This window comes from Dasypus novemcinctus, chromosome 15, assembly GCF_030445035.2.
Source record: "Dasypus novemcinctus isolate mDasNov1 chromosome 15, mDasNov1.1.hap2, whole genome shotgun sequence".
In the NCBI taxonomy this organism is placed as follows: domain Eukaryota; kingdom Metazoa; phylum Chordata; class Mammalia; order Cingulata; family Dasypodidae; genus Dasypus; species Dasypus novemcinctus.
Window position 1 is genome coordinate 82483900 of NC_080687.1, and position 72089 is coordinate 82555988.

Consider the following 72089-nt stretch of genomic DNA (forward strand, 5'->3'; position numbering starts at 1 on the left):
TGTTTTTTTTAAGATAAATTCAAAAGGTTTATTACACCAAATACCATAGAGAAATGGATAAAATTAATATATGAACAAATTTTAAGAAAAATTTCCCACATTTTGACACTGATCTATTCCATGGATCAAAAATAGAGTCTTATCAATTTTCTCAGTGGAGAGTCAATAATAACAAATTCCAAAATTATCTTTTTTTTATACCACTTAAATTTAAACATATTTCAATCTTGCTTTCAAGTTAAATGGTTTGTCAAATTTTGACACTTATATGACATTCAGAGGGGGCTGCTGTGATTTAGGCAAAACATTGTATCAAAATACCCCCTCCCTCCAAAGCACAACAAAAACCAAATGGTCCACATTTACCAAGACGAGACTTTTTTCAATTAATGGTGATACTATGCATGAACAAAATACTATCTAAAGTACACATTAGTGGAAAAATCTAGACATTTAAAAAAAAAATTTTTTTTTAATTTTTCTTTCTTTCTTTTTTTAATATTATGTTAAAGAATATGAGGTCCCCATACACCCCTTACACCCCTCATCCCACTCCTCCTCCCATAACAATAATCTCCTCCATCATCATGAGACATTCATTGCATTTGGTGAATACATCTCTGAGCATTGTTGCACCTCATGGTCAATGGCCCACATCATAGCCCACACTCTCCCACATTCCACCCAGTGGGCCATGGGAGGACATACAATGTCTGGAAACTGTCTCTGCAGCACCACCCAGGACAACTCCAAGTCCCAAAAATGCTCTCACATCTCATCTCTTCCTCCCACTCCCTACCCCAAGCAGCCATCATGGCTACTTTCTCCACACCAATGCCACATTTTCTTTGATTACTAATCACAATAGTTCATGAATAGAATATCAGTAAGTCCACTCTAATCCATACTCTATTCCTCCATCCTGTGGATCTTGGAATGGTTGTGTCCACTCCACATCTATATCAAGAGGGGGCTTAGATTCCACATGGATGCTGAATGCAATTCTCCTGCTTTCAGTTTTAGGCACTCTTGGCTCCCTGGTGTGGTGGTTGACCTTCACCTCCATGTTAGCTGAGTGGGGTAAGTCCAATAACCAAAGTGTACGAGTTGCAAGTCTGTTGAAGCTCAGGGCCTGGCTGTCACATGGTCTGTCCAGAGATTCAGGTCCCCTGGGTATACATTAAACATCAGCACCAAATGCAGTTCTGGTAAAAGTAACAGGAGAGGCTTGTGAACAAAGATCACATCTGAATCCAGCTCCATCACACCAAAACACAAGCTCCAAAGGAGGGCCAACTGACATGGCACTGAACTCCATCTACCATGACCATAGAACCTGTGGGTCTTTGTAGCCTTCAGAAGAACCAATACCTGGGGTTGTATCTACTTTATCTGTCTCTGGGACTCTGCTTAGGTGTGCATAAGGGCAACCCCTCTGATAACCTCCCGGCTCTTTTTAGAAACTCATAGCTATATAAACTCATTTGTCCTTTCCATTTCTCCCTTGAATCAGGTCAAAAAGCATTTTTAACTCCTGGTATTATATGTAGACTGAGATATTCTGCTGATCTGAGTTGACCTTTTTATTCAAGGTCATTTTCTAGTTATATCATCAGCTGGTACTTGGTAGTAATCCCTTGGCACCAGGGAGGCTCATCCCTGGGAGTCATGTCCCATGCTGGGAGGAAGGCAACGCATTTACATGCTGAGTTTGGCTTCAAGACTGGCCACATTTGAGCAACATGGAGGCTCTCAGGAGGTAACTCTTAGGCACCCTGCAGCTCTAGGCCTAGTTCTTATTTCAGGCACACAAGCTCACAAGCACAGTCATTAGTTTCAAGGGCTCATTGTTGGACCTTCATTCTTTTTTCGTCTTTGGGGGATTGTTGCTGTTCCTTTAGGGACTGCGATAGAGCGCCCCTGGCTAGGAACTCAGCACTCCCTCAGTTGTTGTTTTTAATTGTTTTTAACTGTGAAAATATCCAAACATTTTTATGTAACCTGGATATATGTCCTGTAGAACTCCCGGCCAACCATGTGTCTCCTGTCAACAACATCCCACACCAGTATTCCTCCCCTGCCATTGTTGAACCTCTCTGTGATCCAAAACTTCCTGAAAAGTGAAGCCCAGTATATTGCCAGGTTTCATTAATAGTAAAATGGATAATAGTGATGAGTTTAAAGGTTAGATATAGAATACATATTAATTTAGAAAAATTAAGGTAAAAATAAATTGGGGTATCAAAAAATTAAAAAATGCAAACTTTGTTTTAAAGAATTTTGAGGTCACTTTATGTCCTTTATTTTTCTGTACTATCTACTGTGATGAGGAATCTAAAAAGCTACAGCCTTAATTTTTACAAAATCTCACAACCTAATTATAAAAGCCCAAACAACATTCTAGTATTGTTAAAAAGTGGGGAATTTTCTTGCTCCAAAAAGTTAATTTTGAAAAATACGGTGAGTTTTAAAAGTTGCAATGTATAAATGGCAATTTCATTGGATGGGAAGATTATAACTACTTTCATTAAAAATACAACAGGCTTCAGAAAAATTTATTAAAATCTGTACAAAAAGCTATTTAACATTGATAAAAATTAAATACTTTGGAATTATGCACAAATATGGAATCTACATTTAAATTTTCATTGTTGTGTTTACACGACATTAACTTCACATTCACATCATTCATTAGTTTTCTGTTCCCATTTTAGAATGAGGATATTGAATAGAGAGTTTGAGAATGTGTTCAAAAAATAAAAGAATATGTCCAAGTTTGCAGAACTAATAAATACTGACCATAAGCCTTGAACCAGTGTTTTTAACACATTGTTACAAAGGAATGTCTGTAGATTCCTTCTGACTACAAGATATAAAGACAGCAGTTTGCTATGTCTAGTTCACTGTATTATGCCTACAGTGAGTTGTGCAATCACATTTAAGAATAGAATTAACAATAGCATTATGAACTCAGAAACAAAAACAGCCTGTGAATTTTGAAAATTATGGACTGAATAATAGAACATTCACCATAACATACAGGGTATGGACGTGTTGGGAATAGAGGACCGTAAATGGCAGATTTAGAAAACCAAGACAAAATCTGGAAACAATACTGGAGCTAAAATCATTTCACCCATACCCCTTTCAGCAGAAACTGACAATTCACACATAAACAATGTGACAGTTTTTCTATACTGTTTGAATAGGCAGGTGAAGTGCGGGCATACTACATGGTTGATTCTATCACTACATACTATGGATTTTGTTCTCAACAAATTATTTTGCTCTCCCCCATTTTTTTTTTTGTAGTGATTTCTGGTATTATTGTTTTAAAGTAGTTTGAAAGATTTGACATGCATTTAAAAACACATAGTCTGGATATCCCATGCAGAATGTTACCTAAGCACTTTAAATGAAAAAATGAGATATTATATAAAACATCAGAACTTAGTAGGAAGGAAAGAAGGAAGGAAGGAAACAAGGAAGGAAGAAAGGAAGGATGGAAAAGAAAATACTCTTTCTGTTGATATGCAATGAGGAATGGAAATATAATTACCTATTTTTATCTTCTCTAATATGACCTAGAAATAGATTTGGTTTAAATAAATGTTATTTTTCTTTTTCACTTTGAAATGGGTAAGTCAGATGACAGGTTAGGAGAGTGGATTGGAAGATTACTATATATTGCTTCCCAATATATTACTGCCTAGAACTTTTAAAGATTGAAATATCTCTGATTGAAGACAGTGATAGAGTTCACAGAATTATCATCTGCTGATAATGGGCATAGTATTTGAAAATCATAACATTCCCCATATCCATTATGAATAACTGATACTGAAGTTAAGTATCAGTTCAAAAAGAAAACCCTTGCCATATTCATAAGACATTATTTTTTAATCAATCACAATTGCCCAGGTCTAAATTTACCATGTATGTTGATTTTTAATTCTTTCCCTAGATAATGTAACTTGTCTTCATTCAAAAGGAGTTAAATAATCTACCTTAGTAATTAATCAGTGCAAAAATATGTTGTTCATTAAGGACAGTGCTATTCACAACACTGATGAATGCATATTCCAGGAAACCATAAAGACACTGAGGTAGGGATGGCCTTTGCAACAAGGCCAGTATTGAACAGGAAAGTTACCATTTAAGCATTTGAAGTGGTTAATTTTAAAAGTTTATCAACAATACAATCAAACTACTTTATATGATAAATAATTTAGGTCAAATAGTATTCCTCTTGTTTTTGAAATGCTGGAAATTCTAACTAACAAGTGAAATATTTATTCCATTGTCAAGTATCAAGTTATTAAAAAGTGTCTCATTCCTTGAAAATTGATTTAACCTGATTCCTGGTCATCTTTCTTTATTCTAAGCAGTCAATTACATATTTATTTTAGAAGCTAAACCATATATGGGAAAAACAGTTTTTATTAATTTCAATGAACTCTGCAATAAAAAGATGGAGGAAAAAATTATGTATACAATGAGAAAATGGAGTCTGTGTCTTTTGTTAGCTGTTCTGCATTTATTATACAAAAATATCTATTTAAATTCTGTCTCATTTTCATTATTTAAAATATTTGTTCTTACTTTTTGCTGGTACTTTAGAAGCAGTTACTTAAAGCATGATTTTGATCTGGATACTTTTTTCCAGTTTCTAGGTTATTAAAGGGTGGTCAATTATAAGAATAGTGGTTCTACTACTTGCTTGATAGAAAATATTTGACGTTATTTATTTTAGTATGTTAAATCTAAAAATATTTCACACATGTTTCTTGTTTGCCATTTTAGGAAGAATTTCTTAATGTATTTTCCCCCCTAGAAACTTCTATTAGTAAGCATGCATATAACTTTCCACATGAAATATATTGTGAGGTTTCTAGTTGATCTTTCATAAGCAATGATTTTGAAATAAATTTATTAATAAGCTTTTTATTTGCTTTGTATCCTTTTGAATTAAATAGAAGAAATCTTAAACTTCATCCATTTGTAGTATTTTTTGATAAGGAGAATTTCATTCATTCATTTTTTTTTGGAAATTGTAATTTTTGGAACATTTTCCCATTCTTCTTCTGAGAAATGCTTGCTTTTGCCACTGAGCAAATATTTAGTGGAGTAACAGTTAAATACCTGGAGAAGAAAACCCTAGGAAAGAATATTCTGAAAAAAGGAAAAATATGCAATTCTTCACCACTGAAAAGATCTTCTGATTTAAAAGAAATATATAGCAAAATTATGTTCTCAATGTAAATGTCATATTTATAAGGGAATATTACTAATCAGAGGGGAGAATGTGAATGGCATTTATGAAATTTTATATAACTTTATTGCATATATTCATATCAGCTTTTATTAAATAAGGGAATAAGGAAAAGCATTGCAATATTATCTTATGTTATACTGAAATTTCAAATAGTAATTTTTGTGGTAGCTTAATTGTAGAAAAAATGAATATTACCTTTATGGAGGAAAATTAAGTCATTTCCTTTGTAAGAACTTGGTCCTTATTTAAACTGTAAAAGTTTAGATATTTGTGTTATTCTTTAGTGTCTGTATATGTATATAAATACATAAATTCCAGTCATCTGATAATTAAATATCATTTCAATCATTGTTCATAATGAATGGTGGCTGTGGGAAAAAAGGTTTTCACCATTAGCTTTCAATTCCTTTGTGAAACTGCCATAAGATATACTAAATTAAAATAGCAAAATTTAGAATTGAAGTATCTTGAAATATGTAATACAGAAAGTACTGCATATTATTAAAATGGTAGTTAATAATCTTAGCTATTTTGCAATGTTTTGAATAATTGAATATTAGTGTTTAAAAAGTTCATTATTTTCAACATCATTGTTTCCACTTTTGAAAATTAGAAGGAATAAAAATATCTAGTCCTTATTAAATTCTCAAAATGAAGTATAATTAAATTATGGGGAACTTGAAAAAATAGGATTATATATATGTATGTGTATATATATACATATATATATGTATGTATGTATGTATGTATCACATGCTGTGCTTTGTTTGGAAGTATTTAGGCCATTACTCAAAACAACTTTAACCTGACCAAAGAACTAGCTTAAGAAATAATAATAAAAAACCAATTCAGTTGAAATGTATATTTTTTCATACATAAATACATATATTATAGTTTTTTTACCTTCAGAATATTATTATAGGGGATAGGCAGGAAATAATGAAAAGACAAAGAAAATAAAAAAGAGGAGAAGGAGAAGATGGAAAAGATAAGGAAAGTGACTGAAAGCTCAATGAAATAAAGGCAATATTAGTTTCATTGCATACAAAAAACTATATCAAGCACTGCTGATAAAAAATGAAGAGAAGAAAATGCAGGAGAGTACACAAATATGAACTAACATTATAAAAATTCTAAATGCAAATATTCTCCTCTACAAAGGTGAATCATATTAGGAGAGTGAACTTTGTTCAAAGAAGTTCATTAAAGTGGTTTCATATCTTAACTTTGAACAAGAAATAAGGTATCACTGGGTAAACAACAGAGGATAAAGGGAATATAGCATGTTCAGAGATATGTAAGAATAATAGTGGATGATACTCAAACTTTGATTTTATAAAAGGATTAAATTCAGAAGTAGAAAGTTATGCACAAGCATATTAGGAAGGACATTTTATTCCAGTTTGATATGTTTGAACAAAATAGTTGAGAATAGATTATAGAGAACTATTTAATGGTGTAAAAATGTGGAAAGGGAAGACTCAAATTGCATTTTGGAAAGTGTACATTCATGAAAGCTAACTAATAAGACTGAAGACTTGGAAGAAAGAAGTCAAGTTCCTTTATAATGTTTATGGCCAAAATGATGAACTAAATTAAGGTTATGGTTAAATGGAGACATCATGAAACTAGATACACAATACAGACAAAGGTGCAGATCATGAGTTCAGCTACAGATATATTTGGTTAGAGTATTTTAATATAAGTTGGATATGTTGATAAGTCCAGCTCAAAGACAATACTTGAGAGAAATCACCTAGGAAATGTATATAAAAAGAAATGAAGACAATTAAGGACATGATGGCTAGGAAACAATTATTTAATGCTAAGAAGGAGGAAGGATACATGTTTGAAGGATAGGATGGGGACCAGGAAAAACATAGTTTTTTATAAGTCAAGGAGGTAGGAAGGAAATTTCAAAAAGAAATAAGTGACCAACAATTCAATTACCATTCAAAGATTTAGATTTTAAGAAGTAAAGTACATTTAGTGGATTTGATATGGTGATAATTATTGATGATTTGTTTCAATACAATGTCAGTTAAAGGGTCTTATTGCAATTGAGCTGATTATGGGGACAAAAAAATGTGTTTGAAGAAATGATGGTCAAAAAGTCTCCAATTTGTTGAACACACATAAATATCCAACAAGTTCTGCAAAACCAAAGCAGGTTCAATACAAAGAAATCACATCTAGGTATATTACAGTTAAATTTTGAAAACCAAAATAGAAAAGAAAATCTCGAAAAAAAGGGAGAGGGAAAAATAAACACAGGTTATTTGCAAGGAACAATAATATGAATGGTGACTGACTTCTTAGTAAAGCAATGGAGACCAGAAGAAATGGAACACCATCTTTCAGTTGATGAAAGGAAAATATAAAGTCATTAGAATTCTATATCTAGTAAAATTCTTTCAAAATCACAAAGCAAAATTAAGACATTTTAACATAAATGAAATCTAAGCCAACCTATAAGAAATACCAAAGGAAGATCTTCAGGATGAAGGGTGACATAGATATCAACTCATATCTATGATAAGGAATGAATATTTCCAATGACAGTAAATATTGTGATAAATATGTAGGCTATTTTTTTAGCCTCTTCTCAAATTTGTTATGACATTGATTATTTATTACAAAGTATAATTTTGCTGTGCAGAGGTTATAAGTTTGAAGATGAAAAACAGGAAAAATATTTCATGAGATAGAAAGAAAGAAAATGTACTGTTGTGAACTTCTTACACCTTATATCAAGTGGCAAAATGTAAGATCTCCATATATGTATGGTAAACTAAGAAAGCATATAGTAATATCCTGAGTAATCATTAAAGTAAAAAACAAAGAGATATCTAAAAGCTAATAAAGGAATTAAAAAATACTAAGAAAAGCTATTAATATAGAATATGCTCAGAAGAAGGCATAAAAAAGGGAACAAACATAAGATAGGACAAACAGAATGAAAGAAGCAAACTGGGAGAACAAACTATATTGATGATAAAATTAAACAGACTAAATACTCAAATTTAAAAAGTAAGAATTATCAGACTATATAAAAAAGCAAAGTCAACCACATCTGTGTGTAATCCTCCAAAGCTATGCCTAGCAAACCTCTTGTGGGAGAAACTGCCCTCCCCACATCATGCTAACTGCACAGCCAGTGCCTTACAGTTTTCTGGAAGGAGTCACAAGACACCTGAGGCGAGTCTTGCTTATTATACTCATAGCCAACTCCTAGCCCAGCCATCTCCATTTGAAGGCTTCCTTGTGTGTGTGTGGAGGGGGCGGGGGGGGGGTGTTCCCTTTCAAAAAACATTTATTGAGATCCCTTATGGGATTTGGGGAAAGAGACTGACTAACTCTTTTTTCTGCTCTGACTTTGTACTTTCCTGTTCCTAGCCCTTCCTCTTCTCCTGGCTTCTGGTCCCCTGGGTCCTTGGAAAGACAGGAATCTTTTGTTCTGGTATCTCTGGCAGGGAGGTAGTTCCCCTGCCTGTGCTGCATGTGATTCTGTGGTGATCCATGGGACACTGAGGAACGTGTGGCTATTTTTGGTCTCTGGATCACACTGTGGTAGTAAGTGATAAAGGCTTGAGTGTCTATTTTCACTTAGACTTATTGTTCTAATCATCCACCTCAACACTTGGCAGCTTGGCAACATCAAAAACCATAAAATGCTTAGGAATATAATAAGAAATTATGCGTAAAATTGCTGGCCTGAAAAATATAAAACATTGCTAAGAGAAATTAAAGAAGACCCATATAAGTTGAGAAAGGGACCATGTAAATAGATTAAAACTCAGTTTTGTTTAGTTATTTCTTCTCCTAACATCGGTCTATAGAGTCTATACAATTCCAATCAAAATTCCAAAGAGACTTTACATAGAAATTAGCAAGTCAATTTTATTCTTCACATGGAAGAACATAGGACCTATAATAGTCAAAACAATCTTAAAGAACAAGGTTAAGGACTTCATTTTATGATAGACCTCTGTGGTTGAGACAGCTACAGTATTGCATGAAGACATCAAAATCGACAAAAGGGGACGAGCGAGTCAAGAAATAGACTCATGCATACATTGCATGGCAGGCATAATGTCCCCTTTCCCCCAAGTTGTCTACATCCTAATCCCTGGAATATAAGGAAATGTTATGCTACATGGCAAAAGAGGAAGTAAGGTTCTAGATGGAATTAGGGTTGGACGTAATTATAGGGCTTTAAAAAAAAAGGTGATTATCCTGAACTATCCAGGTGGGTTCAATGCAATTACAAAGGTCCTTAAAGGGAAAAGAGGGAGGCAGAAAAAGAGAGGAAATGTGATTACAGAAGAAGGGCAAAATGATGCAATGTGAGAAGGACTAAACATGCCAATGCTCACTGTGAAGATGGAGAAGACTTCATAAACCAAAAACGATGTGTGGCCTTTAGAGGATGTTAAAACAAGGGAACAAATTTTGCCCTACAGCCTGCAGAGAGGAATACAACCTTTCAGAAAGCTTGGTTTTAGCCCAGTGAGATCTGTACCAGAACTCTAACCTACAGAATTTTATAATTATTTTATTTTAATTTTAAGCCATTAAGTTTGTGGTAATTTGTTATGTCTGCAATGGAAAACTGACACAAACGGTATATTAAATTTCAGCAAATGTGGCAAATCAATTCTGTGCAGAAAGTTTTTTCAACAAATGGTCTTCAAACAGACATAGAGCAAAACAATGAATCATGAACCTGATCTCATACCTCATATAAAAAGTAAAAGAACATGGCAACTCTGTTGTAAGAGTTGTTCAGTCCAAAACTTTTGAGTCATATTGATTTTTCTCTTTTCTCACCATATCTAATATAAACATCTAAAACTATAACGCTTTCAGTTAAAGAAGCGTTATAAGGAGATGAGTCAAAGAAATCAAAGGAGATGAATTTTGCAAGCACTGGGTAGGAAAAAATGTCTTAGGATGCAAAATGCATGGACCCTAAAAGCAAGTAAATTGTATATCTTCAAAATTAAAACTTACCATAAAAAGACAAAATTAAAATAGTGAAAATTATGCAGACTGGGAAAAAGAAACTTTTTAAATGCAGATTTAATGCAAAGAACTATCTGACAGAACTCTTGCATGTAAATAACAAAAGACAAACAGTCCAATAAAATATGGCCAGAGCTTTGAAGAGACCCTTAACAACAAAATCAACAAAGTGTGTGGTGCACCACTCCTGGGTGGGCTGTGCTTTTTTTTTTTTTCATGCAGGGTGGCTCAATGTGGGGCACACTCCTTGCACGTGGGGAGCCCCTACGCGGGGGACACCCTTGCGTGGCACAGCACTCCTTGAGCATGACAGCTGCACATGGGCCAGCTTACCACACAGGCCAGGAGGCCCTGGGTTTGAACCCCAGTCCTCCCACACAGTATGTGGACACTCCATCAGTTGAGCCATGCCCGCTTCCCAGGAATGATCTTTATTATTATTTACAGCTCTTGAAAATCAAATCTCATCTCTTCTTCATGGATAATGCTTTTGTGTTCACAATTCATTGCATAGAATTCTTTAGCTATTAATACAAACCCAATGAAATAAACTTTTTTGAGATTGAGAGTGAAATTTCAGATGTGAACTTCATTTTTTCAGCTTTCTGACTTTTGGCACTTTAATATCTTATGGAAATTGGAATAATAATAAACTAGTTTAAATATGAAGTTACATTAACCAATACATTATTGAGAATATGAAGATGATTTACTTCTCTGATTGAGAGGTACCAATACTTTCTTTTGTTTGTATTTCATGTCCTTGCATTGTTTAATAGTTGTGGAAAATAAACTAAGATAGCTGCTTGAAAAACTCCACAGTGGGAACCATTCTGCTGCAGAATCTAGTGGTTACCTTTTTACTCTGTTTTATTCATGAACACATGTTGTAAGTATATGTTACCTGCACTGTTGCTACTAAAAATATGGAAGACCATATGTGAAATATATGGGGAGGAGTAAAAGACTGGGAAACAAATGGAAACATTAAAGTGGTGGTGGTATTTCTGCAGTTTCTTCTAAGATTCTAAGCCAAGCGGGGAAAAGAACGATATTTAATTTTGATTATATGCACCAAAGAATGGTGGGTCCCGAAATCGTGGTGCTAATAATACACTTCTGAATTAATCTTATGTCAGTAAAAATTGATATTTAAAGTCGGACACCAACAAAATTCATTTCTCCAATGAGTCTGCACTTTTCTTACATAATTCTCTTTGGCAATTTATTGCTTTAGTTTTATTTTTTGCGGTATAGCTTCTAGTGAACTCAACAGGGGCTTTTACCAAAAACAGGAGGGATTTCTTCTTTTTCTGAACATAAACTCAAAATTTGATGTCCTTATCAAATATCCTTTCACCACATAGTAAGGTTCAGGTAACAACCTGCACCTGGTCTGCTACTCAGGGGTCAGTAAATCTACAGAACACATGAGCTGATTATTAAACAGCTTTGTGGTAGCCTTCAGATCCTGCTGAACTTTTATTTTGCAAGGGTCTACCTGCACTATTCTGTGTACCTTCCACAGTGATGGAATTACTTGTAAAGCCACATTTGCCCTTCCAAAGGGGCACATCTTTCTCTGGCATCTTATTCTGTTTACAAGGGGTATATGAAAGATGGGGGAAATGCCTCTTTTGTTCTAGTCCTTAATAATCTCACAGATTTCATAGCCTGATGATGTTCGGGTGGAAGCTACCCCACCAGGATTGAACAGAGTATGTGGTGCAGAATGTTTATGAATAAATTATTTTTTGGACAATGCAGTAGCTGGGATTATTTTGAAAAGAACAATTAAATACATTACTTGGAAGTGTTTGACTCTATCATCTCTAGAAATATAGGAACCAGTTTGAAATACCCTTGTAAATCCTGGTACCATTGCAAAACCTTGTATAATTACCTTAGACACATTTGCCTTAGTAAATCTCATTTCAAATGCTGTCATATTCATTCAAGAAATACTGGATTCAGTGGTCAATCATTTCTACAGATTAAATTTTCTTGATCTTGTATATTTTAATACATGTTATTAGCATTTTTACATGAAAGGCTCCTTATGTTTCTTTATGAAATGAAATTGTAGATGCCAATAGGAAGTCTAAGTCACATGTGAGTGCCTAACCAAACCCTAGTTCTCATGCCCTCATCTTTGGATACTTCCTTTGTTCCTTTACTCTCACCTATCACCATTAGAAATATCTTCCCTTCTATAAAAAGACTACAGTTTGTATAAAATGCAAAATTCAAAGTTATTTCACAATATGCATCTTTAGCTCTTCCTTTATACCACAATATTATTTGATTTTGTTTATATTTGTGAACCTATACTATATATTTTTACATATGATTAAAATATTATCAATTTTTTTAGGATGTATGTTTCAATAAACAAGAATCACATTTGTAAAAATAACTTTAGATAGAACCAAAAACAGTAGCATATATTTTAAAAAATGCATATTGAACAATGCTAAATATTTCAATTTTGGTCATTCCCTATACTTTATCTGTCCTGGCAAGAATTATATAGATAGATAGATAGATATAAAGAACAGATGAAAAAAGAAAATGTAAAGGAACTGAAAAAAATGCTGATGTGTATGGCTTCTGGAACTCAGTTGCTGGGTTTTTATTTTGTCATAGGCTTTAGGCCTCTGAAGTTGAGTGTATTAAATTACAACTAAGAGAAAAGCAGTTATTCATGGTTGAGCTCAGTACCTCCCTGTCTTCACTTTGTTTCGATGATCCGAAAGGGGGATGTAGTTGACTGGAAGGGAAGTAAGTACATGCTATAAGGCATGGCAATCTTTTATAGTCAGTCTTGTTTACATGTGCCAATATTATTGTAATATAGAAAAAGGCTAGTAAAAGTTATCCCTAAAATTTCACTGTGGTACTTCAATTTCAAAACAATACATAAAGCTATTTGAAAATGAAACATTAAAGAAAGCGTATCTCAATAACTAACAATAGATTTGATTCAGATAGCTCTGGGATTAGTGAACTTTGGTTTGCAGGTTTCCCATAACCTGCATTTTTGTTCTCAGTACATCTTCTCTTGTGTCTGTTGACATTATCAGCTCCTTCTGTCCAGATCCCATCCTCCCAAATATTCCTATCTGCATTCTAATTCCCTGTATCTTTCAGAGGGAGGGTACTGTCTGCTAGACCACGAGTTCTCAAGCATTGTCTGGGAACTCCTGAGTCTCTTATACAAGTCAAGGAAAAACTATTTTTATAATACTAACATGATTCAGTAGACTTTTCAAAAGCTACGTGATTTAATATTACAATAGGTTGAATTCAGGGTGCATATGAAAATCCAGTTGTGTTCTTTTGAGATAGGCAGTCAAAAGATCTGCAAAAAATATACATCAATGACACTCTTCTTTTTTGTTTTGGAAAATACATTTTTTTTCCATTAAAATATGGTATTTCTCTTCATATGGTATGGATTTGTTATTGCTAATTTAAGTGAATTAGTAAGTAAACATAATGTTTCTCAGTTTAAATTTTGAATACTAAGAATATCTCTAATTATAGTATCTATAACTACTAATATTACTAAACATAAATATAATACACATCAGCAAAATCTCTTTGGGATGCTTAATAAGTTTTAAGACATATAAAGGTGACCTGACACCAAAAACCAGGCTAGACAATCTGAGAGCCAGGCTAGACAAGCTGAAATACTGAGAGACAATAAGCTGGGTATTGTGTGTGGGGGGGCAATTTCAAGTAATAAATGGGCTTTTTACAGGAAACTCCTGTAATATTGGTGCTTTATCCTAAAGTATTAAACATAAGTATGGTTTTTAAAATTATAGCAAGCTATAGAAGCAGATTTTATTGTGAGGTTTGTGGTGGTGAATGGCCAGAGCAGACAGTTCTCATGCTGTAGAAGAAACCTATTTGTTGCAGAACTGACAGAGATGGATTTGCCTCACATCCTGAAGGCAGTTCACTGACTCTGCCGTTCTTTGGGCTTTGCACTTTAAAAGTGGAGCAGGTAGCAGATGGAACCCCATGTGTCTAAAACCATTTTCTGAACTTGTGAATGGTATTTTTCTGTTCCTAAAGGATCACTATAATTACATGTGCTATTTTGGTGTGTTCTGTGGAGGAAAAAATCCAAGTTATGTCAAAAAACTTGTACTAATTATATTTAGTCATTAAAACATGGTGACAATATAAATGATACCTGACACTTGAATTTTATTATTTTAAATTTTATGTCTGACCTTATTTTATGTTGAACTTAAATAATATAGCATGTGAACTGTAAAAACATAAATATGTAGTTTAATTATAAATTTTGTTGAATATCATACTGATTATTCCTTGAAAGCTTGATGAAAATGGCCTTTGAACTGCACAGATGGAAAAAATCTAAATACAACATAAACATAAAAAGAATGCTAGATGGAAATACTAAGAAGGTATCTGTTGCATGGTTTGTTTATAAAACTAATGTAAATGTTGAAAATTTTAGGTTAAATATGGCTAGCTCATATTCTGTGCAATTTTATGTATTTTAGCACTTTTAAAAAATAATGCATAAACTGCCAATGTATTTTGTTAGGCACATTTAGTCCAAACCTTAATAAAATAAAAAAATTAATGTAGTTCTTTTATTTTTAATAATCTGTATTTTATTATACCAAATGAGAAAACTAAAAAGAAAGAGTACTTCTCAGTGCTTTAAAAGAGCAAAGATAATATTCAGGACCAATTTTCCTCCAAATTTATTAGGATAAACAGTGTTTCTACAGAATTTCATAAGAGTTCATAAACAGTGTTTCTATAGAATTTCATAAGAGTTCAGCTAAAAAAATATCTTTTCAAATAAACTTGAGGAATGCTACACTCTTTATCCCCTCTTGCTAACTCACAATACACATTAGCATTTTAAATGCTCTAAGAAGTCTTCCATAAAAGCCTATTTGTGTGTAATTAGATCTTAGAAAACACTTGCTTTTGAGTACCAATTAATAATAATTATAGATTTAGTGCCTCAAAAAACACTGGTTTAGAAATGCCCTTTGAGAATATTAAATTGCTTGAAATTTTGGCGAAACTTGAGTTCACTATTTCTGAATTTCTTATTGTCCATTTTAAAAACAATATATTTTACCCTTTTGAAATAAGAATAAAATGCATTGAGTATCTTTGTGCATAACTTTCATCTAGTAAAAGACAAATATAAAATATGTCAGATATTAGAAATATAATGAGTATACATTACCCAAGTATAAAGGTATAACAATAATTCTTAGCAATTTTAGTGCCTTGCATCTGTCTTTTACCCAATGGGTTTAAATATAGAACACATTCACACTTAAGAATATACTGTACATATAGTTGTTGTCTTAAAAGCTTAAATGCCACTGTTTATTTTGGTGTATGTTCTCTTAATTTATCTCCAGAATAATAAAATGATTATTCTAGAAAAAAAATCAAACTAATTTTTTTTTAAACTAAAAAATTTGAGATACTTATATTATACCTGTTTTGGGTCCTCAAAGTTAGTATTTAACAGAAGTTTGTTTAAATTTGCTTGTACGTCAACAAATTTCTTATCTTGTATGCAGACAGCTAATTATATTTAATTATTTGTTTAAGTAGGTTTTTTTTCAGATTTCTTAAGATTTTCAAACACTGCTGCCCATAATTTAGCCATTTAGCTCCATTTGGCAATTGAAATGGATCTAGCCTGAGTTGAGATTCTCTGTGCATGTAGAATACACACCAGATTTTGAAGACCATATGCACTTAAAAATATATGTGTACTGTAGTTGTGTGAAGTATAATATATAAGTCACTTTAGTCAAGGTTGCTGACATAGCTGTTCACACATACTTTTTTGTCTAATTGTTCTATAAAGTACCGAAAGAGGAATATTGTTATGTATATTTCATCATTCAATTCTGTCGGTGTTGGCCTCAGGTATTTTGATGCTAACTAGGGTCTCAAAAGTTTGTTATTGGTATTACTTCTTGATTAAATAATCATTTTATTATTTAAAATTTCACTTAGACTTGACATTGTCTTGAAGTCTATTTTATCTGATACTGAAATGGACTCTAAGTTTATCATATTCATATCATATATTTTTCTATTCCTTCATTTTCAAATCTCTGTGTTTTTATTTTTTATTTTTTTATCTCCTCTAATTCTTTTTCTTCTTTTTTCTTTTTTTTTTCTTTTTCCAAATTCTACTCAATTGATTCATTTTTTAAAAGCTATTACATTAAAAAAATATGAGGTCCCCATTCACCCCCACCGCCCCCACCCCACCACTCCCCCCACAGTAACACTCTCCCCCATCATCATGTCACATCCATTGCATTTGGTGGGTACATCTCCGGGCATTGCTGCACCCCATGTCCCATGTTCCACACCATAGCTCACCCTCTCCCACGTTCCATCCAGTGGGCCATGGGAGGACATACAACATCCGGCAATTGTCCCTGGAGCACCACCAAGGACTGTTTTTATTTTTAGTGTGAGAAGGAAGGAAATAAAAGACAAGAATGGAAATTAATGAAATAGAGAATAGAAAAATAAAAGACAAAAATCAAAGAAACCATAAATTCAATCTTTGAAAAGTTAAAAAAGAAACAAAAACAAATGAACACTGTTCAGTTACCATGACCAAAAGAAAATGACAAGATGCAAATTATTCAAATTAAGAATGTGATACATCAATAATGACTACTATAATAAGAAAATACTTTGAAAGATATGCCAACAAATTATATAACAGATTAAATGAATAAATCCTAGACTCAAAAATTACAAAAATGGACTCAAGAAGAAATAGAAAATGCAAATAGACCTATAACAGGAAAAGGTATCGATTAATTTACTGGGTAAAAAAAAACTTCCAACAAAGAAAATTCTAGGCCGAGATAGTTTCAATGATTAATTCTACCAAACACTCAAAGAAAATTAATAACAATCCTTCACAAACTCTTCCGAAAAATAGATGTGGAGAGGTCCACTCCTAACTCATTCTATAAAGCCAGTATTATTCTGATAGCAAAATCAGACAAAAATATCACAAGAAAAATGCAAAATAACTTCCCTTCTGGTTATATATGCAAAAATAACCTCCAACTAGCAAACCAATTCCAGCAACAGTAAAAAAAATGTATTATACCCATGAACAATGGGATTTATGCCAGGAATGCAAAGTTGTCTTAAAATCCAATAATCAATCAAAATAATACACCATATTAATATAATAAAGAAAAGATATCACATGATCATCTCAATAGATGCCAAAAAATTATTTACAAATTTCAAAATTTCATGATTAAAAAGACACTAAAAAAATTAGTGTCAGAAGGTAGCTTCTTCAATATGATCTATGATAAATCCATAGATTGCATGACACATAAGGGGAAAAATACCCTGATCTTGTTCTTGAGAGCAGGAACAAAGCAAAGATGTCTGCTCTCATTAAACATTTTACTATAACCTACATTTTACTACATTTTACACATGGGCCAGCTGCACCCGGGTCAAGGAGGCCTGGGATTTGAACCGTGGACCTCCCATGTGGTAGATGGATGCCCTAACCACTGGGCCAAGTCCGCTTTCACAATTTTGAATTTTACTATAAATCTACAGTAATCAAGAAAACATGGTATATATATGAGGATAGGCCTATAGATTAATGTGAATGCAGTAGAATCAGAATCAATAAATAAACCCTCACATTTATGATCAACTGATTTTTAACAAGCATTCCAAAACAAATCAATGGAGAAAGAATTGTCTTTTCAACAAATTGTACTGGGATGACTGACTACCCATGTGCAAGAGATTGAATTTGTACCTTTACTTCACACAATACACAAAAATTAAGTTAAATAGATCATAGACATAAATTTAAGAACTAATTTTTAATTTTTAAAAAGATATTTAGATTGCATAAATGTTACATAAAAAATATAAGGGATTCCCATATGCTCTGCTCCCTTCAACATCCACATTTATCCCCATTAGCAACATCTTTCATTAGTGTGGCACATTCATTGCAATTGATGAACATATTTTGGCCATTGACACTAAGCATGGATTATAATTTACATAATAGTTTACACTCTCTCCCACACAATTCTGTAGATTATGGCAAGATATATAATGGTCTGTATCTGCCATTGCAATGTATTCAGGGCAATTCCCAAGTCCTGAAAATTCCCCATATTACATCTGTTTTCCCTCTCCCTGACCTCAGAACCTCCAGTGGCCACTGCCTCCACATCAATTATATAAGTTTTTTCCAATGCTAGATCATAATAAGTCTATAATGGAGTACCAGTAAGTCTACTCTAGTCCACAGAATCCTGAGGATTCTGGGATTGTGATGCCCACTCCACCTCTAATTGAGAGGGGGCTTCAGTCCCATACAGCCAATGGATGATACTCTCTTGCTTGCAGTTGTACACTCTGTCAGTTCCTTGGTGTGGTGGTTGTCCATCATCACCTCCTTGTTAGCTGTCCTGGGTGAGTCCAGTGAACTGGAAAGTAAGTGTTGCAACTCCGCTGAGGCTCAGGGCCCAGCTGACACAGACAGTCCTAAGATTCAAATCTCTTGGACATACACTTACCAACTCCAGCACCAACTATAAGTTCAAATAGAAGGGAGCCATGTAGGGAAACCACAACTGAGCCCAATTTTGTCACACTGGGGAGCACAAACCCCAAAGTAGGGTGCACTGGCAAGGAATCAAACTCATGAGCTACCTGCCCTGAACACAATGCCCATGTGTCTCCAGAGCCCTCAGTAGCCCCAATATTTGAGGTAGTGTCTGATTTGGCAATTAATGAGATTCTACTGAAATATGCATAAAAATTACCTCTGGAATGACCTCCCAATTCATGTTGAAGTCTCTTAACCATATAAACTTGTCTTTATCTTTCCCTCCTTTTGATCAAGGTCTTTTTCCAAGTACATTGCTAGTTGGTGCTTGGTAGTAATCCCTTGGTGCCAGAGAGGCTTATCCCTGGGAGTTATGTCCCACTCTGGGGGGAAATTATTGCATTTATATGCTGAGTTCAGCTTAGAGAGTGGTCACATTTTTAACCTTGGTTTAGGCAATAGTTTCTTATATATGATGAAACCAATTGCACAAGGGACAAAAGAAAAAATATAGGTAAAATGGACTTTTATCAAAATTAAAAATATTTACTTTTTAAAGGACACTATCAAGAAAGTGAAAAGACAGTCCACAGAATGGCTGAAAATATTTTTTAATTACTTATCTTATGAAAGACTTCCATCTAGAAATTATAAAGAACCTTTACAACTCAATAAGAAAAAAAATACTAAGTTAATCTTAAAAATAAGCAAATTATTTGAATAGATATTTCTCTAATGAAGATATACAAATCATCAATAAACACATGAAAATATGTTCAACATTACTTGTCAATAGGGAAATGCAAATCAAAATGACGATAATATGTCACATTACACCTATCAGGATGCTTAAAATCCAAAAGACAGACAAAAAAAGTTTTTGTGAAAATGCAGAGAAATTGGAACCCAGATACATTACTGGTTAGAATATACAATGACCCAGTCACTTTGGAAAAGTTTACCAGTTTCTCAAAATGTTAAACAGAGTTACTATACAAGCTAGTAATTCCACTTATAGATAGATACACAAGAGAAATGAAAACATGTATTCACAGAAAAAACTATGCACAGATAAAAGTTCATAGGAGCATTATTTATGATAGCAAAAGGTGGAAGCAACTTAAATGTTCATCAACTGGTGAATGGATAAATGAATATAATGGAATATTATTCATCAATAAAAAGGAATGATGTACATGCTAAAGCATGGATGAATCTTGAAAACATTATAAGTAAAAGAAGCCAGTCCTATAATATCACACATTGTATGATTCCATTTAGTGAAATGTCCAGAATAGGCTAATCCATAAAACAGGAAGTAGATTAGTGGATACCTGTGCTGGGGCATAGGGCAAGGATGGATGAGAATGGGGGATGTCTGTGAATGTGTACAGGCTGATTTTGTGATTTTTGACATATTCTGAAAGTTATAGTAAGACTACATTGATATACTAAAATTATTTAAGTGTACAACTGAAATGGATGAATTATAAGGTATGTGAGTTATATATCATTAAACCTTTAAAAGTTTTAAATAATGGACAAAGTTTTAGGTAGGTTGCCAGATCAGGAAATGTTTTTTATGTGTTGTTTTTATATGTGTTTCCATACCTGATGAATGGTTAGTGGGCTAATGACAGTATATAAATCAAAACAAGCCCTTGACATTTTTATACTAATTTTATTAACATGCAACAAAACTCATGATTTTATTCCCAGAAAATACATAAGAACATGGTAGACAATTTAATATATAGTAAGAATACAACAATGTCTAGTCAATAAAATTAATTTTGGAAAGTAAACTAGATTAAATTATACAGAAATATAAATCTGTTGTTAGTCAATTAGCTGTCAGAAATATGGATATTCCTATTTTGCTGGACTAGTTTTTCACCATAAAAACCATCATGTATTAATTTTGCAATCTTTATTTTTCAAAAGGTACTAAAATTTTAAAACCTGATTATATTTTGCAAGTTTTAAATATGTGTTTCAAATCACATGCAGTATTTTAATTTTATTATTCACTTAATATTTTTTAGAATTAATTATATAATATTTTACTCTTCTAAAATATAAACCTGCATAGCAAGCTTTTTCAGTTGTGGAACAATTAGAGACATTATTAGCTTAAAACTAAAAGGAGGAAAAGCCTTGAGAGTTACAGTTTCAATATAAAAGTAAAGTCATAAAATAATAAAACCCTATACTATATCTTGCCAAATTTTACACAGTGGTTCAATGTATTTTGGATGACACGCATATTACTCAAGCTAAGTTGAGTTAGTTATTAAAATTATAACAGAAGATTTTATACACAATAAAATGAATGTAAAATAGTAAAAACAAAACAAAAATCACTGGAGTAAGTTTATTTACTGTATGTTTTATTATAAATTACAGTAAAACTCCAGAAAAGATTACTGATTTGCTTGTGCTTTAGATTTCAGCAAACCAATACAACAGATTTATATGATTTATACATATATGATTATTATATAATTTTACATTATTCTTTTTTATTCATTATTTAGAAGCATTTGACAATAGTATAACAGTGTACTAATGTTGCTTTCCTTTTGTTCATCATGAAAGGACAAAATAAAAATTAGAAATTACATCATACTTCAGTTGTATATGTATTTCCATTAGCCATTTATTTTTGTTCCTTAATTGTGTATGAAATCATTGGGAAACACATAGATTAAGAAACTGAGCAAATTCTATTTTCAGAACTTAACCCTATTGCCTCACCTACAATGTTTGTTCAAAACATAATCAGTAATTTTTGGGACTTGGAGTTGTCCTGGGTGGTGCTCCAGGGACAATTGCCGGACATTGTATGTCCTCCCATGGCCCACTGGAAGGAACGTGGGAGAGTGTGGGCTATGGTGTGGACCACAGGCCATGGGGTGCAGTGATGCCCAGAGATATACTCACCAGATGCAATGGATGTGTCATGATGATGGGGGAGAGTGTTACTGTGGGGGGAGTGATGGGGTGGGGACAGTGTGGATGAATGGGGACCTCATATTTTTTGAATGTAATATTTTTTAAAAAATGAATAAATTGAGTAGAATTTGGAAAAAAAAACATAATCAGTGATAACCCTAATAAAGTGATTAATACACTGATGTATTCATGTGTCTTATGACATATTTCAGGCAAAACTGACTTGACAGCAGAGTTAATCTTACTATATCAGTCATGACTCTCCAATTGCAAAGGATAAAAATACAATTCAAGTTGGCTTAAGGAAATATAACTTATTGTCTCATGCAACCAAAAATTCAGGGGTAATTTTGTCTTCATCAAGAATTGGATCCAGGGACTCAGATAATTAGGAATTAGGAATCAATATTTCTTTACCACTTTGGCTCTGATTATCTCTTTTTGGCATTATTCCCAGGCTGACTCATTGCAAATGGTGTTAAATATAGCCATCAGCTGTATTAGGATTCCACCATGGCAATTTGGCAACTTCAAAGGAAGAGGTGAACCTTTTCCCCAATATTTAAATTAATAGTCCTATAAGCATCTCCTAGGTTTTGTTGTGTCATACCCATCCCTGATTCTATCACTGTAGCCAATCATTTGAAGCTCTAATGAGCCAGGCCTGTATCATATGCTCAAAGGATATGAGAATGAACCAAAAACCTAACAGCACGTGGGAGTGAGGGAAGAGATTTTACAAGAAGACTATTAAGGGGCCTTCATAAGAAGAAAGGTAGATAGCCTAGAGAGTCTAAAAACCTTACATGTCTACACCTTTTACTACTACTAATTAAAGCCCTTATGTGTCTGACAAATTTCCTGTTACATACATCAGTCACTAAAAAATGTCAATACTATAAATTAGCTTGTACACATACATATTAAATTAAGTTTATAAACAATATGATTTTCTACAGGAACGTATTTCAGGTTCAAAATGAGTTATTTTTATGTCTTAGAAAATAACACCTTCTGTGTAATTGAAATCAGTGATTTGAATGATCTCAATGTTGCAATTAGAATAGAGGCTGCATATTTTAAAATATTTGCATAATGCTTTGATTTCTACAATAATTGGAAATAAAAATCAAATAGCAGCCACTGTGAGATTAACAGTGCATCAAATAATGAGAAAGCACGCACAATGGTCACGAATATCCAGAAGTACATTTGATAAGAAGTCAACAGATTACCCATCTCAAAAACAAGTTATGGCCTGCCATAACCCCATTGTAGGTGGAAGAAAGGGGCTGCCATTCTTGAATATAGAGCAATGAAATGATCTAAAATATACTCCTTATTAGTCAATTTTAAATGATGTCGTTAAATCCTAATTTAAAAATAATGTTCTGTATATTGTTCAAAAAAAATGCATATGCCTACCCTTAGCTCTAGGAAGAATTTATTAGTAAAATTCAGCAGCTTATTTTATACTCATTATTGGACTGTGCTTTCCATGAGTCAAAAACACAAAACTGCATAAAAAGTAATAAACCTGACTTTCAAACAGCTTAGAGTTCAATAAGGTTTTTAGGCACAAATGAGTACTGAAAACTATGATGTACCTAAAATATACAATAAAGGACATATTATGAAGAATTGAGGAAACATATATAAGACAGTAGGTGATTCTGCATGTGGGTTGTTGGAGGACACAATATGAACAAGTAGCATTTAAAGATTTTATTATTTAATACAATCAATGTCAGGTGAAGAAAGGAGGACATTGCATGCTGGAAGAATACCATGAAAGATTTCAAGGAAGTAGGCAAGAATAAAGCATTTTAATAGTTTGGTTTAGTTAGTGTCAAGAGTGTATGAAGGATTTACTCACAAAATTTCTGGAAAAGGAAGCTAAAACTGGGATTGAAGGGCCGTATATAACTATCTAATGGATACTGGATTTTTTAAAACAATTTTATTGATATTGATATTAAAGCATTAATGCATCCAAAGTATATAGTCAGTGGTATCTGGTGTAATCACATATTTGTGCATTCATCACTTTAATCATTTTTAGAGCACTTTCATTATTCCAATAATGATAATAATATACAAAAACAAACAACCAAATCTCACCACCTCTCAATGTCTCTATTCTTCCCCTGCCATACATGGCTGTTATTTTTTTCCTTTTTCTCTACTATATTTGTATTTATATTTGTAAAAACAGTCTTATACATGCAACATTATCCATATTCATGTTTTACATGAGGTTTTACTATCTTATACAGTCCCATGTTACAGTTTTTAGCTTTCCTTCTAGTATTATACGTGATTTTAGCGTTTCCTTTCCACTACTGTCACACCCATACAATAGCCCTGCTAGTTACGAACACCATGATAAGCTTTAAACATTTCCATTCATTTCCAAAGATTTCCAAACAACCTTTTTACCAATTCTGCACAGAACAACCCTCAAGTTTTCATTCTCTACCTTCCTCCTATTTTCTGGAGCTTGGATTTTACCTTATAGATCAATTATGTTCAATCATTTTGTTCTCAGGAGACCTGCACAATGTTAAAAAGATTGAGGACTCTAAAGGGCTTAGGTGGCTAGTTTGGGTGGACATTCTTCATTTTTAAAATTAAGCAGAAAATGGAATATTTGTTTATTAGTAGTATGGTTTACTGAGTTATGCACATCATCCTTGGATTGATGGATTTTATTATAGAATTAAAAATTACATTAAGTAATATAGTTATCAGTCTCTTAAACAGAATTCGTTAGGTATTTTGAAGCTATGACAGATACAAATTTTTCAAAATTCTAACTTTCATCTGGAAACATGAATCTTAATATTGGTATCAGATATTTTCATTATTTTTCCTTGAAATGACTCGCCATCTTTGTTCATCTCTGAAAAAATGTCTGCCAAATACCAAAGCCTAAATAATTATAGTTTATCTTTCTCTTTCATTCAAATAAAAAATAGTATTCAATGAAAAAGCAGCTAGCTGAGCTCAGAACGCAGTCATCCATATGTTTTTCCTCAAGACCTGCTGTATGATATGTAGCAGAAGTTCTTTATGTTTAGTTCCCAATTTTTCATACAGAATCATGAAAAGAGGTATATTCAAGGATCAAAATTTAATAAGATTAATATCTTGTTCTGTTTTGTTGAGGGCATTCTTCAATGAATCTATGGTATTGCAACATTAAAAAGTATTTCTGGGTGTGTGGTTGTGAAAAATAAAATGACTAAATATAGTTTGGTGCAACTGACTTGATTTGTGATAAGGTGCAAGCATTTTTACCCTACATTGCTTTTGCACCAACATTGCAAATGTCAACAGAGGAGAAAATAGATAACTCTTAATATTATTATAAACATTTTTGAGTACTGCTGTCATAGACAGAGGTAAAAGATAATTCGAAGTTGACATTTGTTAACTTTTGTGAATGCCAAATATCTGCCAGTGGTGGTACTATTGTTGTGGAAGTCGAGAGAGGTTCAATTATTTGCATATAGAAAGGCCAGGACTCAGGAATAATTTGGGGAAAGAAAAAGGATTTATTTACAACAAGCCGGTCTCAGAGCTTCTCATGAAAAATCTGAGCCCCAAACAAGAGTTTTGAGTTCTTTTTATACAGAGGAAGAGCCAAATGGTTCTTTGTTTCAGCGCTCAAAAAGCTTGAATTAACATGTATCTTCCACGTCCTAGGTAAGCTTTTAGCATGGACTTCATACATTCTAGATAAGCTTTTAGCACATTTGGCTTGCATTTTTCCTGAATATTTAAAGTTTATAGAGTTTGCATTGCTGAACTGTTTCTCCGGGACTGGAGTTGTTGTCATGGTTACCAAAGGCAGGGCTGCAGTTCTCACTGTCCCAAACACACAGTTCAGGGCACATATAGCTCAGGCTATCTATGAAGAGATGAACAGCCCTGCCACCCGTAGCCTATAATTTCCCCCCTTTATGCCAGCTTATCTTGCTAAGCTTTGGCATAATTATTATTGGAGTTATGAGGTGGGTGGTGTTGTTTTGATTCATTATCCCACTTATTAATTTCCCAATGAGGGCCCAAAGACAAAGTTCCTGGGTAACATCCAGGGTTTATCCTGTTTTCAAAAGAAGTTCTCATGCTTGACAATAGAATCCTGGGAGTGGGTCCCCCCAGCAGTCATCCTGGGGGATTATTGGTGTTTATGTGGGCTTCTTGCTGAACTTTAGATCCATCTATTAATTTTATTTTACCCTTAGAGAGTTTACACCTTTAATCTTTTTTTTTTTAAAGATTTATTTATTTATTTATTTCTTCCCCCCGCCCCTCCCGCCCTGGTTGTCTGTTTTCTGTGTCTATTTGCTGCGTCTTTCTTCTTTGTCCACTTCTGCTGTTGTCAGCGGCACGGGAATCTGTGTTTCTTTTTGTTGCGTCATCTTGTTGTGTCATCTCTCCATGTGTGCAGCACCATTCTTAGGCAGGCTGCACTTTCTTTTGCTCTGGGCGGCTCGCCTTACGGGGTGCACTCCTTGCATGTGGGGCTTCCCTACGCGGGGGACACCCCTGTGTGGCACAGCACTCCTTGCGCGCATCAGCACTGCACATGGGCCAGCTCCACACTGGTCAAGGAGACCTGGGGTTTGAACCGCAGACCTCCCATGTGGTAGACGGACGCCCTAACCACTGGGCCAAGTCCGTTTCCCTACACCTTTAATCTTAAAGGGTGCTGAAGGGAGACGATCTCTTTTCTGTAACTACTTCCTGCTGGCCATGAGTTGCAGTCATTACCTAACAAGGTGCAAAAACTTTTTTATTTTATTTTTACTGGAGGAAGATGGATCTGGCATTCTGTATGAAGCTGGATGAAGTTTTCATATGGTTAATAAGATGCTCATTCTGAAAGAAACAATTAAAATTTTGGAATATCCATTTTTAAAAGGGGATTACAGAGGTAGACAAGGTTCGGTGCCTATAAAGATGGCACTCTTTTTAAAAGTTAGTGGAGATATACACACATACACACACACACATATATACTGTATATATAAATATATATTTTTTAAGTTATTTATTTTCAGAGACAAATTGTAATAGTTACTTAGCTTTGTTTTGAACATGCATTTCAGGCTGTTTAATGATTGGCACTCACGTGCTCTGTCAGGTGCTCCTGGTGAACTGGCATCTTTTGGGCAGTTGGTTTCATTCAGGATTAATGTACCAAGTTGGAAATTCTCTTAGTTTTTAGCTGTGGGAGTGATCAGAATTACAGAATAAAGTTTTTTACATTTTGGTTTTAATTGTACAATTTCTGATAATTTTGACTGTTTAATAGGTGATCCATCCCTAGCAAGCAAGCTTCATTTTTGCTACACAGTAGAATACAGTAGAGTAATAGGGTGGCTGAGCCTGCCACCAATTAACTGTCTACCTGCAAGCTACTGGTGGCCCCATTCAGCTAAGACCGCTACCTTATTTTATAGGCATGTTTATTAATTATTTAGAAAATGAAGTTACCAGGAATTTAACATGTCTAATGTAATTTTGTACCTGATCCATAATAGAAAAAGTAACATTATAATTATTAGGCATATATTTGGAACAAGATAAAAGTACAGCAGTTAATATTAATTAATGTATTACTTAATGCATAAGGATTCTGAGTTGCAATTAATAGTTTTAAGTTTCAGGTTTGTAATACCTTACATGTTATCACTTCATGGGAACAGGCCATTTACTTACAGTATCCTGGTAATCATGGCTCCACTTCGCATGTTCTTCACACAGTGAGCAAGTCGCAGCATCATTGATCCTAGAGAGAGTTTCCAGTATTTTACTGGCCTGGTGCACAGTGCTCTCTGGCACTATGGAACAGTGCCAGTTTGGAGGTGATATCCATTGTATGCTTGGCTGTACTAAGCCATCATTGGCTGCTGCAGGAACTTGAAACTGCAATGTAGTTTCTGTCAACTTCACATGCACAACCAGAGGCTGATATATTTTTATTTGAGGGGTCAGTGACCAGCCTAGCCAATAATTCACATGGAGAGGCAACCTGTAATGTATTCAAGACCTTGTTTGAATGCACAAGAGAGTTTGACAATGTTAAAGTTTATCCCTTGATTTTATATATTTTTAAAACATTTTTAATGCAACACATTATATATTAAATCACTTTATTATTATTATTTCTTTATACTTTTACTATGAAGATACTAGCAGGCATTTTACCTTAGCAGTAGAAGGAAAAAAAAAAAACTATTTTCATTGTTAAAATGAAAATGGAAGAGTCCCAATAGAATTAAGGTAACTTTTCATTACCATTTACTTAAATATGCACATTGCGGTGATTTTCACACAAGTTTAATTATCACGAAGTTATTCTTTGCCATCAATACCAATCCAGGTTTTTAGTTAACAATGGCTTCTAGACCTAGCACCATTTAAATGCTTCAGTTTGGAAGATACTTTTACAAACTCTTTATAATTGGCTACAACTACATAGACTAGTTACCCTACATTTAAATAAACTTATTAAATTATAGTTACCAACCAAAGAAGCTTATTTTATTCATTTAAGAGAGCATATCTACAATTTTCTTTAGCTTAATTTCGTTAACAAGAACTTACAATTTTCATTACTCCAAAGATTTTGTATATATAATGTTAATTTATTTAATGGGTATTTTATAAACCAAGGGAGATTACACCCAAGCTAAATAAAATTGAAACCATAATAATTGATTCAAGGAATGTTCTTTTTCCTTTTTTTTACAGGAGGCTAAAACCTTTTTTCTTTGCTTAAGTTCTGAAACTGTGAATAATTTTAAAAGCATACTGACTACTAGGTTCTGAAATATATTATAGTTGCATAATTTGTTTAATCATAATTGGGGAAAGATCTTTCCATAGCTTTTATGGACTTTCTTTTACTTACTGAAATTTGGTAATAAAATTATTATCCACCTTTATTTTAAGGCTGTTAAAAGGTTTAAACTGGGGAATTACAGGGCAAACTGATTCTTAATTTCCCAGCTTAGAAGATAGTTTTAATCTGCCACACCTAGCCCCTCCCTCAAAGCTCTTGCAAAGAGAAGGCTCTTTCCCAATAGTTCTTATAATCAGATTTCTATATGACCTTTTCATCCTGCATAGTCTAATTTGGGCTCCAGGAATATTTATTCACATATATAACTGCATATTTCACCCAAACAATTTGAGCAAACAGGCAGACATGTATAGTCTGACATAGAAACACAAATTAGTTACTTAAAACTTCCATTTTTTTTTTTTTTTTTTTTTTACAAAATAAGTGTGACTGCAAAACATTTGAAAGATCTCCTGAATTATTATTATTATTATTTTTTTGGTACTATGACCATGCAGCTTGGCACAAGAATTTTGTTTCTTAACTAATGGCTTATAATCAACATGTTCAATTCTTTAACACAATTTTCCTTTGTTTCAGAATCTTATTTTACTTTGACTTTAGTAGATTTTTAGATGAGTAAGACTAATTCTATGTATATTCACCGAGGCTATCGAAGCCTCAGGGAGACTGGTTTCTCTCATGAATTGCCACTCTTAGGAATCCTGACAGTCAAGGCAGGAGGCCTCCTTCATTTCTCAGTCCTTGGGGGATAAAAAACTCCAATGGACATTCAACCCTGAGGGTTAAGAATTCCACCAGGCAGCAATTTAGTCCACACGTGGAATCATGAGAGAAAGCAGAGTTATTAATACCAGTAGGACAGGAAACAGGGATGTCTCATGTCTGATTTTCCCTGAGCTATAGGGGTAAAAGCTGTTACGAAATAACCATAAACAAAGGCAAGAGGTGAGGCTAAGCTTGAACTGACCATAAACGAAGGTAAAGTTAGTTTAGAATTCACACTTACAATAACAGATGCAGGCTAAATCCACCCAGTTATAATTTCAATTATTATCTTTCTGCTGTTTTATAATATAAATGCATCTATAAATGATCTTAACTCTTACAGTTCTCATAAAGTTTTAACCTTAAGGTAAATTGGATAGTTTTATTAATTAAGTTACAAGAATTTTATTAGTAACAATCTTAGTAACGGAACAAATTCTCATCTGTGAGTTATGCATTTAATTCATCAGCAAGAGAGTATTGGCATTTAAAGATTCATTTTTAAAATACCTTTTACCATGAATTCTTAGGCTCAAGCAACTGACAAAAGCCAAACACAGATTTTAAAGTTGAGGTTTATCCTTTTTTTTTTTTCTGCAGTTTTATGACCCTTACTGCTGACGTTCCCAGCTAGACCATTAAAAAGGCTGTCAAGTGATTAGAGGTCTATTGTTTTCAAGCAATAGCCTCCTTCCTTTAGACAAGTTTACAGCTTTAAAACATTTCAAAGCATTTCTACATAGACTCTCAGAGAGATTTGGAAAAGCAGAACCTGGGCAGAATGCAAATTTATTTTGACCTTTGACACCTTAGGGAGGGAACTTTATTGAATTTATTTTGATCCTGCTCTGCGTTTCCTTCACCCTCCCCCTTCCAGGCAGTAGGGTGCAGAGCAAGTAAATAAGAATGTGGCTTATGAATAGAAAACGTGGACTCACTGGAAAGGGGCAAGCTGCTCCCCCTTCCCAGCTTTCTGCTTCCGCTATGTAACCTCCTAAAGGGAGAGGGGGAGAGAAGACAATGGTGGTAAGTTCCAGGTTGCTAAAATTGGCCCCAAAAAACTTTTCAAACTCTATGCCTTTCCTGGGGACCCCCTGTCCCGGCAGGGCTATGATTCAAGTTACTGGCTCCACCAGCCACCCTGACTGGGCCAGCTCCAACAAACTTGGGTACGTGGCATGGACACATACACAGACAATCCCTGAGTTCTGGAAAATGAGGCTGACCCAGAGAGGCAAGACAGCAGAGCATATGCACACACATTCACGCTGTGGTTTCACTCCACAAACTACAATCAACTCACCTCTCTGCCAACAGCAAGGGAGGGTTCTAGCTCAGCCAAATTCTACCACTTTACATAACCACACCACACCAACACCAGCAATGAACTGACACAGATAGAAGCACAAAACTTACTGATCTGGCTTACAAGCTCTCTATATATTTTCTTCAGCATGGCTGCCCCCACAGTGATTACAAACTTAGAAAGAGAGAACACTTAACATTAACATCTGATATAAAGCAAATTCATTCACAATTCAGCACCATAACAAAGGATTCCAGCTAGACCTTTTTCACTGTTTAACTTTACACTCAGACCAAGCTTTACTAAAAAAGCTAATTGATTTTCCTGTAACCAAGTTTTTCAAAATCCAGACCAATTTCCAGGATGTTAGGACTCGAACCTCTAAACATCATTTCTTATTATAATCAAGCTTTCACTATTTCAGTGGAGACAAGACTAGTACCAAATTCTAGCATACAGTTAGACAAACCTCAAACACCAGGCTTTTCCCCTTTTTCTCTCTTTTTTTCAGACCTAGAGAGAATAGGTTCTCCCCAAATTTCTGGAGGCTCTCTCAGGAGGTGACCAGGCTCCCTCCCTAGCAATTAAAGCTAGGATTTTCCTGACTATGCTCCCTGGGGAGTCTTACCTTCTTCCGTGTTTGACGTCTTTTTCATTCCCAGAATTTTTTTCAGAAATTCCATTGCCCTTGATTTTCATCAGGAAGATTCTGGCAGGGCCCACATCTTTTCTGGAATAAATATAATCAAGGGGCACCCAGATTTGGGTTCACCTGAGTCCTCCTGGCTTCCTCGGGGATCTGGGAGGGGTAGAGAAATGCTACCTTCTTGGGCCTTCATTGTGCACATCCCAGACGAGCCCCCCAAAATGTTGTAGCAGTCGAGGGAGGTTCAATTATTTGCATATAGAAAGGCCAGGACTCAGGAATAATTTGGGGAAGGAAAAAGGACTTATTTACAACCAGCCAGGCTCAGAGCTCCTCATGAAAAATCCGAGCCCCAAACAAGATTTTTGAGTTCTTTTTATACAGAGGAAGGGCCAAATGATTCTTTGTTTCAGTGCCCAATAAGCTTGAATTAACACATATCTTCCATATCCTAGGTAAGCTTTTAGCATGGACTGCATGCATTCTAGATAAGCTTTTAGCACATTTGGCTTGCATTTCCTGAATATTTAAAGTTTATAGAGTTTTCATTGCTAAACTGTTTCTCCAGGACTGGAGTTGTTGTCATGGTTACCAAAGGCAGGGCTGCAGTTCTCACTGTCCCAAACACACAGCTCAGGGCACATACAGCTCAGGTTATCTATGAAGAGATGAACAGCCCTGCCACCCATAGCCTACATCACTACAGGATGTTATATTTTTACTGAATGCAATGACTTTATCATATCTGTGTTCACATAGAGAATGGAAAGGGTTGGAAAGAGGCATGTTCAGAATTGACAGTTAGCATGGTATTAAGTAGTTGAGGTAAACAGAAACAGAAATCTGGAATAGGTCACAGTAGCCATTGAAAAAAGCAAGGGGTATGATTATTTTAGGAACTGACAAATACTGTGTGGTAGATTGAATTATGTACTCCAGGAAGAAAGGACATGTTCTTAATCTTAATCCATTACTGTGTGTGTGTGTGTGTGTGTGTCAACCCATTGTAAACAGAAATTTTTTAAGATATAATTTTTTCTTAAATGTGAGTCTGAACTGAATGATGCTGGCTCTTAGTGCTATCACAGGAGACTTTATGAGGAGAAAAGCCACATGGAAGAGGAGAAGTCATAAGTCAACAGAACCCAGAAGAGAAAGGAAAGGACATCAATTTTGTAACTCTTTTTTTGCCTCAAAATTGTGATACAATAAATTCCCATTGTTTAAGCCAACCTATTACATGTTATTTGTTTTAGCATCTGGGAAACTAATAGGATTGCAGAAGAAATTGAGTCAAAATATGGTCTTCACTAATGTTCAAGATATCACATTTGGTTAAGTAAGTCAGTGATAATGTGGTTACTTGAGACAGGTCAAGTGGGCCAAATATGTACTTAGTTAAGTTTGAGGTAATATAAGATAATGCAATGTACATATATGTGGAAATCATCATACTTACCAAAAAAACAAAAACCTGGCTAAATGGAAATATATAATGACTTGTAAGAAATAACTACTGCTTGCAAAAGCAAAAGTCACAATTTTTCAGGTACCAATCATGCTGATGATCTCATGCAAGGCTATGAGAATTGTGTCTCCATGATGAGTAATTCATATCCCTAGGTCTGAAGCCTTCATCTGTGTATCCCCAGCACCCAATGCAAGTTGTGATACAAGTAAATGCTGCAACTAAATTGATGAAAATCATCAAAATAGAAAGCCAAGAATATCTGGAGAAAGTATCATTTAAGGGTTGATAAAACAAGTATAAAATAAACAGACCATCCTAGTACTAACCCAAGAATGCATTGAATAGTACAAAACAGTCTCCTAAAAACTCCATTCCAACAAAGAGCTTAATAAATAAGTGTGGCTGGAATATTTTATGTATTGATATAGCAAATTAACTTCAAATTAAAATAAATTCTCACACCATAAATAACAGTTGAAATAAAGTTTTAATGTTAACAATAGCAGCAACCAACTAGAAACAGAGGTAAACATTTACCTATAGTTGAACATGGAAATCTGTGAGCATTTACAAATACAAAGAGTAAATGAAAGGAAAAGGTGGAGCAGGGGGTTCCAGAACTCAGTCCTTCCACCAGAGCAACTATTAAACAGGTAGAAACTCTCTGAAACAACTATTTTGAAACACAAGAGGCTAGAAGAACACTGTGCAGCATCCCGGGAAGGGCAGGAGGAAGAGGTTGACAAATTTCATTAAAGAACAGGAAATTACTCTCTCCATGTGGCACCTATTAGGGACCGTCCCTGACTTTCATGGCAGGTTGCCACAGGGTCCAATCCCTGGATAGCTGCTGGTTATAGAAAGGGACATAAAAATCATCTTCCCCAAGATCAGGATGGGCAAGGCTGATCACTGATCATAGCTTTTGATTAGTGATGTTAGCTCACTGGGGGCCTAGCTCTGAGAGCAGCCATTGTTTCAAACCACTCCAGGCAAAGGTGGTAGCAGCCAATGTTTCAACCTGCCTGGATAAAGGCAGCAGCCATTTTTCCAACCCTTCCCATACAGGGGGTGGCAATGGGAGAGACTTAAAGATGTACTTCCTTAGAGCTGGAAAAGATTAACTAGTAAAAGTCCTCTCTAGTGTGCCTCTCCTCTCAGACTTTGACCTTCAGGCAAAAGTTGCTTGAAATAATGAAGGAGTTGTAAGAAACTAAAGAGGCAGAAAGACTGGGGAGAAGACTTGTCAGCTTCAAACATGCAGAAGAGTAAGAGGGTCTGTCTCCTTAGAAACCAAGGGGATAATCGAACTCCTGTAAACAGAAGAACTCTAATACAACTAACAAGCAAAAGCCCAGGACCAGACAGAAGCCATGAAAGACAGGGAAAACTCTTCACCCTTCATTTACCTTGGGCAAACATTCCTGATAGGAGGGCTGAAGCCCAAGAAAATCTCTGCCTTATCACCAGCTGGTTACTAAATCAAGAAATAGACATCTCATGAAATAGATCCCATGGTTAATTTTAATATTTTTAAATGTACAGAGTGCAACAAAAGAGTACCATACAAACAAAGAAATAGGAAATTATTGCACACCCAATGGAAGAAGATTAAAAAATCCTAAAACACCACTGGAGAAGACAGAAAGTAGACATATTGAACAAAGCTTTTAATAAAATGATCTTTAAAATGCTCAAGGAAATGAAGGAAAATTCAGAGAAAAAAATAAAGGATATATATACACAAGCAATGATGAATCAGAAAAAGAAATCAAGAAAAATATTCCATTCACAAGAACAACTAAAGTAAGAAATTAAATATCTTGGAATAAACCTATCCAAGGATGTAAAGGACTTATACACAGAAAACTACAAAACACTGCTAAAGGAAGTCAAAGAAGACATAAATAAAAGGAAGGTCATTCCATGTTCAGCGATTGGAAGACTAAATATTTTTAAGACATCAATCCTACCCAAAGAAATGTATAGATTCAGCTCAATCCTAATGAATATTCCAGCAATCTTCTTTGTAAAAATGGAAGAGCCAATTATCAAGGGTAAAGTGTCTAGAATCTTGAAAAAAGAAGAATGTAGTCAGAGAATTCACACTTCTGATCTTGAAATTTACTACAAAGCCACAATAACCAAAATAGCATGGTATTGGCACAAGAACACATTTATAGACCAATGTAATCGAATTGAAAACTCAAAAATCAACCCTAACTCTGAGGTGGAAAATGGACTATGGTTAGCAGTACAAATATGAGAACATTCTCTCATGAACTATAACAAGTATATGTAATACTAATGCATGGTGGTAACAATAGGATGAATTATGGGAACATGCACCAAATTTAAGTTATGGACTATAGTTAACAGTAATATTTTGGTAATGTTCTTTCATATTTGTAACAAATGTTCCACAATAATGCAATGTGTTATGTATGGGAATCTTGAATGTTATGCATGATTGTTTTATAAACTCTCAAACTCTCTAAAAAAAAGTTAAATGTATATATATAAAAGAAAGAACTCAACCCTCACATTTATGGTAACTGATTTTTTTTTTTTTCAGAAAGTAGCAGAGATTGAACCCATGACCTCATACATAGGAAATGGGCACTCAACCACTAACAAAACCACATTTGCTCCCCAATGAGAGTTTTTTTTCTTTTTCATTTGTTTATTTGTTTGTTTTTAGGAGGTACTGGGGATGGAACCCAGTGCCTCATATATGGGAAAGAGGCACTCAACCATTTGAGCTACATCCACTCCCCCAACTGATTTCTGACAAAAGGACAAAGACCATTCAATTGGGAAAGAATAGTCTCTTCAACAAATGGCCAAGGGAAAATTGGATCACCATTTGGAAAAAAAGAGGACCCTTACCGCACACCATACACAAAATCAATTCAAAACTGCTCAAAGACTTAAATATAAGAGTCAGAACTATTAAATTTCTAGAAGAAAATTAGAGAAGAAACTTCAGGGCTTGTGTTAGGCAATGGTGCTTAGACTTTACACCCAAAACACAAGGAACAAAAGAAAAAATAGATAAATGGGGCCTCATCAAATTTAAAATCTGTTATGCCTCAAAGGTCATTATGATTAAAGTAAAACAACACCCTCCACAAAGGGATAAAATATTTGGAAACCTAATATCCAATAAGGGTTTAATGCCCAGAATATATAAAGAATCCTATACCTCAACATTAAAAAGCAACCCAATTAAATAGTAGGTGAAAGATTTGAATGAATGTTTCTCCAAAGAAGACATACAAATGGCCAAAAGCACATGAATAGATGTTCAATATCTTTAGCCATCAGGAAAATGCAAATCAAAACTACAATGAGGTACCATTTCACACCTATTAGGCTGCTGTTAATTAAAAAAAAAAGATGATAACAAGTATGGATAGGAAGTGGAGAAATAGTAACGCTCATTGATTGCTGGTAGCAATGTAAAATGGTGCAGCTCCCACTGAAGACTGTTTTGCAGTTTCTCAGAAAGCTAAGTAAAGAACTACCATATGATCTGGCAGTCCCACTACTAGGTATATATCTGAATGAACTGAAAGCAGGGATGTGAACACATTTGCACACTGATGTTCATATTGGCAATATTCACAATTGTCAAAGATGGAAGCAACCCAAGTGTCCATCCACCAATGAACAGATAAAAATGCAACATATACATAAAAATGTAATATTATTCAGCTTTAAAAAGGAATGAAATCCTGATACATGCAACAACATGGATGAACATTGAAGACATCATGCTGAGTGAAATAAGTCAGACACAAAGAACAAATATTGTATGATCTCACTGATTTGAAATAATTAGAATAAGGAAACCTAAAGTTTCTGAATCTGGGAAAAGGTTACCAGGGGATGGGGTTGGGGTAAGGAATGGGAAGTTAAGGCTTGAAATGTGCAGGGTTCCTATTTAGAATGATGAAAATGCTTTGGTAATTGATGGTGATAATGGTAGCACATCATTGTGAATGTAATTAACAACACTAAAATATATATCTGAATGTGATTATAAGGGGAAATGTTAGATTGCATATATGGTAACAATAATTTTAAAAAATTCCTTGCTAGTACACTACTCAAATAGTGAATGCTAAGTTAAATCATGTACTAGAGTTTAGTATAATTATGAAAATGTGCTATCAACAATTGTAACACATTTTTCACAGCAATGCAAGATTTTAATTATAGGGTGGGATATGGGAGCCTTGTATTTTACGCATGCTTGTTCTGTAATCCCACAACCTCTCTTAAGAAAAAAAAAAGTAAATGAGAAAATGGGGATAAATTTGACTGGATAAATATTAAAGTATGCCAATAAGATATACAGAATTAAAAGAAATATAACAGAAAGGGAAAATACTAGCAACAAACATGAAATTAAAGTATCAGTATTATTAATTTATAGACAAACTATTTAAAGAAACAAATATCATTTTTGTCTTACCTATTCATACCTTTATGCCTAGAACCCTAGAAAAGGGTCAAAGAACATATAAAAATGCGCTACAATAATCAATACTTTTCCTAATTATGACAAATGTAATGAAAAGTAGCATTTATTGTATGCTTAATTGGTGCCATGTCCGTAGATTTATTTGCTTATTAAATTTATTACTATTTAAATATAAAACCTGAGACTGGGAGACATTTTGCTATTAAGATTTGAAGTCAAGTCGCTGTTGATAAACAGATTTAATTAAAGCTCAGGGAGAAAATTTCTTTCTATCTAACTGGAAAAAAAGAACTACTCAATGTGAGTGTAGTGAATTAAACATGTTAATCCACTGCTTTTATAAGGGTAAATTGATACATTCTGAATTCTGTTGTTTCTAAATATATATTTGATATTAGTATTTTACTTTTATTATACTCACAAACTAGAATGATCATAGACATAGAAGGGAATTTTAGATAATCTTTAGGAAGGGAAAATAAATGTTCATAAGACCTATGTAATTAATTAAAATTGTTAAACACTACTATGTCTATTGGGTAAGAGGTGTGGTTCAATTCCAAGTATGTGGTCAGGAGTGATAATTCAGGTAATTTTCAAAGATCAGTTATCTCTGTTCTGTATGCAATAGAATACTGACTGACTGTGTGCAGATTAAACTCACAGCATAAATAATAAACACATTCCTCATTTAGATAAACTTCCTGTCTCTTCCTATAGAAAATTAGAGAACATTTCTAGGTGATATTCAAGGATAAAGCTTAACCATTTCCCTGTCCATGACTTACCTCCTCAGTAGACCATATTAATTCTCCTTATAAATAATATTTGATATCATTATATATCACTAATTTTCACATCAGTGTTTTAAATTTACATTTGATATTTTCAGAGTATGCCTTTACTAAAATAATGGACACCATATACCTGATGATTACTAATTAAATAAATAACAAAACCCTCCCCAATATTCATAAAAACACCAGATTTGAGTAGCTAGAATATTTTCCTGTAATATACTAAATGAAATGAAATGAGGATCAGAGACCTATGTCCAGTAATGTTTAAATTTTACACCCTTCCTATTTTCCGTTATCTTTCTTCTCCTTTCTTCTTTATTCCTCACTGCCTTTAAATATGAAAGCCATAAACTTAGCATATTTCTTAATAGTAGGGATATTAACAGGGAAGCAATTCTGCGAAAAGGATAATAAAATAACTACAGTTTCAGTAATTCATCAAGTAAAAGAGAAAAAAGTTCTCTACAGATAATTAAGTATGATCAGCTAGATTCTACCATCTGTTCTGGGAGCATGAATTCCCTGCTCTCCAAGAAATAGTTGTTTTTCTCTTACCCCTCTAGGATCCTGCATTTTACCCAATGAAAGGAAAAATTAACAGGGTAATTTGAAAAGCTCTGACAAATTTTATATATTCATCTTCAGTGACTCATTCTATGTTCACAAGTAATTAAATTACTTATATTGTAACTAAATTATCTTGGGCAATGAAAAGATACACAATAGTGGTTTGTCAGCAATTGAATATATGTCAGATAACTCTACTTTCCTCATTTTCGATATCACAGTTATGCAACTTGCCATTGTAGTTCTTCTAACTGAAAAATCCAATTTCACCAAAGCAATCCCAAATCTAATCTTCAAGGAAAAGCCAGAGACAGAACCACTTCTGGTTTCCCACCCAACAGGTAAAGAGCTTGAAAGTTGCTAATCTTGTCCTTATAACACGAATTAGATGAATGAACTGAAAACCCACCAGAAAATTGAAGCTGCTGGTCAAACTTCCACTCCCAAATCTGGAGTCACAGGCAAACCCAGAGTCACAACCTAGACAAGCTTAACTGAAACGGAAGCTACTATATCCCTAAAGGGACAGGAACATTTTAACTGTTTTCAGTAAGTGCTGGAGGCTAAACTGAGATACTCCTGGAAGTTGCAGTCTTGGGGAAACAGCGCTCTCTCCTGGGTTTATCTCCAAAAATTCACCAGGTTCTCAAAGAGAATGTGCAAGGAAGATCTGTGGAGCCGGGAAGAGTAATCACTGTGAAAGATGCCTAAATATTCTTCAGATTAAGGCCGACTTTCCAGGGGAAAAACTTTTCCTACAGCATTACTCACTTGGGAGAAGTACATTACTCACTATCCAGGTACTTTAGCAGGGAAAATGCTGTATCTCTGGAAAAACAATTATGAAGGTCATTGCCCAGAGATAATCCTACGAAAGATTGAGATTTGATCATAAGATTATAGAACGTATCCCCTCCCTTACACCTTAACATCATACCAGGAGAACTCCTGTATAATAAAAGTGGAATAGAGTTTAAAGCTCTGTAAGACTCAGACTCTCTCTGAGGAGGAGTTCTGAGGGAAGTCTTAAGTCAAGAGGAGAACAAGGACACTAAAATAGTTTCAGTCTTTGGCATTACAGCTACAGAAAATGTTAAACCCAGCCCAACTTCTAGACAGACTGATATAAATCCTTAGTCCATGGGTCTATTTATCTCGGTTGTTGTTTTGTATGTATCTGGTTGTCAACAAAAATAACAAAGCATACCAAAAGGCAAGAAAAAGTGCCTAAAGAGACAAAGCTATCAACAGAACTAGAATTAGATATATAACAGAAGTTGGAATTAGAGGATTTAAAATAACTATTTTTAATTTGCTAACATCTCTAGTGATAAAAGGTAGATAACCTGTAAGAAGACTTAAGTTCTGTAAATAAAGTAATGGATCTTCTAAGAAATAATAAAAAGGAAATGTTACAAATCAAAAAGACTTTATAAAAGAAATGAAGAATGACTTTGATTGACTGATCTGTAGGCTGGATACACTTGAAGAATTAGTGTGCTTGAGATAGATAAATTGCTCTTCCCCAAACTGAAATGCAAAGAGAAAAAGTAATGGGAAAAAACCAACAGAAAAGAAAAATACCAAAACAAACATATCATATTCAAAGTACAGGAAGCCAAAGACAGGCAGAGGAGAAATTTACATTGCCTATAAATAAACATGAATAGCAGTTGCTTAGGACTTGGCAGACCATGCAAGCAAGAAGAGAATGGAGTGAAATGTTTAAAGTATTGAAAGAAAAAAAACACTAACCAAGAATTCAATATCTATAAAAAATATACTTTGAAAGTAAAAGAGAAATAAAGACTTTCTCTGAAACACCAAAAATGAAAAAAATATTAAAAGAGGGAACTCATCATCATTAGATCAGCACTGCAAGAAATGTGAAAAGAAGCTCTTCAGGGAGAAAGAGAATGAAATAGGCCAGAACCTCATATCTACATAAAAAAATTAGAACATCAGAAAAGAAACATATGGATATAAAATAAAATCTTCTGTTTTCTTATTCTTAATTGATCTAAAAAATATCTGTTCACTGTAAAAATTGTAATTACATATTAGATAATTATAACACATCCATGGTTAAAATGAGTGGCAGCAAGGCTAGAAGGAAGGAGGGCAACAGTTGACTTCAGTCTGTTATAAGATATCCACACCACATGAGAGGCAGTGTAATGCTATTTGAAGGTGGACTTAGTATTAGGTGCACCTAGATAAGTTAAACTACTATATTGGAAAGTATAGGGAAGTCACTAATTTTTTTAAAAAAGGAAATTTGATATGCTAAGAGAGGAGATGAAATGAGATAATCTAAAATGCTCATTTAAAACCAGGGAAGGCAAAATAGAGAAGTGAAAAACAAATGCAATAAACAGAAAATGATTTTTAAAATGGTGGATCTTAATCTAAGCATAGCAACATCATTTTAAATGTGTATGTCCCAAATGCACCAACTAAAGATAGATTGTCATAGTGAATTAAAAAATTAATTAAAAATTAAGACCCAACTATGTGTTATCTATGAAAAACCCACCTTGAAAAAATTCATATGGGTTAAAAATAAAAGAATGGGGAAAGATATAGGATGTTTACACTCAGTAAAGGAAAACTGGAGTAGCTATATTAATTTTCACACAAAGCAGTGATCAGCACAAGGACAACCATAACAGCTGATTTGTCTACTTCTAGTTTCAGTTCTATCAGTTTGCCTCATGTATTTCAGTGCTTTGTTTACAGGTACCTACATGTTCATAATTATTATGTTCTTAGAGAGTTGACCCTTTTCTTGTTACATAATGCTCTGTACATTTTTATACTTCTTCCACCTGCTGAAAGCCTATCTTTCAAAATCTCACACTGTGCTTATCTCCTTCTCACACCTTTTGCATGAAGTTTTTCCTTGTTTTCTCTAACTGAAATTAATTTGTTTTTAGTTTGAATGCCCTAATGCTTCACAAGCACTATAACTCTGGAACCCTCTCTGCCCCTTCAAAGCTGTGCAATTTGTGGGCAAGACTGTTAACCTTTCCATGTTATAACATTCTCCTCTGTAAAAGGGACAATAACAACAAAAGCCTCATAGACTTTGTGGCAGAATCTTTTGGCTGCCATCTAAAATCAAGCCATTTCTTCTTTGTGGACAGAGAGTTTTATTTTATGTCTCAGCCTCCCTTTCATGGACACTTGTGTGGACAAGTGACTGAGTCCTAGGTAGTAGAATGTAAGTGGAAGTGACGTATGCCCCTGCCAGACCTGGCCCATAATGCTCCTTAATGTTGTCTCATCTGTTTCTCCCTGCTGGAGGAATGGGATGGAGATTACAATCACAACCTTGGAACCTAATGGTTGAAGATGGTAGAGCTTTAGTTAGACTGAGCTTCCGCATCACGGTGTGGACTCAAGCCTTGATTGATCTGAAATGTTACATGAAAATGCATTAATCTCATACTCTAAGTCACGAAATTTGGAGGCTCTATTTATTACTGTAGCATAGCTTTCTAAAATAAATACAGGATTGCAGGAAGAAATAAATGATATATCTAAAATACATGGAAGAAAATTTGACATGTTGTAAGCACTATATAAATCATAAGTATTAAGTTCTTGTGCCTTTTAAAAGACTACTTATACTACCTGGTATTAGTTATCGGTCATATATATATATGTTATATCTACAGCATGATATACTTGGAGCAATTGGCTGCAGATTCTATATAAGATTTATCTTCTAAAATCTTCCAACTTCTGTTCGCATACATTTTGTTTGGTAAGGTGTTGAACAGATGAATGAAGTTAGGATGGTTTCTAGTGATGTTTTCAAAGTTAGAATGCATCTCAAATTATACATTACTTATACAAGTCTTATTTCCTTAAATATTTACCAACTTTTTTAGGCATAATTTTAAAATCATACCAATAATAATTTATAAACACTTTATGTTATTTCAGGGTACTTTTATTTATATCATGGATTCTCCAAAGTTGTTAGGACAGAATAAGGTTTTGTATTCATTCAGGTGTTAGGTTTTATAGACTTATGAATCCAAAACACAGGTATGTATTCTTAAATCTCTTTTTTCCATTTTTAAACCCAACAATCTCTCCTTCCTCCTCATGATAAAGTGATATGTATTGAGTTAGAGATGAACTACGGGTGAGCCTGACATCAACTATGAGGCTTAAAAAATGTCTACGCAGAATTAGGCAATACTGTATATCTACATTATTCCTAGAACAGAAACAATTCATCTTGTTGTAATCTAATGCTCTTGCCAATATGAACTGTTTAAGTATTTCCCTAAACATCTGTTATTTTTCACGTTCAGAAGCCTAGAGAGGAAATGGTGGAAAAGCTACTGCTGAAATGTGGTTGGCATCAGAATTGGTGGCAAATCATTGCATCATCAAGAATAATGGTGATTGGATTTTTCTCTAGGCTATATCCAGGTGCACCAGGACCAAAACTCATTAATTCTTTGAAATTTGTGAATATTTACCTCAAGTTTTCTGCTTTTGTTTCCTATTTTAAAAAGTGTTTGCAAAAGCAATTTAAATAGAATGGAAATAAGTATAGAAATTTACAGTAAGAGTCAAATCCTATTTTGTTGTGAGCCAAATCTAACAGAAGCATTTAAGTTCTAAAAATCAGATAATGATTTAAATTTTGATTATATCAAGAACATAAAAAGTTATAATTTTTCAAATACTTTGGCTAATCTCCCTTTCTTCTCATTTAACTACAGGTTCTTGAATTTTGAAGAGTATTAAAAATATGCTCTTTAAATCAGACATTTAACTGTAACATTGTGAGTGGATCAAAATTAAGAAAGTTAGGAATATTTTAGCAAAGTTAGATGAGGAAATACAATGACTTTTAATAATGCGATTTCTTAACTATCTTCTTTTTACTTCAAATCTACATAATAGAACTGAACTCTCAAAAAGCTACATAATCAATAATTGAAATATGCAGTGCTTTTACGTGATTGCAGATAAAAGGGTGGGTTGTCACTGAAAAGATAAAATGAAGTTTATTAGACCATAAATTGTTCACATTATTTGTATTTGAAAATACTATAGGTTGCAAATTATAATTGGTATAAATTACTGGATAGAAATGGTTTTAAAATGAGAAATATAGTAAACAGAAATATCAGGAATTGGAGTGGCAGCATGATGAAAAGTCAGCAAAGTAGGAATAATGACCAGCACCTTATGAGTTGTTAATCAATTCATGTAAATCACTTAAGGCATCACCATAATTATTAGTAGTATCATCATCACCACCAATACTGTAACTATTATGTAAAGGTCGGACTATTTCAGAGAATCTTATAAGAAATCAGCAGAAAGTAAATTTGAAAGGCAAAATTTTATACTCAAGTAAATGTTTTCCAAAACTTCAATGTAATAATTAACCTTCTTCTTTACCAACAGATGGATATAAACTTAAGAAGACATATATTAAAGAATAATTAATAATGGAATCATTACTATTCATAAAATTGAGAATCTATAAAAGGAAAATAATTTTATCAGGAGCAGAGTGAATTAAGTATAGAGAGATTATTGCTTTCATGAAGAAAGATGGAAAGGTATTTTTGAAGCAGATTAAAAAAAGGAAGATGGTACAGAGTTATAGCTGCTGTAAAGTTTAGGAGGGTTAAAATTTATTTGCGATTCCTTGACTTTATTCTTAGTTCTACAGCTCAGCCACATACATAATGCATGCTTTTATAGTAATACTTAGTGTGATATTGTTTAATCTTTTAAAGGTAGGAATAAACTCAAGTTCGATTATTCAAGCAATATGAACCTATTCATAAAATGTGTATTTTCGACAGAAAACACTAATGCTTTCCCCTTTGACAATCTTTGTGGAGCTTGTGAAACCTGACACATTGCCAGTGGAAAACCACAAGATAAAGAAGTCAGCATGATAGGCATGAGCAAATGGCCTCCTTGGCTTATACTACCCTTGAATATTACATCATACGGCCCATTAAAAATAAGAATGAAAGAGGCAGTATTTATTCAAATATATATAATCTTTTCTATCCCAGAATCATGAAAGATTCATTGTATTTACAAAATTTTTAGTGTCACCACACACCTCAGAAGTGAATTTTATTTTTGGTACTGATATTTATTTGATTCTTACACCTGTGGGTAAGATGCTGAACTATATCTTTCGAGGGTGATTTGCTGGTTTGTGAAACTACCATCTGCCACAGGGTAAGAATAGCAGCTGGAAAATTTCTTCCCTGGGTAAAATCAGACAGCATATTTTGCAAAGAATTTGAGAAACATTTTATGGATTTTCCTTATTTTAGCAATAGATAAAAACTACAAAGTAGAGCATTTGTTTTCCCCTTTCTTGAATTTGGATTCCTTTTCTTATAAAAGATCATACTTTTTTTTTATTTAAATTTTTTTTATTAGAGAAATTGTGGGTTTACAGACCAATCATGTATAAAATACAGGATTCTTATATACCACCCCACCACCAATACCTTGCATTGGTGTGGGATATTTATTATAATTGATGATAGCACTTTTTAAAAAATTGTACTAATTTTTTAAGTTACCTTTGTTACAATTGTTGTTACCTTTGTTACAATTGATGAAAAATTATTAAAATTAACTTTGTCCATAGTTTACATTAGGTGTATTTTTTTCCTTATACCACCCTATTATTAACACCTTGTATTGTTATAATTTATGCAGGTACATACTTCTACTTCTACTAGGAACTATAATCCATTGTCTACAGTATGGTTCACTGTGTTATAAAGGCCTATGTTTTATCTTTTAATTTTTATTCTAATAACATATATGACTTGAAGTTTACGCATTTAACCACATTCACTTACATAACTCTGTGCTGTTAATTAATGTCACAATAATGTGCTACCATCATCACCTCCCATTTCCAAACTTTCATGATCAACCCAAATAGAAATTCTGTACAAATTAAGCATCAACTCCCCCTTCTTTAATCCCAACCCCATTGTAACCTATATTTTAGCTCCTAATTCTGTGAGTTTGCTTATTCTAATTCAAGTCAGTGGATCATATAACATTTGTCCTTTTGAGTCTGTCTTATTTCACTCAACATGCTGTCTTCAAGGTCCATCTGTGTTGTCACATGCATTAGGATTTCATTCCTTTTTATGGCTGAGTAATATTCCATTGTATATTGTATATTGTACCATATTTTGTTTTTCCAGTCATCAGGTTTTGGACAATTGGTTTGCTTTCATCTTTCAAGACTAGTGAATAAAGCCACTATGAACATCAGTGTGCAAATATCTGTTTGTATAACTGCTTTCAATTTTGGGGGGTATGTACCTAGTAGTGGGATTGCCAGGTTATATATGATAATTCTGTGCTTAGCTTCTAAGGAATTGCCAACCTCTAATCCACAGCAGCTGCACCATTTTACACACACCAGCAATGAATGTGTGTTCCTATTTTTTCCACATCTTCTCCAATACTTGTAGTTTTCTATTTTTAATAGTAGTCATTTTAGAGGGTGTGAAATGATATCTCACTGATTTTGATTTGCATTTCCCTAATAGCTAGTGATGTTAGCCATCTTTCATGTTCTTTTAGCCATTTGAACATCATCTTTGGAGAAAGATATAAATGTCAATTTATATCTTTTGCCCATTTTTAAATTGAGATGTTTGTCTTTTTTTCATTGATTTTTAGAGTTTCTTTTCATATTCTGGATATTGGATATGTGGTTTCCAAATATTTTCTCACATTGTAGAGGTGGTCTTTTCACTTTCATGACAAAGTCTTTTTATCTTAAAAGGTTTTTAATTTTGAGGTAGTCCCATTCATCTGTTTTATCTTTCATTGTTCTTTGGGTGTAAAGTACAAGAAATCAAAGCTTAACACAATATCCTGAAGATGCTTCTCTACATTTTCTTCCAGGAGTTTTTTAGTCCTGGTTTCTATGTTTAGGTTTTCATCAATTTTGAGTTAATTTTTGTATAGGGTGTGAGATAGGAGGGGTCCTCTTTCCTTCTTTTGCATATGGATATTCAATTCTCCCAGCACCATTTGTTAAAGAGACTATTTTTTCTCAATTGAGTGGACTTGGAAGTCTTGCAGAACTCAATTGACCGTAGATGTGAGGGTCTATTTCTGACCTCTCAATTCAATTCCCTTGGTAAATATGACTATCCTTGTGCCAATATCATGCTGTTTTGACCACTGTAGCTTTGTAATATGCTTTAAAGTCAAGAAGTGTGAATTCTCCAACTTATTCTATCTTGGGATGTTTTTGGCTATTCGGACTCCCTTACCATTCCACATAAATTTGATAATTGGCTTTTCCATTTCTGCAAGGAAGGCTGCTGGGATTTTTAATGGTATTGCACTGAATCTATAAACCATTTTGGGTGGAATTGCCATCTTAACAATATTTAGTCTTGGTTTTGGCACAAGGATAGACAGAGTAACCAATGGAATCAAATCAAGAGTTCAAGCTTTCACTCAAAACCTTCACACACTGTTCAATTTTTTCTCTTCTTTTCTCTATCTGTTCTTTTGTCTGAGTTTCATTGTCCTGTCTTCTGCCTGTTCTTTCTTCTTCCTGTTCACATGCTATTATATGCCTGTAGTGTATTCTTAGTCTCTACTATCGTGATTCCTTCTTCTGCCTGTTCATATGCTGTTATATGCCTATAGCGATTTTTAGTCTCTACTATTGTGCATTTCATCCCTTTGGCATTTTAAAGCTGGGTGGACCCCAGAAGATAATGTCTTTAGAGCTAATCCATTCCTGTGCATTGTAGATGGGAACTCTTGGTTAAATTATTTCTGTTAAAGCCTTTGAATAGATTGCATGGCCCAGGGTGTGTTGTGATCCTTTTTACTGGAGTCCTCTATAAATAGAGGACTAAAAGCAGCAGACACAGAGAGGAAAAGCAGCAAACATGCAGAGAGGACTCCAAAAGTTGACAAACACTGGAGATAGAAAAGCTACAGTCCTTGCAGCAAGGGGAGAGAAGGGCAGATTGGCATTGAGACCTGCCATGTGCTTGATTGCTTACAGCTGAGCTTGGAGAGAAAGCATTTTTAGATGACACTGCCATGTGCCTGATCATTCATAGCTGCAACTTGTTGATAAAGTACCTTGATTTGGACATTCTTACAGCCTCAGAAGTGTAAGCTTTTAACCTAACAAATTCCATTATAAAGTTCATCATATTTTTGATATATTGTTCCCTGCAGCTTTTGGCAAACTAATGTAATTACAATAATTTATGTTGTTTCTTTTTTATATTTTTTAATTCTTTGTTATTCTCATACTTGTCTTCCTAATATCCTTTATCTCTTTATGCATGTTTTCCTTCATCTCCTAGAATTGATTTAGGAATTCTGTGCTTCTTTGAAGTTTTAACTTGTTTCCTTGACTGAATCATATTTCCTGTTTCTTATTATGGATTGTCATTTTTTATTGATGTCTAGGCATTTGAGTATCTTGATGAGTTAATGCTGTAGGTCAGTTTTCCCCTTTTTTCAAGGGTTTTATTGTTGATAGGCTTGGTGTTAAGGCTCTTCTTTGATGCTTAGTCAACATATTCTATACCTTTTGAATTGCCAATGTTTAATTGATCATATTTTCTCAGCTTTTCTTCATCTGATTCTTACCCTGGATATTTGGTACAATTCTAAAGATACTACTTTTCATGCAATTGTTTCACCTTTAGGAGAAAGCTTCTTTTCATCTTTTCTTTCTCTGAGAATCTTGATCAGTTCTGCATGTGTTTGTGCAGATCTTTCCCCAGTGCCTATGATTTGTTTAAATTCTCTGCCTCACTTGGTAACCTGTTTTCCTTACTCTTTTCAGGTCACAGGAGTTTTATGACCCTCCTATCTTAAAACAGTTCAGTTTAACAGTACCCCCACCCCCACCCCTTTTTTTAAAATTCTTTCCTATTAGGGTATCACAGCTTGGGAAGCCAGATTGGGTCAATGTAGAAATGTGGGCCAAACACTTTGCAGATGTTTGATTTGCATTTAGGTGGTCTAGCCAACAAAAACCGAATCGAATGAGTGTGGCCCATTCCATGCACAGTTTTACTGTGGTCTCTCTCTCTCTCTCTCTCTCTCTCTCTCTCTCTCTCTTTTTTTCCTCCTGAGAACATTTTCTTATGCAGCACTCCTCAGCAGCTTGTGGTCCATCTTGGGACTCTGTGGACTTGAGTCCCTGTGTCTGAATGTGCGCGGGGTTCTTACTAGCTGTTGTGAGCTCGTGTCCTTGGTGGGAAGTGGGAGGGATCCAGGTCTGCTGCCTTTGAGCACCTCCCAAGGCATGCAGGACCAAGTGAGGGAGAAGGCAAGGTACAAGGCAGAAATTTCTTACCTGATATTTTTCTTTTTCTTTGATTCAGCATGTGTTGAGGACTTCTCCAGTCTCTATAATCCTCCAGAGTTCTAAGCAAGTGGGATTTGTCCTTTTATTCACTGAATCTCTGGGGATATCTTCTGTTGCTATGTTGAAGACGTCACTATAAAGACAATGTTTTTGAACCAAAAATCTTAAAGAAATATGTAAACTTTAAAGAGTGGGAGATACAAGCAATAAAGTTTTTCTGATCTTTTTGTAACTCTAAACTTCAATTTACTATCACTTGAAGAATAATTTAATTTTTTGATGAACAAATGCCAATGTCTGTGGAAACTCTAAAGCTAATTGAATCTTCTTCATATTATCTCTGTTACTTATATTTAACAGGAACTTCAAAACTATCACTTTTAAAGTCATTTCCAAAAGAAAGGGAATACAACAAGAGAGTCAAAGTAATTTTACTTTAGCTTTAAGAAAGAAATTATAACTTGAAATGAATGGAGATTACTAAATGAGTGAAACTTGAATTTCAAATTGAAAGTTACTAGCACTATACTGTGAATATTTTGACTGTAGATTTTCTGGCTAGTAAAATTTGATAAGAATAGATTTATAAGTAATTATAAACCATCACCATAGGATTCATTTGTGGATATGACTGGTGACTTCTGAGATATTGCAAGTACCTGTATGATATAGTGAAAGAGTAGCAGCTCATGGACTAATAACTGCATATTATTTTATTTATTTATTATTTTATTTTATTTTTTATATTGAAACACATGTTCAGAAGAAAGAAAGATGTGAAATAGCTTGGCTTTAAGGGCACCATCTTATAATGCAGTTATATATAAAAAAGACAGATTCTAGGAAATAGTATAGATTTTAATCCTCAAATAATCTTCAAATAGCTAATAAGAATATGTTTTTCTTGATTTGTAGTGTCACTTGTATTTATGTGCTACAGTTGCCAAGTATTTGAAAAAGCATAGATATGATTTATATTTAACAATGAATATATTTTATTCATGTAAAATAAGGTAAAGTTTTTCTATACATGCTGTGCCAACAAGTTTATTGCATATTCAACAATAAGAGCATTTTCTACAATGTTCTAATTCCACTTTCAAATCTATGTCTTGGTCTTTATGACAAATATAAAATACAGTGAATTTTTTTCCTTATTAAAAATAGTATCAAGAACTTCATATGCCCAATTTCAATGGAAATGAGTTGTTTTCTTATTTCTTTTTACAGTATTCTCACATGTATATTTTATCCTTATAAATATTTTTCTATATTAATAACTTAGCCTTATAATAGGATGTGGTATTCCACCTTATAAATTCTACCCTTCAGGAAGGAAGAATGTGTTAAAATTGCTACCACAATCTAGAACTGGCAGGAAGAAGACCAAATAAATCTAAATAGATTACTTCATTAACAAGGCATTATTTAACAACGAGTTGTGAGGCTACAGGCTGCAAATGTTTATTGCATTTCCTGAGATTCATAACTATTTGGCTCTATGTGATGCAATGATCTAAGTTTTAAAAGTTCCAAGGCATTTTTAAATGCCACGGTGGGTATGATTTCTTAACAGTAGTCCAATAAAATTGGAATTATCCTTGAAGATTATTTTAATTTTATAATAACGATGTTCATAAAGCAAAAATAATTATGCCAAGAGTCCTTCTGTCAAATATGTATTAGGTGAGATCAAAATCTTTTTTATTCTGAAAATAAATATAGTTTAGTAATTTTTTAGGGGACATGGCAGATAATTGTAACAATTTGTTATAGGCCTTCAGAATGTTATATTTGGAAATATTTCCGCTGCTTTAGGGACTGAGTGTGGGGCTGATCAATAATATAATCTGTTCTTAGCAGACAATGCTTTTTATAAAAATATTTATATATCCTTAGTTAACTGCTTTGCCTCTCAATATCTTTCACATAATGATTCAAACTTAGCAATTGACATTAATCTTGCATGCATTTTTAAATTTATATGATTAAAAATTAAGATAAAAATTTGTTTTCTTATTTTTGAATGAATTTTCATAAATTCATAAATTCATAAAATCATCATTAAAAATATTCTTCCAAGAAAGGACTTGTTAGTTTATTGGTCTGCCAAATGGGTGCTGATGCAAAGTACCAGAAATATGTTGGTTTCATGAAAGGTAGTTATTTGGGGTAAAAGATTAAAATTAGACGTCTATGCAAAGTCCAACTCAAGGCTATTTTCTCACCCAAGTCAGTTGCCACGTGTTGAAGCAAGATGTTCGCTATCTCTGCCACGTCTCTACCTTCCCCTCTGGGCTTCCTTTTCTTCTTAAGGCTTCAGGCTTAAGTGAAGTCCGCTCTCTCCTGGCATAAGCCTTATTTCTTTCCAGCCCACCTATAGCAGACTTAGCTCTCTTCCCAGCGTCAGCTGTAAATTTTCAGAAAAAAAAATGGTTCAGCTCTCCCCTGGGCTTTAGCTGTTTGAGTCTTCTCCTGTCTGTCACATGGCAGGACCAAAAAAATGACAGCTTTCTTTTCCTCTGTGTCTTCTCTAGAATTCATTTATATCAGACCCAGCAAGGGAGCAGAGCTTCCACCTGAGTCAAGACCACTGACATCCAAATAAAAAAAGTCCGAACTCAATCTTAACAGGTAATCTAATCAAAGACATCTCAGCTGAATTTAATGCACTCAAGGGTAGCACACCCAGAGGAATAGATTAGATTACAAACATAATCTTTCTCTTTTTGGGATTCATAAATAATCTCAAATTGCCACAGTTAACTATGTCTGGATTTTGGGAACAGCTGATAATTCCCCAAATTAAAAAGAAAATTTATACACAGTCATAGATTTGTATGCAAATAATATTTAATTCTATGAAAATATGTAAAATATTTGCAATATTACTTTTTAACAAACATTTTATTGTTGTAAAATATATACAATTCAAAATTTCCCATTTTAACTGCTTTCAAGTATACAATTCCATGGTATTAATTAATCACAATATTTGCTCTCAGTCACAGACATCCATTTTCTATCACCTCAAAGAGAAACTGAACTTGTTCAGAACAAAACTTTCCATTCCCTTCATACTTTGGCCCTGGTAATTTACAATCTACTATAATTTCTATGAATTGGTTATTTAACATAAACACTATTGTACATACTTGTCCTTTTGTGTCTGGCTTACTTCCCTCAACACATCTTCAGTATTAATCCATGTCTCGGAACTTCATACCTTTTTACAGCTCAGTAATATCATATTTTGTGTAAATACCACAATTTATTTCTCTATTCATTTGTTGATGGACACTTGGGTGCTGTTATGAACATTAATGTGTAAATATCTGTTTAAGTCCCTGCTTTCAACTGCAACATTTACATTTGGTAACTTATTGTCCATAGCATTTACACATGAATCTGTGAATCACTTTTATCTTTGTGTACAAAACGTCACTGGTCTTACTGGTTACAGTATTTTAACTTAAAACTTATTTACTGAAATTATTAACTTCACATGAGAAACTTAAGAAACAATGAGAAAAATGGTCATTACTTAATTTTTATGAAATACAGTCAATTCAATGTCTGTTTTCAAAATATTATTAGAGTTCTTCCAAGTTTTTTTATTAATATATCATTTATTTGTAATGAATTGGAATATAGAAGCATACATTTATAACAGCTTTCATTTTTGCCTTTAAGATCTTTGATAATTTTTGCCTTTAAGATCTTTGATAGATTACAGAGGAATACGAATTTTTTTACTTTATTGATTATTTTATTCTCTTGGTCCATTTTCTTATTTAGTTTCTTGTGTATGAGGGCCAGCAATAATATTGGGAATTATAACAGCAATATTATGAAGTAATACTTTATAAAAATTAGATATATATTAAAAAGAAAGCCAATGGTAATAAAGTCTAAAATATGTAAAATAATGCTTATTAATCTCACAAGTTGTGAAAACTTCCCAGTTCTCAAGCTCTAATATTTATCTGCAAAAATTCTTAATTACTGATTTTCTCTGATTTCTCCAGTGTTAAAATCACCACTTAAGAGTTCAGGTACTTGAGGTACTTGGAAAACACTCTTTCATTATCCTAATGACTATTTAGTGTAAAGCTGAGCAATGGGGATTTTTCTCAATTCCTTCAAATAAGTACCTACTGTGCGCCTTACTCTAGGAACATTTTTCTGTGAAATAGTGATACAAAGGTGAATAAGGAAGTGATTATATACTCAAGTAATTTATTTTTTAATGGGGAAGAAGATATACACACATAAATTCAATGACATATGCAAGTTTGGAACTAAAACAAAGAATTGAGCAATCAAAGGGAAGTCAGGGAAATCTTTATAGAGTACATAATGATTATTCTAGATTTTATAGAAGAAAAATTGTCCCCAGATATGAAAGAAGGTGAGTTGTTCTGGGTACTGCAACTAGGTGGTAATTTTAGGGTACGAAGTATGATGATGCAGATCATCTGGAGAGGTAGAATTCACAGTTAGATGTTTGTTAGACACACTCGGTCTAAAAACATTAATGAGTTTTTTTGTTTTTTAAGAGGGAGACCTTTAACTGTAGTATAGGGTTTTGGAACCATTTATTGAGATAATAATCATTATTTAAGGAGAGCTCCATATGTATGTCCTCAGTTTCTTAGAAACTATTTAGGTTTCTTTTCATATCATAGGTTTGTTTAACAGCTTCTTGCTAGTGATTTATCCCTTGGAAACCATAGCAACTGACTCTTTCCAGATAATTTTCTTCTCTTTATATTTTACTTTTTGATTCTTCACTGGGTCCAGTGTAGTGTATCTTAAGAGAGAAAACTTATTGTAAATAATGAGCAAAATCAGAGCCCTGGGGAAAGAGAAAGCCACCAAAGTATAATCATGTTACAAATTCTATCCTTTCCTACTCGCAACTGCTTTGTCATCCTTTGGCCTTGCTGGACTTACACAAATATATTAAATAGTTCTTTTTGCTTATTCTTTTAATGATAAATCCGTGTGAAAAGACTGAATGTGTTTATTTAATGAGATCTCTGTTCCCAACCAAAGCTTCAATTTCTTGAAGGCTTTAACAGGAGAACTGATGATTTCATCAGCCTGAAAGAAGAATTTCTATCTCTACTTCAACTAGCCAGCTTCTCCTGGAGAAATCATCAAACCTTCATCAGAGTTCTCAACATGCAGTTTGCCTATGGAATTCGGATTTGCCAATCCCCACTGTGGCATGAGCCAATCATATATATGCATATAAATATATGTATTTTATAATTCTGAAGATAAAATAAACAATGTTCTTTTTTTCCTCAAATTTTCAGAAGGTGGAAAGTGGTAAAAACAATGTAAAATTTAACATTTTAATACTGATGTTATAAATCGTTTTACTAGACTTTTTGGGGAGTTAGCAGCCTCTGATTTCAACTCAAGAAAACACTTTGCTCTTGTTGCTAATGCAATCAGTTTTTGTAACAGCATCAGCAAATATAGGGATATATATAAATACATGCACATATATATTTTTCCCTGGAGAACGCTAATGTAAATATTTTAATGTGGTTTTTTTTTTTGCCTATTCAATTCTTCAACACCTAGTTAACAAATCTTTGTATAAAATTATCTGTTAAAATAATGCTATGGTTTCTTCTCCACTGTCTGAACTCTGAATGATACAAACAACAAAGCAAATATGTACGGGGCAGAGTGGACACAAAAATACAGTAGAGTGTTAATGAGAGGGTCAAATAGTTAATTGAGGGGATGATTTTAAAATAATTCATGAAATATAGGTATTGGAGAGGCAAACTTTGAGAGGAAAGGATATTTGAGGCAAAGGCAAATGAGACTTCTGAGCAAAAACACTGAAATGAGAAATGACACGGCATATTTTGAGACTATGATAGTGGTGTGGTAGGTAGATTGGGTGAGTTAGAGTGAGCACAGTAGTTCTAGGAAGATACAACTTTGTAGGTCCTGGGGAATCAAGCCTTCACTCAATCACTGTGTCAATTTTATGGATTAACCAGAAGAGATAATGTCCTTAAAGGCATCTCATTTGCATCTTGGTGTGAAAAACCAATATTAGACAATTTTATAAATAAATGTAAAATTAAAAATCCCCCAAAAAGAAATAGAAATAAAAATTCTGAGAACCATGATAAGGAATTAATAAGAAAAATTATTTAAATTAGGGGAAAGCAAGGAAATCTTTTCTGACAAAGTGATTTTTTTTTTTAAGCTAAGACCCAAATAAAGAAGAGGAATTGGCCAGAATTGTTAAAATGGAGGTAGAAGAGGAGATTTTGCTAAAATTTTTGGCTCTCTCCTATGGCTTGGTTGTTTCTGTAGAGAAGTGGCATGGCCATGGTTTTGTTTTGGAAGGATTATTTTGGTCGTGTGAAGAAGATTGGAAAGAGGACCGCATGTGCTCTCCAGAAACCATGCTATAAGCAATTGAAGGTGAGAGGTTGATGGACTTTGCCCAGGCAGGTGAAAAGGTTGGAAAACCTGTGAGTTTAGTTCTAGAGAAATATGTGAGATTTAGTAACAATTAACTGTGTGTTGTAGTGATGACAGGAGAGAGGAAGGAATAAACTATAACCTCTGGTTTCCTGAAATAGGTAATGATGTAAGTTAGATAATACTATTGACCAAAATGAAAGTACAGGGTGATAAATATTTTTCAAGATTAGAGTATGTCCATTAACTGAAGTTATTTGTTTGTATTGCTCAACTATTCTGCCTCCTTGCTAATATTCTGTCAATTTGATTTTTTTAATGCTAAGAAAAGGGCATTTTAAATTTTGAACACATGGCTTTGGATTTTCATATTTCTGCTTGGAATGCTGATAATAATAATTTTATATATTTTCATTCTTTGATTTTAGCTACATAAGAATTTAGAATCATTATATCAAACAAATCCAAACTCCTTTGACAAGCCAATCTCTCTAATTTTATCTTTTATTATAATTCTTTCTTATCATTCCACATTGTCATTCTTGTTGCTCTTGGAACATGCCAAGCTCACTTCTAAGACCCTGTGCAATTATTTGCTCTTCCTTCCTCCAGAACGGTCTTTACCAGCCATGACTTTCTCAAAGTCTCTTTTCAAATGTGAACATATCACAGAAATCTTCTCTGTGAAGTTTATGTAAAACGGCACCTCACCACTTCAAGACCCATCTCCTTGTCATGTTTTGCTTTTCTTTCTAGCCTTATTACCAAATTATGTATTAGTTTATTGTTTGTTGGTTCCATTAGAGTGTGAGTTCTATGACAACCAGAACCTGTTCTGTTTTTTCTTCATTGTATCCCTGATGTCTGGAATATTATAATAAATATTTATTGAAGTAATGAATAGTGAATTAAATATTTTAATACTATACAATCTCTCTTTTTAAGTCTATTAAAAACTATTACTTAACATGTATTTTTTATCATGTTAATGTAGCACAGTGCTTCTTACCTGGGGGCAATTTTGCCATCCAGGAAACATTTTTTAATGTTTACAGACATTTTTGATGGCAAAAAGTAGATCAGTGTAATTGGTACCTTCAAGGATAGAAACCAGGAATGCTGCTAAACATATTACAATACACAGGACATCCCCTACTGCAAAGAATTTTCCAGGCCCAAATATCAATAGTCTCACTATTGAAAAGCCCTGACATAACAAGAAAACCTCCATTCTGATTAGAAATTTCCTGTTGCATTATTCTCTATTATTTTATTTTCAGTCTTTCTTGAACTTATGATTTAGAGGTATCTCTTATAAATAACATTTGTCTAGATTTAAATTTTTACATTTTAATTGAATAGTTAATACATTGACATTTATTATGATGCTTGCTGTATTTGGAATCCTTTATACTTAAACAGATTCTTTTCAATTTTTTTTCTTTTTCCCTCCATTTTTTAAAATCAATAAATGACTTATTTTAGAGTTTAAAAAAATTTTTAAACAAAAAATGCACATAAGTGTACAACTCAAATTTCTTTCACCCAGGTCTTATATTAAGAAACAGAATAACACAACCAGATACTACCTTACATTCGTTCTCGGTCTCTAAGTCATTCAAGAGAAACCATTATTCAAGTTTCTAGAGCATAGATGACATTGTCTTTTTCGAATGCTTTGGATAAATAGATTTATAGAGCAAATATTCTTTGTTGTCTTATTACTTTCAATCAGTATTACAATTATGTGAATCACCATATTTTTCCAAGTAGTTGTAGATTGTTTCCTATTGAGGCTGTATTGGATTGCATTTGTGAATATACCAGAATTTAGTTACTTGTTTTCAGTTTGGTAGACATTTGAGTAGTTAACAGATGGGAGTATGACGAACAGTACTGCTATAACATACATGCCTGCCTTTTGATAAACTTATGTTCACATTTCATTTGGGGATATACTTTTCATGCAATGTTGTCAAATTGTTTTCCAAAATGATTATACAGCTGTAGACTCTGACAAACAGTACACAGGATTCTGGTTGCTCCAGGTCCTGACCACCACTTGGTATCTTTCATTATAGCCATTCTGGTGTTTCGAGTTATGACATTGTAGCTTAAACTGGAAATTTCCTGGTGACTTATGAAGGTGAGCAAAGCTTTTTCATAGTTTAATTTGGTATAGTGATAGTATATAATTTTGAAGTATCTGTTAAAACTCTATCTTCCTCCCTCCACTCCCCCCTCTATTTTTATTATGATAGCTGACATTTTCTAATTAATTTGTTTCAGTTCTTTATCATTTCTTAATTTGTCAATTATGTGTATTGCAAATACCCTCTTCCTCTGGTCATAAATTGATAGTTTTTTAATGTATTTTTTCTTTTTTCTTTTTATTAGAGTAGAGGTACATTTACAGAAAAATCATGAAAGTACAGCATTCCTATATGCACCCCCTCTCTTGCCCCTATTATAGGCATTTTTCATTAGTATGGTGTTTTGTTACAATTGATGAAACAATATCATTATAATTATGTTATTAACTATAGTTTATAGTTTACATTAGGACTCACTCTGTACAGTTCTATGAGTACTGCACATTTTTTGTTCTGGTAAAATATATAAAAACTAAAATTTTCCGTTTTAACTGCATTCAAATAAACAATTCATTGAAGTTACTTAAATTCACAATGTTGTGTTACAATAACTACCATCCATTACTAAGACATTTCCATCACTCCTAACAGAAACTTTGTGCCAAGTAAGCATTAAATCCGTATTTCCTACCCGCACCTGGCCATTGTTAGTCTATATTCTAGAGGCTGACTCTTTGACCTTAAGTATTCTAATGCTTCATATGTTCGATCATACAATATTTAACCTTTAGTGTCTGTCTTATGCCTCTCAACAGGATGTCTTCAATGTTTATCCATGTTGCTGCATGTATCAGAACTCCATTCCTTTGTATGGCTGAATAATATTCTATTGCATGTATATATGTAAATACCACGTTTTGTTTATACATTGATCTGCTGATGGACAGTTGAATTGTGTCCATCTTTTGGCAATGGTGAATAATGCTGCTGTGAACATCAGTGTGCAAATTCTGTGGAAGTTGCTGCTTTCCAATCTTTTTGAGTATATACCTAGAAGTGGAATAGCTAGGTCATAGGATAATTCTATATTTAGCTTTCTGTGGAACTGAGAAACTGTTTTACACAGTGACTATATCATTTTATATTCCCACCAATATTAAATGAATGTCTCTTTTACACATCCTTGCCAGCTCTTGTTGTATTTATAAATAATTTTTTAATAGTAGCCATTCCAGTGTATGTGAAATGGTAACTCATTGTGGTTTTGATTTTCATTTTCCTAATGGCAATGCTGTTGAGCATCTTTTCATGTACTTATTGGCCACCTGTATTTCTTTTTTGGGCAAAAATCTCCGCAGACTTTTGCCTATCTTTTATTTGGGTTGTTTGTCTTTTTGTTGTTTTGCTGTAAGATTTCTTTAGTTATCCTGGGTATTACACCCTTATTGGATATGTGGTTTTCAAATATTTTCTCCCATTCTGTAGACTGTCTTTTACTTACATGATAAAGTCGTTTGATGCACAAAAGTTTGTAATTTTGATGATACACTACTGTTTCCTTTGTTGCTCAAGCTTTGATGTAAAGTCTAAGAAACTATTGCCTAACAAAATGTTCTGAACATGATTACTTATATTTTTTCTTACAGTTTTATAGTTTTGGTTCTCACATTTAGGTCTTTAATTCATTTTTAATTAATTTTTTATATAGTGGGAGATAGAGGTCTATGGTCATTCTTTTACAGATAGATATTCAGCTTTTAAAAGCACCATTATTTTTGAAGAGACTATACTCTCCCTATTGAGTGGACTTGGCACCTTTGCCAAAAATCAATTGGCTATAGTAGTGAGGATTTTTTAAAATTTTAAATTCTCAATTAAATTAGATTGTTCTGTATGTCTTTCCTTGTGCCTATACCATGTTGTCTTAATTTATAGTAGTTTCTTAATAAGCTTTAAAATTAGAAGTGTGAGTCTTCTGATTTTGTTCTTTTTCAAGATAGTTTTGGCTATTTGGAGCCCCTTATCCTTCCATATGAATTTGATGATTGACTTTTCCAGTTGTACAAAGACAACTGTTGGAAACTTGATTGGGAGTATGTTAAATTTATCAAGTGCTTTGGATGAAACTGACCTCAAAATACTATTTAATTTTCTAATCCATGAACATGGAATGTCCTTCTACTTAGGTATGTCTTCTTTGATTTCTTTTATCAATGTTTGGTAGTTTTCTGTGTACAAGATCTTTATGTACTTGGTAAGATTTATTTCCAGATATTGAATTCTTTATTTGCTATTGTAAATAGATGGTGTTTTCTTATTTCTTCTTCAGATTGTTCATTGCCTATGTATAAAAACACTACTGCTTTTTGGGTGTTGATCATAATTCACCACTTTGCTGAATCTATTTATTAGCTTTAAGAGCTTTGTTGTGGATTTTTCAGGATTTTTTGTATATATGATCATATCCTCTGCAATTAGGGAAAGTTTTACTTCTTTTTTAAAAAATTTGAATGTCCTTTATTTATTTTTCTTGCCTAATTGCTCTGGAAAAAAACTTCCTGTACAATATTAAATAATAGTTATGGCAGTGAACATTCCTGTCTGTTTCCTGATCTTAGTCTGTCAGTCTTTCACCATTGGAATGATGTTAGCTGCGGAATTTTCATGTATGCTCTTTTTCATGTTGAAGAAATATCTTTCTATCCTGGTTTTCTGTGTGTTTTATGAAGAAGTGGTGCTGGATTTTGTCAAATGCCTCCTCTGCATCAATTAAGAATATCATGTGTTTTTTTACATTTCATTCTTTTAATGGTGTATTACATTCAGTGCTTTTCTTATGTTGAACTACTCTTGTTCAACTGGGATAAATGTAATTGATCATGGTGTGTAATTATTTTAATGTGTTGTTATATTCAATTTGCTAGTATATTTTTGAGGATTTTTGCATTTATTTTCTTAAGGAACATTGATCTGAAATTTTCTTTTTTTCTGGTATCTTTATCTAGCTTTGGTATTAGCACGATGCTGGCCTTTTAGAATGAGTTCTTTAGAATGAGTGTTCCTTCCTCTTCATTTGTTTTGGAAAGGTTTCAGTAAGACTGGTGTTAATTCTTAGATTATTTGGTGAAAGCCCACCCATCTGGAGTTTACATTGATGGGAAGCTTTTGATTACTGATTCATGCATTCTCTCTACTAGTGATTGTTTTTTTGTGGTCATCTATTTTTTCTTGAGTCAATGTGAGTAGTTTGCATATTTCTAAGAATTTGTCCATTTTATCCAGTTATCTAATTTATTGGCATACAGGTATTCATTGTGTCCCTTTATGGTCCTTTTAATTTGAGAAGGGTTGGTAATAATGGCCTCCTCTTGTGTCCCTCCTCTCATTCTTTTTCAGTCTAGCTAAATGTATGTTGATATTTTCAAAGATCCAACCTTTTTCGTTGGTTGATTCTCACTACTGCATTTTTTTGTTCTCCACTTCACTTATCTTTGCTTTGACCTTTGTTATTTCCTCTCTTTTTCTTACTTTGGGTTGTGTTTTCTCTTCTTTTACTTGTTTCTTCAGTTATGATATTAGGTCTCTGATTTGAGATCATTCTTCCTTTTGAATGTAATCATTTAAAGCTATAAATTTCCATCTCAGCAGTGCCTTGGGTGCATCCCATAATTTTTGGTAATTTGTATTTTCATTTTCATCAACTTCAAGATATTTCCTAAATCCTTTTGTGACTTCTTTGAATCATTGGTTATTGAAGAGTGTGCTGTTAAACTTCCACTTATTTGTGAATTTTCCAATACTTCCTTCCTTATTGATATCTGGTTTATTCCTTTGTGTTCAGAGAGAATACACTGTAAGATTTCAATATTTCAAAATTTATTTAGACTTGTTTTGTGAACTAACATATGTTCTCTCCTAGAGAACAATTGTATTCTACTACTGTTCGGCGAATTGTTTTATATACTTTTTTTTAGAACTAGTTGACTTATAGTATCATCCAAGTCTTCTATTCCCTTACTGATCTTCTATCCCATTGTTCTATCCATTACTAAAGTTGTTTTATTGAAGTCTCCTACTATTAATGTGTAATATCTATTTCTCCCTTAGTATCAATATTTACCTATATTTTCTTTGATGTTAGGTGCATATATATTTATAATTTTTATTCCTTCTTGTTAAATCAACTCTTTTATCAATAAAGTGCCCTTCTTTGTTCCTTGTGACAATTTTTTTTTTACTTAAAAGTCTATTTTATCTGATATTAGTATAACGACCCCAACTCTGTTTTGATTACTATCGGCATGTAATACTTTTTTCTGTCCTTTCACTTTCAACCTATTTTTTATCTTTGAGTTTAAGGTCAGTCTCTTGTAATCTGCACTTAGTTGGGTAATGCTTTCTTAACCAATAATATCTATTTTTAACTGGAGAATTTAATTCATTTACATTTAAAGTAAATACTGATAATGCAGGACTTTTTTCTGCCATTTTGTTTTTTGGTCTTTGTAAGTCTTATACATTTTTTTTGTGCTTCATTTCTTATGTTAATACAACTGTCATATATATTTTAAATTTTTAGTGGAATATTTTGATTCTCATCTCATTTCCTTTTGTATATATATTTTCCAGTGTTTCCTTTTCTTTGTAGTTGACATGCAGCTTAAATTAAATACCCTAAATCTATAACAATCTTATTTGATTTGATATCAAATTAAGTTCAGTAGCACATGTAAACACTATTCCTATAACCTTGTCACCCTTCTTTGTTGTACTTGTAACAAATTATATCTTTATTCATTGTATGTCTAAAGCCCTGTGGCTTTTTTATTATTTTTTATGCATTTACCTTTTTAATCAGTGAAGATGATTTTTAATCATGTTTTATAACCTAATGGTTCAGGATATATGCATTCTATTTCAAATATTTTTATGATTAACCTTAAAATTTTAACATATACAAATTCTACAGTTAATAATTTTCTCTAACATGTCCCTAATTTTGTATGCTTTAAATTTTTCATTCATTCCATTAGAAATCTGCTATCTTTCTCTAGTATTTTATTTATATCTCTGTTTTTCCCCTATTAATTAGATGTGTATACACTATTTTATGTACTCAAGTTTCCTAAAATTTGCCCACTTGCATTTCCATTCTTCTTCAAAAGTAATTCTTTAGAATACTGATTCAAAACTTAGCATGCATAAGAATCACTGGGAGAGCTTTATAAAACACTGACTCCTGGACACCAATCATGGTTGTATAAGTATAATACAACCTATAGCTGTATTATAGGTTTAGGCCTATTAGAAAGAGAAAAATGTACAAATACATTTTTTAGGAATTATCAGAAGGATTTAAGAGTTTAGGGTCACAAAGAATTTAGATCTTTATTCACACTTGTATTTATCACAATTGATAAGCATGTCACATTATGGCGTCAATCGATAACTGTTGAAATTATTTCTTGAAATATCTCTTAATATTTTAAGACTATTCTCACCAAATTATATGCTAGCAAATCTAAAACATTCAATAAATAGCTGAATGTAAGTCTTTTCTCTTTAGAAGCTATCATGAGGTTAGTTATAATTGGAATTTCCTCCATTTTATAAAATTATCTTATTATATCAATGTTTCCACATGCCTCTAATGGATTCACTGGTTGGTAAGTTGTACAACTGTTGTTTTTCACTCTACTTTGCATCCTCATAATAGCTAGAACTTCAATAATACGTGGTCTTTTTTCTTATTTTTGTATTTTTTTGCAATTTGGACATCTCTGTTCACCTAACATGTAGAGCTATACATGTAATCGCTTCACTTAGAAAGTAATACCCTTATTGAGTTTCACATAGGAGGATTCTAGAAGGATCCACAGTCAATTAAAATTAAAGATCTCTTTATTGCTATAATTTATGTTAATATTAGATTAAATTTGATGATACCAAAATAAAAATGGGCTTAAGAGGGTAATGTGCTTTAATGCCTGTTTCCCATGTATGAGGTCCTGGTTTTGATTCCTGGTACCTCTTCACACACACACAAAAAAAAAGGACTTAAGAAAGGGCTCTGTTGTGGTTTACACATATGATAATTTTCTTTTCTTTTTAATTTGTGTTTTAATTTCCTAGGCTGCTCAAAGCAGATACCATGAAATGGGATGTCCTAAACAATGGGAATTTATTTGCTTACAGTTTGAGGCTAAGAAAATGTGCAAATCAAGACATTGTCAAGGCAATGCTTACTTCCTGAATACTGGCTGCTGGTAACCCTGGGCTCTTCTGTCACATGGCAAGGCACAGAGTGGCATCAGCTTAATTCTCCCTTCTCTTCCAGGTTTCACTGATTTTGTCTTCATGCTTCCATGGCTTTCTCTCTCTCTCTCTTCCTCCCTCCCTGCCCCCTTCATTCCATTTATACGAGACTCTAGTAAGAGGATTAAGACCCATCCTGAATGACGTAACTGAAGTAACCTCATCATAAGGTCCTACTTACAACGGGTTCACTCCCACAGGAATAGATTACATTTAAGAATGTCTTTATGGGATACATACAGCTTCAAACCACCACAATTTATTTATGCTGCTTACTAAGCATTAGTGATACATTCGATTCTATTAAATATACATTTATTATACTTGTACTTTATAACGGGCATTTTGGTAGACATAGGATATAAATTGCATAAACTATATTACTTTGAGGGACTTATGCTTCAGGGCAGGGAAGTCAGGTAAAGGCAAATGTGTCCTATTAAGTTTATGAATATGTTCAGATATTTTTCCTCTCAAAAGTCCTTTCCTTAACTATAGATCAACCTACTGCTGTTATCTGTTGTCTATTCCAGCTGTCTTGAAGAAGCTAGTCCATATTCCCAATTATACTTTCTTAACCTTTCAAATCATAGAAACTTTCCCCCCTACACTGCTCTTATACTGTTGATTCTAAAGTCACTATTGCAAATAGTTGCCAAAAAGTCAAAAGGCAAGTTCCAGTTTTTAACTACATAGCTTCTTTGCTGTGCTTCATACAGTTATTTCATCATTCCATCCTTCCAGATAGTCTCTTCTCAGTTAACTTCCATAGTACTGCAACTTCCAGGCTCTCATTTATGGATATTACTACTTCATTCAAGTGTTTTTCATGACCACTACTCTTTCATGGGTTTCTGCTTTCCCCTAATATTTTGGTGTTCTGGGTTCCACCCTGAGCTAGCAGCTCTTAATAATTCTGAATACTGTAACTGTGTAAATTTGCCCACTCATACAGGTAACTACCACATATACGATGATCAATTCCATATCTTTTTTCCTTTGACATGAGGTTCAGTTCTCAAGTTAAAATTCAGTTCAGTTTCTATCTGTATGTTCAACCAATATCTCTAGCTCAATATATTCCAGACTCATCAGCTTTCACCTCAAACATTCTCTTCTTTCTTTTTTATTTATATTAGTGGCATCAAATTTTAACCTAATTATTAAAGCTGGAAATCTAGAGATTTTAATGTCTTCTAATATTATTTCTAATAAGTCATCGTTATGTCCATTGATTTCTGAAAGTTTCCTTAATTTTTCCTTTCTCTCTATCATGAAGTCACAGTCTTTATAGAGTCATCAACATTCTCTAGACCACGGGTTCTTAACCTTATTTTGTTTCATAGACGCATTTAGCAGTCAGGTGAAATGAAACTACTGTAATTTAATTATTGCTTACAATCATAAATGAATGAATGTTAGATTCCAGTTATAGGTGAGCAAAAATAAAGACCATCAGTTGAATTTTTTCAGTTCAAACTCATGGATCCCCTGAAATCTTTGGGTCTGTGGACCTCTGATTAAGAAGCCCTGTCCTAGATCGTTACAACTCTTCAATTGGTCTCTGTTTATATTCTTGTTTGTCCAAATGTATCCTTTACACTGCTTTCTAACTAAAAAGTAAATCTGACAATGAGTCAGATGAAACCTCTGTGCAAAACCTTTTGTTTCCCTACTATTAACACTTCAGGCCCCAAATTTCTTAATACAAAATTCATAATCATATGAGTTTCCCTTAAATGCCTTGGCTCGTATCTTTCATTTCTTACTGAAAATTAAATAGCCTGTAGTCACGGACCAGGCGTCTTCTCGACTCTTGGCTTCATCATGCTATCTTTTCTGTACAGGTTGCTGTTGCACATGCTCGCTCCTTACCTTCCTCCTACCACTTAGCGCCATCCTGTTAGTGTCGCTTCAGGCAGCAGCGAAGCTGTTATCCAATTCTTCCATGGTAGGTTTAGAGATACGTTTTTGTCCATTTGTTGTTCATGCCTTGCTTTGGACATTTTTCTCAGCCTCAAACTGCAATTAGCAGTTATACTCTATTTAACGCACTAAATGCTGATACTGAATCTTCCATCAACAAAGCATTCCATGGTAGTAGGAAGAGGCAATTATAGAGCTTGATTTATGTCTCCAGCACCGAGCACAGAACTTGAAATATTTAGTACTTAGTTGTTAGTAAATGAAAATAAATAAATAAATAATAAAAGAAAATAAACAGGAGGAAGCATCTTTTAAAAAGGAGTATCTAAAAAAATTAAAAAGAAAAGGGATGCCTTTCTGACAGCCTAAAATTGAATTATATCTGGGAAGACAACTGAGTTACACTGCTCAGGATGAGGGAACAGAAACAGGTACAGACTCAGAGGTAAAAGAAATGCTAGTATAGGAAGTGGATGTAGCTCAAGCAGTTGGGTGCCAGCCTCCCACATAGCAGTTGGGTTTAGTTCTTTGTGCCTTCTAAAGAAGACAAGCAAGTGCAAAGGGCTGGCATGGCAAGCTGAAGCAATTGATGATGCAATGAGGAGAGACACAACAAGCAGGGAGTGGATGTGACTCAAGTAATTGGGCACTTCCTTCCCATATGGGAGGTTCTAGATTCTTTTCCTGGTGCCTCCTAAAAAAAGCCGTGCAGACACAGAAAACACGCATTGAGTGCAAGCAATGAGGGATGGGGAGAAATAAATAAATAAATAAATAAATAAATCTTTAAAAAAATGACACCTATACAAAAAAAAAAAAAGACTGGCACATTTTGTAGCTGCAGGTGTTCAATAGGACTGGGGCAAGATCAAGGAAGGTTTAATGAAACTGTGAGATATTTACAGCTTAAATATACAAATAAAGAAACAAAAAAATATGATAGACTTAAATTGTATGGAGATCTCCCTGGCCAATTTTTAAGAGTATATTTGAACAAATCAAGATTTAAAGTAATACATTTTGGAGGCATCATCTAAGGAACTGAAAGTAGAGGGTTTAAGAAGAAGAGTGACTTTTCCCTTAATAAAGGAGTGTATTTGACCTGATGATGAGAATGGGAGAGAACACTTACTTGGAGAGTGGGTTTAATATGATGCTGTTCACAGGGCTAGAGATAAGGATGCATGAGCAAGAATTTTAGGAGTACATCTGAATCCGTTTTTGACACAATGAGTCTGAGATACATGGGAAGTATACCATGGTAACAGGGATGGGATGTCAGCACAGTAATTTAGGTCAGAATGGTTATTTGGTGAGTCATAAAGAGACTAAATAGATAGATGATAGAGAGACAGACAGATAGATATAAATAGATAGATGCAGATACTGATAAAAATATAGATTGAAAGTCTACATAAAACAAGCAAACAAAAAGAATACTATATCTACTTTTTCTTTGTCTCCAAGGAAAATTGCTGTTAGATCTGTAAATATTATCCTAGAGGTTTAAAAAAAGTCATTATTTAAAAGAATCTAATACGCATTATATGGAATATCTTAACAATCAGAATGTTTATATGTGAAGCTGTTACTCTTTTTAATTAAACTCTTTGAAATACTTGATTATTATTTTCTTTTCTCTTTTTTTTTTCTTTCCTTCTTCCCTTTCATCCTGAACATCTAAATAGTAAGTAGTAGAGGAGAAAGAATACCTTGAGGAGATAGAGGGAGGAAAGTATTAATTCAACCATATTTTACTTAGTCCAATTAGATAAATAGGTCAAACATGGAGAAAATAACAATGAAATTTTGTTCAAGGTCCTTGAAGTAATGAATGTTTCTTATATTGTCTGCTTGTTGTAGGCACTGGGCCTTGAGTGCAATAATCAGTGGAGTACATCCAATTCATATATTTACCTCTAATAATATCCAAAAGACTTTTTTAAATTCAGAAATTTAGAACAAAGGGTATCACTTCCATCACCCAACATACTGAAAAAAATGTAATAAAATATATTTAATACATTCTAAGTAATGACATCAGAGACACATCAAGGCAATGGAATTTTAGGGCTAAGCTTGAAGGAGGAAGGAATTCCAGTGAGGTGACTCCAGAATTTGGCTCTACTTTCCCCCCAAGGCAAGGGAATTGCTGTTTCTTAGAGCTGTAGCTCAGTTTAAAAAGAACAGAAATTTGGGGAAATGGAGCTGGGTGACACAAATAAGAGTTCAAAGCTCACCACGCAGCCATAAAGGTAGCTCTGTTTGTATCAAACACTTTATGAGGTCCTCAATAAGAAGACAAGATTTGATTAAATAAATGCTAATGGAAATAAATCTACAGAACTGTTCAGAAAATGGTATTATCAGACATGGACTTTAAAGTAACGTTTGTAAGATATGTAAGGAACTGAGAAACATGATGGAAGATTTAGAAAAAGCCCTGAAAGTTTTTAAAAAAATCAAATAAAAAAGTAGAATTGAAAAATATAATGACTGATATTTTCAATTAAAAAGATGAATTTAACATCTGATTAGAGGCAACTAAAGAGAGAAATTATGAATTGTTAAAAGAAAATATCTAATCATAAGCACATAGAATAAAAAGAAGGAAGAGTAAAGAAAGCATATAAAAGAAAATGGAGGAAAAAAGGTGAAAAAAATTAGTATGGATATTTGGAGTTCCAAAATAAGAAAGGAGACAGAGGAGTCCAGAAACATACTTGAAAAGATAATTAGTGAGGCTATCCCAAAACTACTGACAGACTTAAGAAAGCAAGTGACCTGCGAAAAGGTATGTCTTAGTCAAATAAGTGAAATAAAGACAAAGAGATCATGAAAAATCAGCCATAAATAGGAAAAAAATATTACTTTGAAAGGAGCAAAAAAAGAATTACAGCGGATGTCTCAGAGTGGAAGCCAGAAGCCAAAAGTCGTCAATGTGCTCAAATAAAATAATTACTAATGTAGAATTTTATATCCAGCAGAAATGTCATTTAAAAATAAAGGCTATATAAAAATATTTGTAGAGAAATTTTCAGATGGCAGATGTAGGAAGGAATAAAGAGCGATGAATATTAAATTTAGAATAAAATGAAATAAATGACTACTTTTAATAAAATTTTAATGTTTTGTGGGACTACAAACATTGGATTGGGTAACTGGAGTTAACATGTTTTAAAGTCTTTTCATTGACAATGAGGAAATAAAAGTTTAATTTATATTAGACTCTTGTAGGCCATAATAAACACTTAAAGAATAGTAAATAATAGTTGTATATCTAACAAATTATTAAGGAGCATGGGAAAAGAGGAAAATGTGAAATACTTAATCCAAAAAAGAGTGGGAAAGAAAACAACAAGAAACAGAGCATTTAAATAAAATAGAAAGTAAATAATAAAATAGCAGATTTACTTGCATATACCAGTAATAATATTAAATAACATAAATTGATTAGATATTGAAATAAAATTTTAAAAATATGTATGTTTAAAGATATGCAATTGTATGCTCTAAAACTTGAAACTAAAAGGAGACAGAGGTTATACACTAAAACAGAATAAAAATAAATTTGGTATAATTTTACTGGTATCAGAAAAACACCAAAGCCCCCTCTCGATTTAGAGGTGGAGTGGACATCACCACCCCAGGGTCCACAGGATGGAGGAATAAAATATCGATTAGAGTGGACTTACTGGTATTCTACTATAGAACTACTGTGACTCTAGCAATGGAAGAAATAATATCATAGATGTGGAGACAGTGGCCACGGCAGTTGCCGAGGGCAGGGAGAGGGAAGAAGAGGTGTGATGTGGGGGCATTTTTGGGACTTGGTGTTGTCTAAATGATATTGCAGGGACAGATGCTGAACATTATATATCCTGCCATAACCCACTGAACGTACTGGGGGAGAGTGTAAACTACAACGTACACTATTATCCATGTGGTGTAGCAGTGCTCCAAAATGTATTCAGCAAATGCAATGAATGTGCCACACTGATGAAAGAGGTTGTTGATGTGGGAGGAGTGGGTGAGGGAGCTGGGGGGTGAGGTATATGGGAACCTCTTATATTTTTGAATGTAACAATTTTTGTGATATATGTATATTAAAAAAAAGACAATTAAAAAAAAAAAGCCCCAAGAGAAAAAAAGCAATAATAGCAATACTAGACAGAGGGAGAGATAACATAACAATAGAATGATCAATCTTCCAGGAAAATTTGGAAACTTTATACTTGTATGCACTTGATAAACCAAAAGTTGACACAACTGAAAGTACAAATAAATAAGTCTATGTTCAAGTGAGAGATTTTAATAGTCATCTCTCAAAAATTTATAGAATATGGAGAAAAATTTCATAAAAAGTAAGTTGCATGAAGAATATGAATAAGAAACATAATTAACATATGTGAAACTCTACACCCAATGCCTCTAGCCAAATCATATTTCTTTAAAGTATAGATGAAATATTGAACATATTATGTTCAGTATATGCAAAATCTTAACACCTTTCAATATTATCAAATATGATGTCTGACCTCAGGATTTTAAGCTAGAAATGGAAACAAATATTAAAAATTCTCTAAATGTTTATAAATTAAGCAATACAATTATATATAAACAAATCTGTCCAGGAAGAAATCACAATGGAATAATGAAAACATTATGAACTCAATAGTAATGAAAATACTATGTATCAAAATAGTAGTGATAGTTGCACAACCTTGTAAATATAATTAATGGCATTGAATTATACTCAAAGTTTTTAAAATGGCCAATTTTATGTCATATATATTTTACCATAATTAAATTAAAAATAATCATATGGTATTCAAAGAGCAGTTTGAGGAACATCTAAAGTCTTAGATTCATTTATTTAAAAAAGAAAAATTCTGAAAATCAGGATGTTAAGCATCATGTAAGAAAAAACACAAATAAAAGAAATAAGAAGAAGTCATAAATGTAAGAAGAAAATTAAACAATATATATAAACAGTCAAAACTACAAAGTGGATCTTTAAATAAGCTAATATTAAGGGTAAATCCCTGGCAGTTGGGACTGAGGGATAAAAAAGCACCTAAAGAAGAGGAAGAGTGAATTAGAAAAAGAGAGAAGACAAATAGCAAATATTAGGAACTAAAAAGCAGTTCTTAAAATGGAAATAAAAGGATGTTATTGGACATTTCAAATAATTTGAAAATTTAGTTGAAATGGAAAAATTCCTAGAAAACTGATTATTATCAAAAGTCATAAAAGAAAAAGATTATTAATTTTACAGTGTAAATTAAATAAATTAAATTCTATAATTGACTACATCTCTACAAAGATGTATCTAGGGAATTATGACTTAAGTCATAAAATTTTCGAACTATTTAAAAAAGTTGATATCAATCAGACACAAACTCTTAAATAAAATAGAAAAAGAAACATATTGCAACACATATAAAATTAACAAAAAATTCTAAACAAAATGTTATGAAAGTGAATTAAGGCATATTCAACAAAAGTAAAACCTCATAATTAAGTTATGTTCATCAAAGGAGACAAGGTTGGTTGTTTAATATTCTAAAACTATTCTATATCATTCACCACACAAACAGATTAAAAAAACTAAACATTTTATCAACTCAATAATGCAAGAAAAATCATTTTATAAAATTCAATGTTTATTCATGTTAAAATCTCTTAATTTAAGAATAGAAAGGAGCTCCCTTTATTTAAATATTATTAACAAAATACTAGAATGCTTAAACTTTTTGTTGTTGAAATTTACTATCTGAAATTGGGACTGAGACAAATTTGTCATTTTTCTTTTGCCATCTCTAAATTCACCATTGTATTAAAGGCCCAAGATGGAGGACTGAGTCAAGAAAATTAAGTTAGAACACTGAAAATAATGAATTTTTCTTCATTTTTAGACAGCATCATTGTGAGGCAGAAACTCAAGAGATGTATATAGATTAAGTATTAACTTAATAAGTAAGATTGCAGAATATAAAGTCAATACTTAAAAAAAACACTATATCTCATAAATCAGCAACAAATCATTAGAAAATAGAATT

At 33.3% G+C, this 72089-nt stretch overlaps 1 long non-coding RNA gene across 1 annotated transcript; it reads right to left on the reverse strand.

The window, feature by feature from the left end:
* Positions 1 to 26248: 26248 nt before the first annotated feature.
* On the reverse strand, positions 26249 to 51636 carry LOC131273538 (uncharacterized). The gene is made up of 5 exons (XR_009180791.2): positions 51460 to 51636; positions 49220 to 49364; positions 27642 to 27711; positions 27052 to 27147; positions 26249 to 26798 (listed from the first exon to the last, which is right to left on the reverse strand). It is a non-coding gene; the product is annotated as an uncharacterized lncRNA (long non-coding RNA).
* Positions 51637 to 72089: the final 20453 nt, after the last annotated feature.